Source organism: Triticum aestivum, chromosome 2D (genome assembly GCF_018294505.1).
Source record: "Triticum aestivum cultivar Chinese Spring chromosome 2D, IWGSC CS RefSeq v2.1, whole genome shotgun sequence".
Taxonomy (NCBI): Eukaryota; Viridiplantae; Streptophyta; class Magnoliopsida; order Poales; family Poaceae; genus Triticum; species Triticum aestivum.
This window is the reverse complement of record NC_057799.1, coordinates 429,947,137-430,019,225: the sequence shown is the minus strand read 5'-3', so window position 1 is coordinate 430,019,225 and position 72,089 is coordinate 429,947,137. Positions and strand designations below refer to the sequence as shown.

At 48.8% G+C, this 72,089-nt stretch overlaps 1 pseudogene; it reads right to left on the bottom strand.

Annotated features, from left to right (window-relative positions):
- Positions 1 to 47,652: 47,652 nt before the first annotated feature.
- On the bottom strand, positions 47,653 to 48,434 carry LOC123055819 (uncharacterized; annotated as a pseudogene).
- Between the last annotated feature and the right edge of the window lie 23,655 nt (positions 48,435 to 72,089).

Sequence of the window (72,089 nt, the reverse complement as noted above, 5' to 3'; positions counted from 1 at the left end):
TTTTCTCACCCTCTAGCTCACTTGGATCCAAACTTTCTTTTGAAGAAACAGCAACACGAAGCTCGCCGCACAACCCGGCATAGCGGCCATGTGGTAATTTCTTCTGGTTTACCGAACACGCCGGTTCGTAAACATCGCCAAGAGGTCTCTTATACTTCTGACACATGTCATCCTAAGGCGGGTTATTTCCGACAACCTCTTAATCCGTGTGATTCAAATTATCAGGGAACTTCCCATTCTTCCTCTGGCCAGTCAACAGGAACGAAAATTCCAACCCTCAAAATGGTTCCTAGGTGAGCATATTTAATTGACCCTTCACCTCTTATACTTGATTTTTATACTGACCTGACCTATACTTATTATTTTCAGGGCCCAAGCCAGAGCCAGTAAACGGGCCAAACGGAATAAACCGGCCGATGACTCCAATCCATCTGAACCGGAAAAGACCCCAGAACCTTGTAATCCAAATGCTGAAGCTATTCTTGATGATCCACCACCGCAAGATCATGAAATTGATGTTGAACATATGGAAGTTGATCCGATGATTCATGCTGACAAACCGCCAAGCCCGACTAAAGTTGCTGATGACCACACTAACGATGTTATGATCACTTGTATCAATTATACAGCCCCAGGCAACCCTACTGCTCTGTCAAAACATAGTGCCAAAGAAGAATTTTCTGCTGTTGACAAGGGCAAGTGGAAGGCAGACTTGGAAAGCTATGCCCACCTCAGCGCCCAAGATATCCATTCTGGGTTTTTAAACCGTTTGTACACAAGCCGCGACTATGAAGCCGGTTTACTAAATATGATGAAAGAGCGATATGAGGTAAATGCTGTTAACTCTGCATAAATATTCTTCCCTTTGCCGCCAAGTTTATTGGACATAAGAGAATAGAATGTTCTGTAAACTTCCAATAACCATATAGAACAACTCCAGTAGCCCCCAAGGGCCGGTTTAGACTGCCAATATGATCCGGGACTTGTAGAATAACCACTCTTTAATTTTGCCTGTGTAGCCCCCAAGGGCTGGTTTATACTTCCAAGATGAACCGGAACTATTGATCCTGTAAGGCTTCAATTTTTTTGTTTAGGGCCTTTTTAAACCGGTTGACCACCGAGCTGATAGTTGAAGAAAAAATGCATAGCTTTTAATTGGAGCAAACATGCATTAGCCCCCAAGTGCCAAGAATAATACTTGTATTGAGCTTGGGACTTGTAAAAAAATGAATGAGAAGCAATAGACATTAGCCCCCAAGTGCCAAGAATAATACTTGTTATGTGCTTGGGACTTTGAATACACATTGTCATCTCATAAATTGCTTGTCTCTTGCAGGCTGGTCTTAGCAAGAAGGAATCCCAAATCACCGACCTCCAAGAAAATATTAAATCGCAACAAGTAGAGACTTCCAAGGCCAAAGATGAACTGAGCAGTGCCTTAGCAGCAATGGAAAAACTGAAAGAGAGCTTCAAAAACGAGCAGGCAGGCTGCGATGCAGAAAAGACAACTCTGCTAAAGAGGGCTGAGGACGCTGAAGCAGCCATTAATCCGGTGGCAGAGGAGCTGACTGGCTTGAAACAGCAAATAAATGCCATGACTGCTGCCGTTTTTGGTAAATAGCTTCTTCATAATCCTTAAACATGTATTATACAATAAACTGCCGGTGTACAGACGTTTTTTGATGATGCAGGATCTCGCATTGCTCATCTTGGCTCGGATATGCGGAAAACATTAAAGGCTGCCTATACACTTATAGAGCAACTATATACCGGCGCACAACGGGTCATCTGCACAGCTTCCGATAACAAGCCGCCCCCAACTTTGATCAAGGAAACATTGGAAAGGCTGTCTATGATGCCTGTCCGGTTTGAAGAGCTAAAGGGATCGGGTGCCAGGGCAGGCGCTCTTACCGCACTAACTCGGGCCAAAGCATGGATACCTGATCTTGATCCGGCTGATGTGGGAAACGGATATCCGTGTATAAAGGAGGACGGGCCAGACTTTGATAATGATGACCTCAGAGCCTTAACGAGGAAAATGCGCCCATTGGCTAGCAAATTGGCTGAAGAGACCGATCTTTCACATTATCAGTCGATTTATGATGCCAACAACAAGAGAGTTAATGCGCCAACCTATGATGCTCCAAATCTTATTCCTCCAATCTGTAAGCATACCTATGCCCCTGATGTTGATCCCTCCACACTTATAAGTGATGAAGTTGTATTCAAAGCCTTAACTGGGATCGATTGGACAACCATTGACTTCCAGCCACTGGGTAGAGAAGAGGAAGATGAGCCGGCGCTGGATGATCTGCAACCTTCAAGTCAGCCCGGCCAAGATTCATAAATCGGGGGCCGGTTTAGCATCTGCTTTCTGCAAGACTTGTTGAAAACAATTATTCTTTTGGGCACCGAACGCCTTGTAATAGGCTAGTTTAAACTCGTGATCTACTATGCCATCGCACATATTTTGCTTTGCATGACACTGCTAATCCGCCATGTTAAGATATGCCATGATATTTAGCAATTTTGAATCTGTTCTTGCATACAACAGATTAAAAGTGTCCTGGCGGTTTACCGCTAGACGGGTTATAAAGCTCAATATAAAACCATGGGAAACTAACATAGTTTATAACCAAGGCTGGACTTAAAGATAACCATATATAATTGAAAATATATCATCCCGGTGATATTTGATCACACTGTTAGCTTACCAATCCAGTGTAATAAGGGTGATAACCCAAATTTGAGCACTGGTAAGTATCACATATTGCCGGCTTATGAACAAAACCAGGCCAGGTTAATAAACACCGGATATTATCTTAGCTCATACTTGGCGTCTTATAGCCAAAAACCAAGTCGGGTTAATAAACATCGGATCTTAACTTATCATGTACTGACGACTTATAGTCGAAAGCCGAGTCGGGTTAATAAACCCCGGCGAATTGTGATGATAAAACCTTATAAGCCTTATCAAATAAATCTCAAAAGATCTGTCGAATAAAAACAAGTGAAAACGAGGCTTTTCATGGGCTGCCAGGCCGAAAATCGAGTGCTTTCACGGGCTGCACAGGCCACTAAGTTAAACCGTTTTACAAACCTTATAAGATGGACCTCACATAACCAATCGTCGTTTTAACTTTGATAAGATCAGGGTCTGCATAAGATTGACTTGTCAAACGTTCGGCGGGTCATTCCAGGAATACCTGGGTGGAGTGGCTCACTTAAAAAAGGCAGGATAACCCGGGGTTTTAGGTGAATACACCTGGCTTCCAAGCCTGGCTTTTAGGCCTATCACAAGGGTTATAGCAACTCTTGTTCTTTAGAACAAAAGAGCCCCCAAGCAATATTTCTGAGCTATGCTCAATGGGAACCTATGTTTGAGTTGTGCTTTTGCAACAGTGCTTTTGCAACAGAATCTATTTGGTCCCTTTAACCTGGGTAGCAAGCCCCCAAGTTTTTTTATGTGGCCTATAAGCCGGATCAAAGGGTAATCATAACTTTGCTCTATAAAGCAGAAGCCCCCAAGTGACCAAAAACTCGCTGTTTAAAGAGAAAACGACAGATGCCCTGCTTTTAATAGGGTTGCCGACTTTATTATATTGATCATAATATATACATTGTCAAAATATGTACATCAGAAGAGCCGGTGGCGTGTAGTAAGGCCGAAGATGAGCAATATTCCACGGCCGGTGGGTCTCCTCCTCCGACTTACGTGAGTCTTTGTGCTCTCGAACATCGATAAGGTAGTAGGACCCATTGTTGAGATTCTTACTGACCACAAAAGGCCCTTCCCAAGGTGGGGATAACTTGTGCATATCAGTCTGATCCTGGATAAACCGGAGCACCAGATCGCCTTCTTGGAAAGTTCTGGTTTTAACCCGGCGGCTGTGGTAACGGCACAGATCTTGCTGATAAATCTCCGAACGAGCCGCCGCTATGTCACGCTCCTCATCTAACAGGTCAAGTGCTTCCTGACGTGCTTTTTCATTGTCAGCTTCAACATAAGCCGCCACACGAGGCGAGTCGTGACGGATGTCACTAGGGAGAACCGCCTCTGCTCCGTAAACCATGAAGAAAGGCGTGTAACCCGTAGATCTATTGGGGGTAGTATTAATGCTCCATAACACGGAAGGTAACTCCTCCACCCAACAACCCGGCGTCCTCTGTAAGGGAACCATAAGCCGGGGCTTGATGCCTCTCAGGATCTCTTGATTGGCCCTCTCAGCTTGACCATTAGATTGGGGGTGAACCACTGACGACACATCAAGCCGGATATGCTCGCGTTGACAAAATTCTTTCATAGCACCCTTGGAGAGATTAGTACCATTGTCTGTTATAATGCTGTGTGGAAAGCCAAAATGGAAGATCACCTTCTTCATGAATTGAACCGCCGTTGCTGCATCACACTTACTGACCGGCTCTGCCTCTACCCATTTAGTGAACTTGTCAAAGGCCACCAAAAGGTGGGTCTTCTTATCCTTGGATCTCTTAAAAGGTCGAACCATATCAAGCCCCCAAACTGCAAACGACCAAGTAATTGGAATCATCCTCAATTCTTGAGCCGGTACATGGGCTCGTCGTGAAAATTTCTGACATCCGTCGCATTTACTGACCAGATCTTCAGCATCAGCATGAGCCGTCAGCCAATAAAATCCATGACGAAAAGCCTTGGCCACAAGAGACTTAGAGCCAGCCTGGTGGCCACAATCTCCTTCATGAATCTCGCGCAGAATCTCACAGCCTTCTTCAGGTGAAACGCAACGTTGAAACGCCCCTGTGACACTGCGATGATGTAACTCCCCGTTGACAATAGTCATTGACTTGGACCGCCGGGTTATTTGCCTGGCCAAAGTTTCATCCTCAGGTAACTCGCCCCGGGTCATATAAGCCAAATATGGAACTGTCCAATCAGGGATTACATGAAGAGCCGCCACCAACTGAGCTTCCGGGTCAGGAATAGCCAAATCCTCCTCTATAGGTAACTTGACCGACGGGTTATGCAAAACGTCAAGAAAGACATTAGGCGGCACCGGTTTACGTTGAGAACCCAACCGGCTTAAGGCATCAGCCGCTTCATTTTTCTCCGATCAACATGCTCAACCTTGATAACCCTTGAAGTGACCAGCAATAACATCCACCTCTCGTCGATAAGCCGCCATGAGTGGATCCTTGGAATCCCAAGTACCAGAGACTTGTTGAGCCACCAAATCTGAGTCACCAAAGCACCTTACCCGGCTTAAGTTCATTTCCTTAGCCATCCGAAGACCGTGGAGTAAGGCCTCATATTCAGCTGCATTGTTAGTGCAAGGGAACATCAAACGGAGAACATAACAAAATTTATCACCTCGAGGGGAAGCGAGCACAACTCCAGCCCCCGAGCCCTCCAATTGCCTGGACCCATCAAAGTGAATAGTCCAATACGTGTTATGTTGCTTTTCCTCGGGCATCTGCAGCTCTGTCCAGTCATTGATGAAATCCACCAGTGTGCTTGAGACTTGATGGCCGTGCGAGGCGTATATTTCAAACCATGAGGTCCAAGCTCAATGGCCCACTTGGCTATTCGACCTGTGGCTTCTCTGCTCTGAATAATATCCCCTAAAGGAGCAGAACTAACCACAGTGATGGGATGACCCAAAAATATTGCTTAGCTTCCGACTGGCCATGAACACCCCATATACAAGTTTCTGCCAGTGCGGATATCTCTGCTTGGACTCAATAAGCACCTCGCTGATGTAGTAAACCGGCCTTTGAACCGGATATTCCTTGCCTGCTTCCTTCCGTTCTACCACAATAGCCACGCTGACAGCCCGGGCATTGGCAGCCACATATAACAACAATGGCTCTTTATCAACAGGGGCAGCAGAACAGGTGGCTCAGCCAACTGCTTCTTCAAGTCCTCAAACGCTGCATTAGCGGCATCACTCCAAACAAAATTATCTGTCTTTTTCATCATCTGATACAGAGGGATAGCCTTCTCTCCCAACCGGCTTATGAACCGGCTTAGCGCCGCAATACGACCCGCCAGACGTTGAACATCATTGACACATGCCAGTTTAGCCAAGGAAGTAATGGCCTTGATCTTCTCCGGATTAGCTTCAATGCCCCTGTTAGACACCAGAAAGCCCAAGAGCTTGCCTGCCGGTACACCAAAGACACACTTGGCCGGGTTAAGCATCATCTTATAAACCCGGAGATTATCAAAGGTTTCCTTCAAATCGTCTATCAACGTCTCCTTCTTCTGGACTTCACCACAATATCATCCACATAAGCATGAACATTGCGCCCAATCTGATTATGAAGACAATTCTGCACACATCGCTGATAAGTCGCCTGGGCACTCTTGAGCCCAAAAGGCATAGACACATAGCAGAAGGCTCCAAAGGGAGTTATAAAAGCTGTCTTCTCCTGGTCCTTAACTGCCATCTTGATCTGATGATAACCAGAATAAGCATCCAAAAAACTCAAACGCTCACAACCCGCCGTAGCATCAATAATCTGATCAATACGAGGGAGAGCAAAAGGATCAGCCGGACAAGCCTTGTTTAAATCCGTGTAGTCCACACACATACGCCAAGTGCCATTCTTCTTAAGTACCAGCACCGGGTTAGCCAACCACTCAGGATGAAAAACCTCAACAATAAACCCAGCCGCCAAGAGCCGGGCTACCTCCTCACCAATGGCCTTACGCCTTTCTTCATTGAAAGCGACGAAGAAACTGCTTGACCGTTTAAACTTGGGATCAATATTGAGAGTGTGCTCAGCGAGTTCCCTCGGTACACCTGGCATGTCAGAAGGTTTCCATGCAAAGATGTCCCGGTTCTCACGGATGAACTCGATGAGCGCGCTTTCCTATTTCGGATCCAGATTAGCACTGATGCTGAACTGCTTGGATGAATCGCCAGGAACGAAATCAACCATCTTGGTATCATCTGCCGACTTAAACTTCAGGACCGGATCATGCTCTGTAGTTGGCTTTTTCAAAGATGTCATATCCGCCGGATCAACATTGTCCTTGTAAAATTTTAACTCCTCCGTTGCATAAACCGACTCAGCATAAGCCGCATCACCTTCTTCGCATTCCAAAGCTATCTTTCGGCTCCCATGCACTGTGATGGTCCCCTTTGTAACCCGGCATCTTGAGCTGCAGATAAACATAACAAGGCCTGGCCATGAACTTAGCATAAGCCGGCCGTCCAAACAGAGCGTGATACGGGCTGTGAATCTTGACTACTTCAAAGGTCAATGTCTCTGACCTAGAGTCATGCTCATCTCCAAAAGCAACTTCTAGAGCTATCTTACCAACTGGGTATGCCGACTTACCAGGCACTACGCCATGGAAAACAGTGTTCGACGGTTTAAGATTTTTATCTGTCAACCCCATGCGACGGAAAGTTTCATAATAAAGGATATTGATGCTGCTCCCTCCGTCCATGAGTACCTTGGTGAACTTATATCCTCCGACCTGAGGTGCGACTACCAAAGCCAAGTGACCCGGATTATCAACCCGGGGCGGGTGATCTTCCCGACTCCACACAATGGGCTGCTCAGACCAGCGCAAGTAACGGGGAACTGCCGGTTCAACAGCGTTCACCGCCCTCTTATGAAGCTTCTGATCCCGTTTGCATAAACTTGTGGTGAAGACATGATACTGTCCACTATTCAACTGCTTCGGGTTGCTCTGATAACTAGACTGTTGCTGCTGTTGACTCCCCTGATTACTCTGCTGATTGTAACCACCCTGGTTGTCGTGATTGCCTTGATTTCCTTGGAATCCAGAAGTTAGAGCCGCCACCGCCGTAACCCGGCCCATGAGAGCCGGATCCTGAGCCACCACCCGGCCCATGACTGTCTTGAAAAAGATTGGAATTTTTGTACTCCTTCATAATGAAGCAATCCTTCCAGAGGTGCCCAGACGGTCTTTCTCGCGTACCATGTCCTTGGGCAGGGCTGATTTAGCATCTGCTCAAGATTGAAGCCTGATCCTCCGGTCCGTGGGGGCGGTTTACCCTTACGACGCTGACCATTATTCTGCGTATTGGTGTTAGCCACAAAGTCAAACTATTATCAGCTTTGCGCTTACCGTTGCCTCCCTGGTTCGCCGGGTTATGCTGCTGCCCTCTGGTACTGCTGCTCTTCTTTCCCTTTCCCGGCTTTTCATCATCAGACTCGGGGTCCTTGGTACCATCAGAGTCAGCATACTTAACCAGAGCCGCCATGAGTGTCCCCATGTCATTGCAGTGGCGTTTGAGCCGTCCCAATTTCTGCTTCAGGGGCGTGAAACGACAATTGCTTTCCAACATTAAGACTGCTGAATCGGCATTGAAGCGATCTGACGAGTGCAGGATTGTTGAGACCTGGCGCACCCAATGAGTCGTCGATTCACCTTCTTCTTGGACATAAGCGGCTAAATCCACAATTCACATGGGCTGCTTGCATGTGTCTTTAAAATTCTGGATAAACCGGGCCTTTAACTCGGCCCATGACCCAATGGAGTTGGCAGGGAGCCCCTTCAACCAAGTGCGGGCCGTCCCCTCCAATATCAGGGGGGAATATTTAGCACACGCAACATCGCTGACATCCAGCAATTCCATGGCCATCTCATAACTCGCAATCCATACCTCAGGAGGTAAGTCGGCTGTGTAGTTAGGCACCTTGCGAGGACCTTTGAAATCCTTGGGCAGACGCTCATTACGTAGAGCCGGCACTAAACATGGCACGCCCAAATTCCTAAAGGTTACACCTGGCTCCACCGAAGTTGTTGGACGAACCGGAGAAGGTTGACGGGCCGCATACTGTGCCGCTAGTTCGGCCTCTCGACGTGCTCTACCTTGATCCACTACGTTCTGAGCCTCAGCACCACCGCCCGCCGGGTTATGTCCACGGGGCGGGTTATTGTTCCGTCCACTGCTTGACACAGCCGGCTCATCGATATGCCTGCTGTAACTTTGGCTTGGGCGAGGGGTGGAATGAATGCTGTCACGACTGTAAGAATAAGCCTGCTGCTGAACCAAAGCTGTCTGAAGGAGCTCTCTAGCCCTCCGTGTTTCAACCGCCGTCGGAGACTCGCCTTCAACCGGGAGAGCTCCCAACCGTGACGCCGCAGCAATCATGTTATCCAAAGGGTTAGAGTAATGACCCGGTGGCGTTGGCACGTGCTGCGGCGGGTTATTGTTCTAACGAGGCGGATCCTTCGTGTGCGGCTGAACCGGCGTACCCATCCCAGGTGCTTCAACCCGATTTACTACTGGTGGGTTACTGGTTCCTGCTCCTGGCATGTTAAAGAGATTTCTTGCCTCGTAAACCGGGGGCAGATGAGTCTGATGCATCCTCCTCATTACATCGTTTGAAGCGTTCTGATCTAGCATAAGCCGGTAAGACTCCGACTGAATCCGCTGTGCCTGAGCATCCAAAGTCGCCCGCTCCTCGGCCATCCTTGTGTTTTCTGCATTCAGCTCCTCCTTTGCCTGTGCTATCTTATGACGCAATTTTGCGACCGCCGCATTATGTTGTTCCTGATCCGCCGGGTTAACCACTGTTGTTAACAACGCTGTCAGCTTATCCAGCAAGTCAGTTAAGACCTGAGCCGGCGGGCGCATAGGGCCTCCTGCCCCGGTAGCCATTGCAGCTGCTGACCCGGAAATCAGCTCTCCTGCAGTCGATGAGTGCTGCACGGGCTGTGTACCGGCCATGAAGATCGCGACCCGGTTCGGCAACTCGTAGGGGTCCGGAATACTGTCGCCATCGGAACAGCCCACAAGCCGGCCGTCTTGCAGTTGATACAGTGACTTGGTCTCGCCGGTGGACGACTCACCATCAGAGTAAACAACCGTCTCACCACCAGACGCTGATCTATCCTCAGATTCTGCTCCATGGATGAATCCCACGAAGGCACATTTCATGGCGGGCTGAACTCGGGCGGGTCTCTCACGCTGAGCCACCTCGATGATGTCGGTGCAGATGTCCGGCGCAGGGCCCGGTTCGCCGATCTTGCCAATGAAGACGTGAATTCCGTCGAAGGGGACCCGGTACCCGTACTCAATTGAGCCGGCCTCAGGGCCCCAGCCTGCATCGTCGATGTAGAGCTTGCCGCGACGACTCTTGGTCATCCAACAGACGTCGTATCCCTTGATCCTTTCGAAGTTGCCCTCTAAGAACTTGAAACCATCGTGCGACAGCCCCACGATGGGCGCCAACTGTCGTGGAATTGTCACGGCAGATGTCCTAGTGTGAGGACTTAGTCGTGGAGCCATCGCAATGAGATTAGCTTAAAGGGGTTAAACAGGACAAAGGACACGAGGAGTTTATACTGGTTCGGCCCCTTGCGGTGAAGGTAAAGGCCTAATCCAGTTTGAGGTGGTATTGCTAGGGATTCGATGACCAGGGAGCGAATACGCTTAACCTGGCTCTCGATCTGTTGTTTCTTGTCCCTAAACCACCGCCGGGTCGCCCCTTTATATACACAGGTTGACGCTCCGCGGCACATAGAATTCCGGCCGGCTCATAAACGTGTCCGGCTCGGTATCTACCCTTTCCTATCTTACAATACAAGTCATACGCCTATGGCGGTTTACATCTATGGGCCCTAACCCGCCACTGGGCTTTGGGCCTTCTTATTAGGTCTCCTTCATAAGTCGACATCTTCTATGTCTTCTTGGGCTTCAATACTGGTAAATCATCATGAGTATAATCTGGCCCCTCCTGGGCAGTTTATACTCAATAGTTATATCCCCAACAATACATACTATACTAGTACTATGTAAAGAGTTAGGTGTCGCACGGTGTCCAGAAAATATGGTGATAGTGTGAGGTGGGCCATGTAATCACTGAGCCTGCATGTTTTCACTGCTCTCGCACTCCTCCGTTGAGAATGGAGAAAATCGTAATCTAGTAGTACCTCCTTTCGCCGAAAGCGTGGGACATCCAGCAGTCCTACCACCTCAGTAATAATGACCAATGAGCCGTCAAATCACATAGACCCAGCAGTAAGTTGGACGGACGAAGAAACCATCACTCTTGAATCCGCTTCTCCCTTCAACGCAGGCGCCAGTGAGAGGTTGCGTCCGCTCTGCCCGGACATGAATGCGGCACCGATTCTTTGGAGCGGCGCTGAGCGTTTCAGGCAGGAAGCGCGCACGGGTGATGGAGGGGCTTTGGGTGGGCCAGGCTGGTCAGGAGCGGGCATGGCAGCTGTCCCGCCTGTCCCGACCGGACGCCCGGAAACGAGAGGATGCACCGACTCTCGCGGCTAAATCGTACACTACACACCATCTCTCTGTAGGAATAGGTCGATGTGTCGCTCTCTCTAACACACACATGCTGTTAAACACACACACACGCCGAGGTAAAATGAGTCTATATCTCAATTAATGAAGACTTGCATGTTACCATCCATATGTTACTACCTACTATGAAAGTAGTAACATAGACTAGTAACATATGCATGTTACTAGTCCAAGTTACTCACCACTATGACCAGCCTAGCAATGTAAACCAAACGCTCCTTACTCTGCCTTGTTATCTCCCCCGGAAAGCCAATGCATGGAGCGCAACTACGCGTTGATGCAGGCGAGTTAATACGTGGCCCTGCATGGTAGCTAAAACGACATCTCTTAGTTGTTGTGATTAATTGTTGCATTTAGAGACATAATTCAGGGCTTTGATTGGAGGAAGGACCGGTCAAGTTTCTCCTTCTCCTCCAATCTGCTTGCACCTCGTTTCAAAAAAAAATCTGCTTGCACCTTGGTCCCGCTGCACCTTCTAATGTGACTTATTACACCTAGACGGAGGGAGTAGTACGAGATATGGTGGCACACTGACTTAGTTCGAATACAAGTGCCCAAAATTGTGTGCATGTTATAATACAAATTCACTTAAAATAGTATGTGAGCAAACAGAGGGATCAATTGGACAGTGTTCACGACTAGTAGCGAGATGTGTGAGGTAAGATACACCGCTTTAAATCCCAATGACTCCCACACAAAAAAAACACGGCATGCTTGTCACACGAATGCAGGAATGTATTAAAGGTTATTTTCCTCTCGTTAAACATAACGTGGGGGTGGTGTAGCTGGTTAGCCTGTTCGCTCATCAAACTTGAGGTCTCGGGTTCGATAACTACACTTGAGCATAATTTTGTTTTTATTCGACTTCTTTCTTCCACCCAATGATAGGTAGGCCCCGCATGACAGTGAGAGAAAGTGATCTGGGGCGGTGCCAGGAGGATTCTTTGGCTGGTCAAAATGGATGGATACGAAGCTATACGATCTCGTAGTGACCGTATAATCGCCTCATCACGTATACGCTGCAGCCTCGGCGCTTGTTTTCTAGGGTTTGCACTCTTCACACTCTCTCTTCAGTATATATATACACGCTGGAGCCTCAACGCTTGTAGTTACTCTCTTCACACTCTCTCATCCTCTCTAGATCTAAACAAAACTTCGTTGGCCTCTCTCTCCCCCCTCACTGCTGGTCAAAGAGCCGACATGATCCGTCCGCCGGGAAGGGAAGGAGGCTTAACGCTGTCGCCGTCGACGAGGAAGGGAATCCACTACTGGCGCAGTTGTTCTCTTTCACCCAGCGGTGGCGCGGGAGGGCCTCCGACCCCTTCTTCCTCGCCGCCGTACATAGTGTGGGCCGAACGGCCTCCGGTCGCCCACCGAACCCCACCCCAATAACCTTAAGGTATAATTTACTTATTCCACATGTGTTGCTCTAGCTGCATGTGGGCCTTTTCCGCTTCTGCACTCGAATCTAGGTGTTGGATCAAACAGGAAAGTAGTGGGGAAAGTTGTATAGCATGAATCTAGGACGTGGTTCAAAGAGGAAAGGAAGGGGGGAAAGTACTAGTACAGACTGGCTATCCAACACCTACGTTGGTCGAAAAAGGGAAACAATGACAAACGCAGTACGCACATCTGTAACGAACTGATCTTTTGTTTTGGGGGGCAAGGCTGTAGATTTTGAGCGGGACTAGATTTGTTGCGCTCACATAGGGAAAGGTGTCTAAAGATAACAAAACCGGGACCAACACAAATATGCTCCTTGGTTGTTTTTGTTCTTTGTTGCAACAGGCTGTGCATCACCCCTTCATACATCGGTAGATGCACATGATGCTGGTGCATCCACTATTCCATGCAACTCTTTAGCTGTTGTTAATCTAAGGCCCTGTTTGGTTAAAAACTCCCTAGTCCACTACTAGGAAAAGGCCTGCTAGTGGCGCACCTGTTTTGGCTACTAATGGCGCACTACAGGTGCGCCACTAGCATCACGCCATTAGTAAGTAATACTAATGGCGCACCAGGGAGTGCGCCATTAGTATATCATACGGTGCGCCATTAGTATGCCTCCCAGGGGGCCATATTTAACCATGTGCTCTGGCTTACTAATGGCGCACTTGTTGATGATGCGCCACTAGTGTGCATTTTGTAGTGCGCCACTAAAGTGCTGGGTGGGGCGCCACTAGTATGAATATTAGGGATTATTTTTTTCTTTTCTGATATTTGCACAGGTTACAAAACATATTACTGCACAGAATATAGACAGCACAACATATAAACAACAGATTTATCGAATACAATAGAAGATTAGTCTCCGAATACAATTCATCATATTAGTCTCCGAATTCAAAAGACCGAACAAAGTTAGAACATTACAAGTCTCGAGACCGCGAGTAGCGAGTTTGTATTCACATTACAAGTCGATATCGATCATCTAAACTACCATCACATAGAAGAGAGCTGCGGTCAGCACAATTACCATTATCGCGATGAAACTGGTCTTCATTCGGTTCCTCCTATGCTCCATCCTCTCTCCCGCTAGATAGCGCGTGTATCTAGCTTCCGCCTCCGCCCTAGTGGTGTACCCTTTGTAACTGTTACCGCTGAAACGGTGAACCTGTCTCCGACACTCCTCCCAGTCGTCGTAGACTCCGGGAACCTTACCCTTGTACACGACATACGATGGCATCTCTATGCACTAGCCAAACAAAACGTTAGTAGCAATTCACAGACAATACATAAGCAATATATAAGTATGCAACAAAAGGATCGGAAGAGAAAAGCAACACATTAATAGCACGATTCATGGTCCTACTAATAAATAGCATCGATTACATATAAGTTGAACGATTGCACAAACCAAAGAGACATACAAGTTCATTAAAGTTTAATATTACAACATGAGCCAATCGACATTTCAGAACTACATAGCATCACTACTTTCGACTCGACTCAGGGACCGGAGCGTGGATGAAGCCGCCGTCTTTCGTGATGGTCATGAAATCGCGGGCGTTGTCAGCCTGCATTTGTAGCGTTGTTTCTATCTCACTGTTGGACGGTTGATATCTGAGATAGAATTGCCCCGAGGTACGAAGGACATCCTGATGGATGATTTCCGCAAAGTCCGACTGGATGTGAAAGAATTCTTGTCTGATGTCCGCGTCCTGGATTGCCGACAAGCGTGCGGCCCAATCTTTGAGATTATTTGGTAGCAGAAGGTGATTATGGTCCCGTACGATCGCCCGCATGTGATGGAGGGCGTAGTAGGCATCCTTCTGACCGCCAGGCGGCTGCTTGACGCAGGGGAACATCGTATTGTGGGTGAACACGTGCTTGCCGTACCTACGAACTGGCCTGCTGAAGGTGCCTCCAGATCTGGCGTAGCCGGGGAGAACATCATCAAGAACTTTCTTGATATTTGTGTAGTGTTTCTTCGACTGACGGTCCGGGTCGAAATACGTGGCCATGGAATATTTCGGGCTTAAGAGGATGAGTGTGCAATGTGTGTCACTGCACAAAACACGGAATGTTAGAAAAAAGAACGATCGAAATCTAAGAAATCATATGTTACGGGGCGGTGAGGGGATGACTTACTCGGGAAAGTAAGGCACGAAGAAGTTATCCTTATCTGGGTTTGTCAGAATGACGCCTTCGAGGTATGAACTCGCGACTTGCCGGTCCCCAGCGTTGCCCAAGATCTTGGCACGCATGTAGAAGGGGTCGACTATCACGATGTCCGGGGTCTTGTCTCTAATGATCCGCATCTCCATACTTAGCGAAAATAGCCGAACGAAGGTGTTGTGTAGCGGATGAAGGTTAAACATAGCGAAGATGTCATCTAACCGCAGGACGATCGTACCCCCGATGGCGCTATCCACAAAGCCCTTGCCCTCTGGCACCTTGCCATGAAAACCGGGTATGCCACATCATTCTCGGAGAGACGCCGCTTCTCCAAAGAAAGAACACTGTCATGCAGACTCCGCATAGCACCGGTTGCATCATTGAGCAGATTAGTCGGTAGCATCGCCCTACCCGCCACATGCACCCTCCTCGAGATATCCTTAGGTGAAGGTGGCCCGTCCTGAGCACAGATCGTACTCGGTGCCGGCTGGCTTGCACCACCCTTGTTATTCTTTTGTTTCCATCCCTTCTTCCTCATCTGCTGTAATGGGATCGAGTTCTACTCAGAGACCGCCTTCTTGAGTGTGTTGGGGCTGATAATATTCCGCACCTCGGCTATCTGAGGCTCGGTGAAGGCGGCAGCTGGAGGCGTCTCCTGAGAACTGAACGCCAGACGACGCCTGTTGCAATTGGGTTTCTCCGCGGTACCAGCTAGATCGCGGTCGTCTTTTTCAGGGTTGGGTTCTTGAGAAGGAGGCCCGAAGAATTCGTCACCGTACCCATGTTCGGCAAAGTACTTATCGACGTTGGTAAATGTACCGTCGTCGTTGTCGTCGTCGTCCAGATCCTATGCCATGTGCATGTCCGGATCCTGTGCCATAGGGATGTCCGGCATGTCCGGTAGCGTTGCGGCGGTGTTGCCATGGCTTGGCGCCGGCACGACTGGCGGTGTTGTCTGTGGGGTGGTGTCCCCCGCCCCCAAACGAATCTGGCTCTTCGGCCAAAGCAGGGGCCAGCTTACGCAGGTGCTGAGGGTCATCACATCATCTTCGTCGGCCCTAGCGGGTCGAATCGGAGGTAACAACTCGTCGCAGCCTGGCAGCACCCGAACCAGTTCAACCCTATACACGGTGGGTGGCATCGGATTACCATGGAACACGGGGTTGCCCGGTTGAACGATTCTGCCCTTGGCGACATCGATCAACTCGCCGCCCACGAAGTGCAAGAGAGTGCATGGAACGTCGGCGGCGCCCTGCGAAAACATGTAGGGCGTCAGGGATGCCCAGTCAAAGGCAACGAGATGAAGTCATCGGCTGAGAGGCTTAGTTACCGTGATGGCGTCGAGCTCGGCTAATGTCGAGGCACCGCCAACGGCGGGCGTGCTTGCTGCCGAGGTGCCGGCCGGCGTACACCCGGGTGCATTAAGCTCCAATGCCCGTGCCGGCGCCGGAGACACCAATACCGCCTCCGCCGGAGACACCAATGGCGCCGCCTGCGCGTTGTGCGAGTTGCTGGCCGTGAAGCTGGGAACCGGGGGCGGCCCCTGTTGGCCGCCCGCAATCCACGTCTGCAGCCCCTGAATCAAGGTAGGCACAACGGCGGTGAGCGTCGTTCCCAGTTGTTGTTGCACTTGCTCTTGGACAATCTCCGGAATCCACGCCACTTGTGCCTTGAGTTCTTGAACCTCGCACGACTGGCTTTCCGAGCTGGTCTTTTTCTCCTTTCGCCCACCAGCGTTATAGTATGACGACCATTTTGTGGACAAGCCTTTGCCGGCCACACGACCAGTTGACGATGGCTTACTGAGCTTATCCTTGTTTTTCATTATGTTCAACGCCCTATTTAGAGTGCTGTCCCAAGGGGAGCTCTGAGACGACCCCGCGCTACTGCTTTCAGTCTCCTGCGGAAGGAATGTGAACCATTTAGAAATTTGGCTTCATTAATTAGAATGCAACCATATGGAGCTAATTACGCGGGGGTGTATTCCTTACCAGAACATGCTCAAGCGCCTTGGTCTTCGGATCCGTGGTAAGCTCATTTGTTACCAGATCCTCCTTGTACCGGGCCCTGACATAGTTCCTGGTCTGCTTGTCACGGTATTTCTCGAAGCGGGGCGGTAGGCCTTGCTCGGCACGCTCCGTGTCCTCCTTGTCCCATATAGGTTTCGTCACTCTGTAACCGCCGGGACCGAGTTTGTGGACCCCTAAGTTCAAGTCCCGCATCTCTTTCCCCCACTGACTTGATTCCTCGGATGCGTCGCTCTCACACTTGATCTTGAACTCCTTGTAGTCATCTTCGCTGATCAAAGGATTTTTCGCCTTGATCTTCTCATAACTATCACCTTTGTTAATGATTCTCTTCACCGCGCTTCTCCAAGTAGACAGGGCCGTGCTCATCTTTGTGAGGGCGGCATTGTTCACTTTATTCCCTGAGAGGCGTGTGTTTGCAAAGTCAGCGGGGAACTTGTATTATTCGTGCAGCTTCGTGAAGAGGAGGTTGCGCAAATTCCCTCGGTCCTTATGCCTTAGGTTCTCGGTGTTGATCGAGACGGTGCTCCAGAGAATGCAACCAAGCTGAACCGAGTACCCCTTGACTAATTCTTTGGGCGCCGTTGGATCCCCGTTGGAGTTCACTTCAGTAAATTCCTCCTTGACGGTGCCGAGCACGTTCGGGCGCCGGTCCTTCCATTGCTTCTTTGGTTGGCTGCCATCTGTGCGTGCGCTGCCATCATCAGTGGTGGCATCCTCGGCGGCACCATCAGTGGTGTCATCCCCGACGCCACTAGGGTTTGTGTAGTCAGGATCGGTGTCTTCCGCGGCATCCTCATAGCGGTGAGGTTCTTCCTCCATCTCCTGGGATAGCTCCCAGAATGCCTTGCCGCCCGAACCGCCGGCATCATCGTTGTGGGCCATGTTTCGCTCTAAATAGGAAAAAAGTTTGGTCAAAAAGTTGGTTATTTTCAAGGAACAAGATCATGGTCTCATCATTTAGGGTTTGTCGACATCGAGGCATCCTAAAAGCTAAGCTTTTATCATTTAGGGTTTGTCGACGCCGATGAAGGAAATATGCCCTAGAGGCAATAATAAAGTATTATATATTTCCTTATATCATGATAAATGTTTATTATTCATGCTAGAATTGTATTAACCGGAAACATAATACATGTGTGAATACATAGACAAACAAAGTGTCACTAGTATGCCTTTACTTGACTAGCTCGTTAATCAAAGATGGTTATGTTTCCTAGCCATAGACATGAGTTGTTATTTGATTAACGGGATAACCTCATTAGGAGAATGACGTGATTGACATGACCCATTACGTTAGCTTAGCACCCGATCGTTTAGTATGTTGCTATTGCTTTCTTCATGACTTATACATGTTCCTAAGACTATGAGATTATGCAACTCCCGTTTACCGGAGGAACACTTTGTGTGCTACCAAACGTCACAACGTAACTGGGTGATTATAAAGGTGCTCTACAGGTGTCTCCAAAGGTACTTGTTGGGTTGGCATATTTCGAGAATAGGATTTGTCACTCCGATTGTCGGAGAGGTATCTCTGGGCCCACTCGGTAATGCACATCACTATAAGCCTTGCAAGCATTGTGACTAATAAGTTAGTTGCGGTATGATGTATTACGGAACGAGTAAAGAGACTTGCCGGTAACGAGATTGAACTAGGTATCGAGATACCGACGATCGAATCTCGGGCAAGTAACATACCGATGACAAAGGGAACAACGTATGTTGATATGCGGTCTGACCGATAAAGATCTTCGTAGAATATGTGGGAGCCAATATGGGCATCCAGGTCCCGCTATTGGTTATTGACCGGAGAGGTGTCTCGGTCATGTCTACATTGTTCTCGAACCCAAAGGGTCCGCACGCTTAAAGTTACGATGACAGTTATATTATGAGTTTATGTGATTTGATGTACCGAAGGTTGTTCGGAGTCCCGGATGTGATCACGGACATGACGAGGAGTCTCGAAATGGTCGAGACGTAAATATTGATATATTGGACGACTATATTCGGACACCGGAAGTGTTCCGGAGAAGTTTCGGATTAAACCGGAGTGCCGGAGGGTTACCGGAACCCCCCGGGGAAGTATTGGGCCTTAGTGGGCCTTGAGGGGAGAAAGAGGGCAGCAGCCATGAGGTGGTGCGCCCCCTCCCAGAGGAGTCCTAGTTGGACTAGGAGAGGGGGGCGCAGCCCCCTTTCCCTCTCCCTCTCCCTCTCTTTCCTTCCCCCCTTCTTTTCCTAGTAGGACTAGGAAAGGGGAGTCCTACTCCTACTAGGAGGAGGACTCCCCCCCCTCTCCCTGGCGCGCCCCATAGGCAGCCGGCCTCCCCTTGCTCCTTTATATACGGGGGCAGGGGGCACCTAAGAACACACTTGATATACGATATTTTAGCCGTGTGCGGTGCCCCCCTCCACCAGATTACACCTCGATAATACCGTCGCGAAGCTTAGGCGAAGCCCTGCGTCGGTGGAGCATCATCATCGTCACCACGCCGTCGTGCTGACGAAACTCTCCCTCAACACTCGGCTGGATCGGAGTTCGAGGGACGTCATCGAGCTGAACGTGTGTAGAACTTCGGAGGTGCCGTACGTTCGGTACTTGATCGGTCGGATCGTGAAGACGTTCGACTACATCAACCGCGTTGTGATAACGCTTCCGCTGTCGGTCTACGAGGGTACGTGGACAACACTCTCCCCTCTTGTTGCTATGCATCACCATGATCTTGCGTGTGCGTAGGAATTTTTTTTTTGAAATTACTACGTTACCCAACAGTGGCATCCGAGCCTGGTTTTATGCGTTGATGCTATGCACGAGTAGAACACAAGTGAGTTGTGGGCGATATAAGTCATACTGCTTACCAGCATGTCATACTTTGGTTCAGCGGTATTGGGAGATGAAGCGGCCCAGACCGACATTACGCGTACGCTTACGCGAGACTGGTTTCACCGTTCGGAGCACTCGTTGCTTAAAGGTGACTGGCGGGTGTCTGTCTCTCTCACTTTAGTTGAACCGAGTGTTGCTACGCCCGGTCCTTGCGAAGGTTAAAACAGCACCAACTTAGGCCCGTAGCAGCCACGTAAAACTTGCAACAACAAAGTAGAGGACGTCTAACTTGTTTTTGCAGGGCATGCTGTGATGTGATATGGTCAAGACATGATGTGATATAATGTGTTGTATGAGATGATCATGTTTTGTAATCGAGTTATCGGCAACTGGCAGGAGCCATATGGTTGTCGCTTTATTGTATGAGATGCAATCGCCATGTAATAGTTTTACTTTATCACTAAGCGGCAGCGATAGTCGTAAAAGCAATAAGTTGGCGAGACGACAACGATACTACGATGGAGATCAAGGTGTCGAGCCGGTGACGATGGTGATCATAATGGTGCTTCGGAGATGGAGATCACAAGCACAAGATGATGATGGCCATATCATATCACTTATATTGATTGCATGTGATGTTAATCCTTTATGCATCTTATCTTGCTTTGATTGACGGTAGCATTATAAGATGATCTCTCACTAAAATGTCAAGATAAAAGTGTTCTCCCTGAGTATGCACCGTTGCAAAAGTTCTTCGTGCTGAGACACCACGTGTTAATCGGGTGTGATAGGCTCTACGTTCAAATACAATGGGTGCAAAACAGTTGCACATGCGGAATACTCGGGTTAAACTTGACGAGCCTAGCATATACAGATATGGCCTCGGAACACAGAGACCGAAAGGTCGAGCGTGAATCATATAGTAGATATGATCAACATAGTGATGTTCACCATTGAAACTACTCCATCTCACGTGTTAATCGGTCATGGTTTAGTTGCTTTGGATCACGTAATCACTTAGATGATTAGAGAGATGTCTATCTAAGTGGGAGTTCTTAAGTAATATGATTAATTGAACTTAAATTTATCATGAACTTAGTACCTGATAGTATCTTGCTTGTCTATGTTAATTGTAGATATATGGCCCGTGCTGTTGTTCCGTTGAATTTTAATGCGTTCCTTGAGAAAGCTAAGTTGAAAGATGATGGTAGCAATTACACGGACTGGGTCCGTAACTTGAGGATTATCCTCATTGCTGCACGGAAGAATTACATCCTGGAAGCACCGCTAGGTGCCAGGCCTCCTGCAAGAGCTACACCAAAAGTTATGAACGTCTGGCAAAGCAAAGCTGATGACTACTCAATAGTTCAGTGTGCCATGCTTTACGGCTTAGAACCGGGACTTCAACGACGTTTTGAACGTCATGGAGCATATGAGATGTTCCAGGAGTTGAAGTTAATATTTCAAGCAAATGCCCGGATTGAGAGATATGAAGTCTCCAATAAGTTCTATAGCTGCAAGATGGAAGAGAATAGTTCTGTCAGTGAGCATATACTCAGAATGTCTGGGTATAATAATCACTTGATTCAACTGGGAGTTCAACTTCCGGATGATTGCGTCATTGACAGAATTCTTCAATCACTGCCACCAAGCTACAAGAGCTTCATGATGAACTATAACATGCAAGGGATGGATAAGACGATTCCCGAGCTCTTCGCAATGCTAAAGGCAGCGGAGGTAGAAATCAAAAAGGAGCATCAAGTGTTGATGGTCAGTAAAACCACTAGTTTCAAGAAAAAGGGCAAAGGGAAGAAGAAAGGGAACTTCAAGAAGAATAGCAAGCAAGTTGCTATTCAGGAGAAGAAATCCAAGTCTGGACCTAAGCCTGAAACTGAGTGCTTCTACTGTAAGCAGACTGGCCACTGGAAGCGGAACTGCCCCAAGTATTTGGCGGATAAGAAGGATGGCAAGGTTAACAAAGGTATATGTGATATACATGTTATTGATGTGTACCTTACTAATACTCGCAGTAGCACCTGGGTATTTGATACTGGTTCTGTTGCTAATATTTGCAACTCAAAACAGGGGCTACGGATTAAGCGAAGTTTAGCTAAGGACGAGGTGACGATGCGCGTGGGAAATGGTTCCAAAGTCGATGTGATCGCCGTCGGCACGCTACCTCTACATCTACCTTCGGGATTAGTTTTAGACCTAAATAATTGTTATTTGGTGCCAGCGTTGAGCATGAACATTATATCTGGATCTTGTTTAATGCGAGACGGTTATTCATTTAAATCAGAGAATAATGGTTGTTCTATTTATATGAATAATATCTTTTATGGTCATGCACCCTTGAAGAGTGGTCTATTTTTAATGAATCTCGATAGTAGTGATACACATATTCATAATGTTGAAACCAAAAGATGCAGAGTTAATAATGACAGTGCAACTTATTTGTGGCACTGCCGTTTGGGTCATATCGGTGTAAAGCGCATGAAGAAACTCCATACTGATGGAATTTTGGAAACACTTGATTTTGAATCACTTGGTACTTGCGAACCGTGCCTTATGGGCAAGATGACAAAAACACCGTTCTCCGGAACTATGGAGAGAGCAAAAGATTTGTTGGAAATCATACATACAGATGTATGTGGTCCGATGAATATTGAAGCTCGTGGCGGATATCGTTATTTTCTCACCTTCACAGATGATTTGAGCAGATATGGGTATATCTACTTAATGAAACATAAGTCTGAAACATTTGAAAAATTCAAAGAATTTCAGAGTGAAGTTGAAAATCATCGTAACAAGAAAATAAAATTCCTACGATCTGATCGTGGAGGAGAATATTTGAGTTACGAGTTTGGTCTACATTTGAAACAATGCGGAATAGTTTCGCAACTCACGCCACCCGGAACACCACAGCGTAATGGTGTGTCTGAACGTCGTAATCGCACTTTACTAGATATGGTGCGATCTATGATGTCTCTTACTGATTTACCGCTATCGTTTTGGGGTTATGCTTTAGAGACGGCTGCATTCACTCTAAATAGGACACCATCGAAATCCGTTGAGACGACGCCTTATGAACTATGGTTTGGCAAGAAACCAAAGTTGTCGTATCTTAAAGTTTGGGGTTGCGATGCTTATGTGAAGAAACTTCAACCTGATAAGCTCGAACCTAAATCGGAGAAATGTGTCTTCATAGGATACCCAAAGGAGACCATTGGGTACACCTTCTATCACAGATCCGAAGGCAAGATATTTGTTGCTAGAAATGGATCCTTTCTAGAGAAGGAGTTTCTCTCGAAAGATGTGAGTGGGAGGAAAGTAGAACTTGATGAGGTAACCGTACCTGCTCCCTTATTGGAAAGTAGATCATCGCAGAGATCAGTTTCTGCGACACCTACACCAAGTAGTGAGGAAGTTAATGATAATGATCATGAAACTTCAGATCAAGTTATTACTGAACTTCGTAGGTCAACTAGATCAAGATCCGCACCAGAGTGGTACGGTAATCCTGTTCTGGAGGTCATGTTACTAGACCATGGCGAACCTACGAACTATGAAGAAGCGATGGTGAGCCCAGATTCCGCAAAATGGCTTGAAGCCATGAAATCCGAGATAGGGTCCATGTATGAGAACAAAGTATGGACTTTGGTTGACTTGCCCGATGGTCGGCAAGCCATTGAAAATAAATGGATCTTCAAGAAGAAGACTGACGCTGATGGTAATGTTACTATCTATAAAGCTCGACTTGTTGCGAAAGGTTTTCGACAAGTTCAAGGGATTGACTACGATGAGACCTTCTCACCCGTAGCGATGCTTAAGTCTGTCCGAATCATGTTAGCAATTGCCGCATTTTATGATTATGAAATTTGGCAAATGGATGTCAAAACTGCGTTCCTGAATGGATTTCTGGAAGAAGAGTTGTATATGATGCAACCGGAAGGTTTTGTCGATCCAAAGGGAGCTAACAAAGTGTGCAAGCTCCAGCGATCCATTTATGGACTGGTGCAAGCCTCTCGGAGTTGGAATAAACGCTTTGATAGTGTGATCAAAGCATTTGGTTTTATACAGACTTTTGGAGAAGCCTGTATTTACAAGAAAGTGAGTGGGAGCTCGATAGCATTTCTGATATTATATGTGGATGACATATTACTGATTGGAAATGATATTGAATTTCTGGATAGCATAAAGGGATACTTGAATAAGAGTTTTTCAATGAAAGACCTCGGTGAAGCTGCATATATATTAGGCATTAAGATCTATAGAGATAGATCAAGGCGCTTAATTGGACTTTCACAAAGCACATACCTTGACAAAGTTTTGAAGAAGTTCAAAATGGATCAAGCAAAGAAAGGGTTCTTGCCTGTACTACAAGGTGTGAGATTGAGTAAGACTCAATGCCCGACCACTGCAGAAGATAGAGAGAAGATGAAAGATGTTCCCTATGCTTCAGCCATAGGCTCTATCATGTATGCAATGTTGTGTACCAGACCTGATGTGTCCCTGGCTATAAGTTTAGCAGGGAGGTACCAAAGTAATCCAGGAGTGGATCACTGGACAGCGGTCAAGAACATCCTGAAATACCTGAAAAGGACTAAGGATATGTTTCTCGTATATGGAGGTGACAAAGAGCTCATCGTAAATGGTTACGTTGATGCAAGCTTTGACACTGATCCGGACGATTCGAAATCGCAAACCGGATACGTATTTACATTGAACGGTGGAGCTGTCAGTTGGTGCAGTTCCAAGCAAAGTGTCGTGGCGGGATCTACGTGTGAAGCGGAATACATAGCTGCTTCGGAAGCAGCGAATGAAGGAGTCTGGATGAAGGAGTTCATAACCGATCTAGGTGTCATACCTAGTACATCGGGACCAATGAAAATCTTTTGTGATAATACTGGTGCAATTGCCTTAGCAAAGGAATCCAGATTTCACAAGAGAACCAAGCACATCAGAAGACGCTTCAATTCCATCCGGGATTTAGTCCAGGTGGGAGACATAGAAATTTGCAAGATACATACGGATCTGAATGTAGCAGATCCGTTGACTAAGCCTCTTCCACGAGCAAAACATGATCAGCACCAAGACTCCATGGGTGTAAGAATCATTACTATGTAATCTAGATTATTGACTCTAGTGCAAGTGGGAGACTGAAGGAAATATGCCCTAGAGGCAATAATAAAGTATTATATATTTCCTTGTATCATGATAAATGTTTATTATTCATGCTAGAATTGTATTAACCGGAAACATAATACATGTGTGAATACATAGACAAACAAAGTGTCACTAGTATGCCTCTACTTGACTAGCTCGTTAATCAAAGATGGTTATGTTTCCTAGCCATAGACATGAGTTGTTATTTGATTAACGGGATCACCTCATTAGGAGAATGACGTGATTGACATGACCCATTACGTTAGCTTAGCACCCGATCGTTTAGTATGTTGCTATTGCTTTCTTCATGACTTATACATGTTCCTAAGACTATGAGATTATGCAACTCCCGTTTACCGGAGGAACACTTTGTGTGCTACCAAACGTCACAACGTAACTGGGTGATTATAAAGGTGCTCTACAGGTGTCTCCAAAGGTACTTGTTGGGTTGGCGTATTTCGAGAATAGGATTTGTCACTCCGATTGTCGGAGAGGTATCTCTGGGCCCACTCGGTAATGCACATCACTATAAGCCTTGCAAGCATTGTGACTAATAAGTTAGTTGCGGGATGATGTATTACGGAACGAGTAAAGAGACTTGCCGGTAACGAGATTGAACTAGGTATCGAGATACCGACGATCGAATCTCGGGCAAGTAACATACCGATGACAAAGGGAACAACGTATGTTGTTATGCGGTCTGACCGATAAAGATCTTCGTAGAATATGTGGGAGCCAATATGGGCATCCAGGTCCCGCTATTGGTTATTGACCGGAGAGGTGTCTCGGTCATGTCTACATTGTTCTCGAACCCAAAGGGTCCGCACGCTTAAAGTTACGATGACAGTTATATTATGAGTTTATGTGATTTGATGTACCGAAGGTTGTTCGGAGTCCCGGATGTGATCACGGACATGACGAGGAGTCTCGAAATGGTCGAGACGTAAAGATTGATATATTGGACGACTATATTCGGACACCGGAAGTGTTCCGGAGAAGTTTCGGATTAAACCGGAGTGCCGGAGGGTTACCGGAACCCCCCGGGGAAGTATTGGGCCTTAGTGGGCCTTGAGGGGAGAAAGAGGGCAGCAGCCATGAGGTGGTGCGCCCCCTCCCAGAGGAGTCCTAGTTGGACTAGGAGAGGGGGGCGCAGCCCCCTTTCCCTCTCCCTCTCCCTCTCTTTCCTTCCCCCCTTCTTTTCCTAGTAGGACTAGGAAAGGGGAGTCCTACTCCTACTAGGAGGAGGACTCCCCCCCTCTCCTTGGCGCGCCCCATAGGCAGCCGGCCTCCCCTTGCTCCTTTATATACGGGGGCAGGGGGGCACCTAAGAACACACTTGATATACGATATTTTAGCCGTGTGCGGTGCCCCCCTCCACCAGATTACACCTCGATAATACCGTCGCGAAGCTTAGGCGAAGCCCTGCGTCGGTGGAACATCATCATCGTCACCACGCCGTCGTGCTGACGAAACTCTCCCTCAACACTCGGCTGGATCGGAGTTCGAGGGACGTCATCGAGCTGAACGTGTGTAGAACTTCGGAGGTGCCGTACGTTCGGTACTTGATCGGTCGGATCGTGAAGACGTTCGACTACATCAACCGCGTTGTGATAACGCTTCCGCTGTCGGTCTACGAGGGTACGTGGAAAACACTCTCCCCTCTCGTTGCTATGCATCACCATGATCTTGCGTGTGCGTAGGATTTTTTTTTTTGAAATTACTACGTTACCCAACAGCCGAGGCACCCTAAAAGCCTAAGCTTTCATCATTTAGGTTTTTATCGACACCGAGGCACCCTAAAAGCCAAGGTTTTATAATTTAGGGTTTGTCGACGCTGAGGCACCCTAAATGCTAAGTTAAGTTTTCATCATTTAGGGTTTATCGATGCCGAGGCACCCTAGGTTGACTGATATATATGGGTATCTTCTAATAATATACCCTATCAAGAAAAGGGAAGGAGAATTCTAAGTTGGGCCTAATCACTTGGCTCTATTGCCACCTATGGTTTAATGCAGCAAGAATAAAGGGGCAGTTGATCCTACTTAATTAAGTACTAAGATACCCCGGCCCATGCATTAGTCGCAAGTACCCCATATGTCCTATTTTAGCAAAGTCATGCTAAAATTCACGGAAAATTTCAGCATGACCTTTGCTGAAAATAGGACATATGGAGTACCCGAATTTGCCGGAACGGAAGTTAATCGACATTCCGGCAAACTCAAGGGCCTCTCGGGGTACCTGCAAAATCATCACGACACGATGGTCGGAGACAAAACCCAGCAAACTAGCAAAGTTACTGACGTGTTTACAGAAATTGTTTTCTGTAAAAGAGGACCATCATCTTTACAAGTCTTTCTCAATGTGATCAATTGATGGATCAACACGTAAAACATTTCCAATAACAGTTCTGAACTCCTGCCAAACAGTAAAACTGAACACAACATATGATCATCTTTACAAGCCTAACAGTTCTTTACAAACACGTAAAACATGTGATCATCTTTACAAGCCTAACAGTTCTGAACTCCTGCCAAAACTGAACACAACATATACCAAGGAAAATAAACACTTCTAGATTCATATCAGACTAACAGCCAACACTGCATAATAGTTCTGAACTTCTGCCAAAGCTGAACACAACATATACCAAGGGAAATCGACAGTTTGGGGTCACAGTTTGCCCCCAAATGGACAGTTAACAGAAAGAAAAAATAATAATACTTGCATGTTCAAAGAAAAGCACAGGAACTTTATAGCCCCTTTTCTACTTTCTTTTATTCCATAGGCGAGCAAGAAACTTTGGTCTTGTAGTTACAGTCCTACAGAACAAAGCTAACATAATTCTAGATGCCGCAAATCATGTCCAGAAGATCAAAATGGCACAGGGGGCTGATGATTCAAGATACAATTGTGGAACAATCACATCAGTAGTATGAAAGTAGTAGTTCACAAAGATTATGTTTCAACTAGTGTGTTAGAAGGCTGGTATATGCAACGAGGGTGTTAGTATCTTTAGTGGAGTATACAATGCAGAACCAGGCACAGAGAATTATACAGTATTAGTACGGAAAAGAATGAAGCTGCCATCCTTTTTATTAACCTATTAAGCTTAATATTTGGTCACAGAAAGTAGTACTGCTTCCACTACTAAAGTAAAGCAATAGAATAAACTGTGCACGTGTACTTGGTAGCTCACTCACATTACCAGTTCACTTACAAAAATAGCACTATAGTGTTCCCTCGCACATTTGTACTAGCATATAGAGATTTTCGAATACCAGAGGAGTAGGAGCAGAACATGTATACCAGAGGAGTAGGAGCAACACTATATGTGGACTTACTCGATCATCAAACAAACTCTCCTTCTTACTGGTCTTGAAAAGCGCCAACTGAAACTCCTCCTGCACCACGTCAACGCACAAGCATCACAATTCAGGTTATTCGTCACTCATCATATAGTACTGCATTATCTGAATCGATGAGAATAGTATGAAATCAATGCTTTCCATACCAAGGTTGTGTGTAATCATCTTTCACACTTATCTACAAGACCACAACAGTTGCCGATAATTACCAACTCCTGACAGTTTCAGACTACAGCAGTTTCAGTTAACAGTTTTTTAGACTACAACAACTTCAGTGAACTTGCAAGATGGAGCCAACAAGTAACAGTAAATCACACATACTAAATGACATTGGAGAAATAAAAGACAACAGTACGGCAGCTCCAGCTACTTCGCATAGGTTCAAACAGATCCAAAAGTGTGTTTATGGGGTAAAGGGGATTATTATGCAGATTCAGACATGTAGGCTCCAACGAATTTATTGTGGTAATCAGGATAAATGAAGATAACAGTGCTATGCAACAAATTTAAGTCACATCAGCTGTCTACACAAAAGAACATAGTAGCATGCAGGGTCATCGCACAACAAGGCAGCAAATATTACATTTTATAGGAGATGAAGCATATCAGAGAGGAACGCACCTTCGGTTGGCCTTCTTCCAGTGGGTTCGCTGCTAGACTTTTGCAGGTGGACTCGCGGCTAGCCTTCTGTGGGCGGACTCGCGGATTGCCTTCTTCCAAACCCTAGGAATGAGATTTCAGACGATTCAAGCATGAGGGTTCCACGGGATCAGCAGGAGTAGATCGTTGACCGTTCTAGGGAACCATGGAGGAGGGGCGAGAAGGGGAATGCTGCGCACGCACCTTCTTGCCTTCTCCCTGTGGCTTCTCTGCTCGCCTTCCGCCGGTGGATCCGCCGTTCGCCCGCAGCCGCTGCCGGGAGCGAGAGAGAGATTTGGGGGCGGCGGCGGTCTGGTGGGGGTCGGGGGCGTCAGGGGCGGTGGGGGTCGGCGTCGGGGGCGGTGGGGCGCCGGGCGTTGGGGGCGGTGGTGGTCGGGTGCGGCGGGGCGGTGGGGGTCGGCGGCGGGGGCAGCGAGCACGGGGGCGACGCGGGTGAGGTGAGGCAGTGTGGGGGGGGCTGAGAGAGAAAGAGATTGGGGATTTTAGTTGGGGGGAGGGTTAGCAATGGCGCACCCCCTAGCGGTGCGCCATTAGTAAATTTTTTAATAGCAATGGCGCACCTCCTGGCGGTGCGCCATTAGTAACCTTTTTTTTGGATAGCAATGGCGCACGCCCTAGCCGTGCGCCATTAGTATTTGGTTCAGTTTGTGAATTAATATTAACTAAATAAATTATTACCCTTCATTTGTGAATTAATATTAACTAAAGAAATTATTACATTTAAGTACTTATCATTTAATTAAACTTCCGGGATATAAATTTTATTTTTTCATATGTATTATTCATTTAATAGTTCACATACAAAAAATTTATATGCAGTGGCGATCCCGGCCGACCCGTTGGCGTAATCGACGCAGACGGAGGAGGCACGGCTCCTGGAGTGGACAGAGGGGGCCGCAATCGAGATGGGAAGGGTGCGGGGGGGTCGTTGGCAGCGGTGAAGCGGGGGAGGGTGCGGGGGGGTCGTCGCCGGCGGTGGATCGGGGGAGGGTGCAGGGGGTCGTCATCGGCGGAGGAGCGGGGGAGGGTGCGGTGGGTCGTCGACGGCGGTGGAGCGGGGGAGGGTGCGGGGGGTCGTCGTCGGCGGCGGAGCGGGGGAGGGTGCGGGGGGTCGTCGGCGGCGGTGGAGCGGGGGAGGGTGCGGGGGGTCGTCGGCGGCGGTGGAGCGGGGGAGTGTGCGGGGGGTCGTCGGCGGCGGTGGAGCGGGGGAGGGTGCTGGGGGTCGGCGGCGGCGAGGGGGATCTGGCGAGGGGGGATAGCGCGCGATCGAGGCGCGGGGGGCGAGGGGGAAAGGGATAGAGGGGGGAAGGTTAGCAATGGCGCACCTCCGAGGGGTGCGCGATAAGTAACTTTTTGTTTAGTTGCGTCTAATAATTTTTTATTTGTTATTTGAAAAAAATTATGAATATGAAAATATTTATGAATATGAAAACATTTGTCGAAATACAATCGAGAAATGAAGGCTACAATTTAAATACAATCGATCTTAGCTAGCTATCTGTTCACAATCTTCTTGCCCTTATTTTTCGCAAATGGAGTTCTTCTCTTGAACGGACGTCCTTTAGGTAGGGTGGTCCTGCTTCTTCTTGTGGTGTATGCTGGTACTTCATCGTCGTCGTCATGTTCCATCTTCGGGTCGCCGTACTTGTCGAAGTCTTGCTCATTGGCGACTCCATCCATTCCGATGATCTTCCTTTTGCCTCTCCTCACGACAACACGATTGGGCTTTGACGGGTCGGTAATGAAGAAGCATTGGTCCACTTGGGAAGTCAGTACCCATGGCTCATTTTTTCACGGTGACGTTTGTGCCCGCAATCTTGGATTTGGCTTCGGGTATAACCATGGTGGTGAAATACTGGTCTTCTTTTAGGACGCTCTTGGCCCATATGACACGGAACATCGGGACCTTCTCTCCAGCGTAGCTCAGCTCCCAGATCTCTTCGATCCTTCCGTAGTATCTGTCCTTGTCGTTACCGGTGTAGGATTCCAACGATACCCCAGAGTTCTGATAACCATCACTCTTCATGTCCTTTCCCTCGGTGTAGAATGTGTAGCCGTTGATATCGTACGCCTCATACATCATCAGGTTGTGCTCGGCGCCCTGTGACAAGGCGAATATGAGTTGTTCTTCCGCCAAAGAATCCTCATGTAAAGGGTACGACAGAAGCTTCTACTTGAACCAACGCGTGAAACATGAGTTGTGCTCTTTGATTATATCTCCGTCCGTCCTCTGTTGGCCTCGGTCATTGTACGTCTTCTCAATAAAGGTTTTGTGCTCTACCACCCAAGGATCGACCACGTCTATGTGTTGTAGCGCGACTAGGTTTGCTCTTTCAAAGTCGGCGAGCCGACCCTCGAAGTCGACATGCATTTCACGGCGACCCTCACGGTGACCCCATCCAGCGAGCCTGCCGAGGTGCCTGTTAACGGGCAGAACAACGGGGTTCTCGATGCCTAGATAATTCGTGCAGTAGGAGATGCGCTCTTCGTTCAGAAAGCCCCTGGTTATGCTTCCCTCTGGACGTGACATGTTGCGAATGTATCCTTTGATGACACCATTCATCCTTTCGAATGCACACATGGTATTTCACGTGCGGTAAATCCAGAGGACACACGATTTTCTTCGCCTCCTCGAAACTGGTCGGGCACTTGTTCCCCTTGGGAAGACGTTCATGCCAGAATGACATGTTCTCGTCGAAGCATGCGTCGGTCATTTTGTGTTTTACCTTCATCTCCAGAGCCATGAGCGTTACTTTCAGGCGGGTATCCTCGGGCCTGCATCCTTCATACAATGGAGTAACCGCGTCTATCTCCAGTTGATCCAGCTTGGCTTTCTCTCGGGCGGCAGCTCTTGCGTTATCCGTCTGCTTGAGAAGCAGCTCTTGAATATGAGGGTCCTGCACCCAGCCCATCGATGGTCCATCGTCGTCTGCTCCGGCATCTTCATCTTCATGATCATGCCCTTCGTCTGCTCCGGCATCTTCCTCATCATCATGTCCGTCATCTTCTACATGATGACTGTGTACTGCATCTACTTCGTGATCACGTCCTGGAGATTCTTCGTCTTCTCGCCCGCCCTCGCCACGGTTGTCTTGCTGCCCTTCCTCATTTCTTGCCCGGCCCCCATGGACGACTTCATAATCGTCTTCATCACCTTGCCACCGATAGCCATCCATGAAACCACGCAAGAGCAGGTGGTCCCGCACCTGTACGGAATCCGGGTCCATAAGGCTCCTCACCTTGCATCTTCGACACGGACATCTTATCTCCGTCTCGTTCTTTTGAAGCATCTCGGCCTTCGCGGAGCTCAAAACCTATTCACGATGTCTTCGGTCATCGTGCGGACCATGGTCGCCTGCGGGGTAGAGCAAAACGATATTTTAGAACCAAGAAAAATTTTGGCATGACTTTGCCTAAAAATAGGACAAAAAAGAATGCATAGTGCCAAAATTCTCGCCGAAACGGAAATGAATCGACATTCCGGCAAAATATTGGCAACTATCGCATTTCAAATACCAGTACCTGCAAACACAAACATATATGCAACACCACAAACATATGCAACACCACAAACATACATAGATCTAGCTAGGCCATAAAAAGTGCATGTGCACGTTGTTGGAGGGAGAAAAAAGTAGATCTACAATATAAAGAAAGCTTTCCCCTTACTTACCTATCAAAAAAGGTAATTTAACCACTTAATTTGGATGAATCTATGGTGCAAATGAGGTGAGGAGGAGGAGGCAGCCGAGACAAGCTTGGAGGAGGAGGTGGAGAGAATGAAGTGGGGAAAGTGAGTGTGTAGGTGGCTGTCCAAAATATCTAGCTGGTCCCAGGTTACTAATGGCGCACCACCCACAAATGCGCCATTAGTAACCCTAGTTACTAATGCTGCACCAGCTGGCGGTGCGCCATTAGTAGTTTTGCAAAAAAATGATAGTAGTGGCGCACTGTGCCCTGGTGCGCCATTAGTATTTTTGGAAAAAAAAATTGTCAGTAGTGGCGCACCATGGTTGTGGTGCGCCACTGCTATATAGTAGTGCTGCACCGCATGTCTGGTGCGCCATTAGTGTCCATATTATCTATAGCCCTTTTCCTAGTAGTGGTCCCTACCTGCTTGGTTACAGGGACTAAACATGGACTAGAGGTTATTAAATGACATGCTAAAAGACATGTTACCCCTAGTAATAAACTAATAGAGACAAGCTGCGATGCGGGGCTGGGGCAACTGTTGGAAAAAGTCCCCAAAAGACTCTCCCTCGGGGTCTTCTTTCTTTAGTCCCTAAAAGTCCCTCCTGTTTGGTTTAGATGGGACTGACACGGACTTTTTTTAGTCCCTACACCAAAATGTCCCTGTAAACAAACACCCTCTAATAATGCTGCCGAAAAATTGATGCAATGCCACAGTTAAAAGCAAATTACATGTTTAACGAATTTTATTGTTAATATTAATCAATGCCACCGTTTGAGAAATGCTACTGTCTTTCTTTCTTTCCCATTTAGATAAGTTAGATGCTTCTTTTTGTTGGCTTCTGTGTCATCCACCGTTATTGACCACTAGTTGTTTCCTTTGCACCTCTGTGTAAACAAGGTTATCTACTTCACCTCGTTGCTATTGTGACCTTTTGTTGCATTGCACAAAACACTTTTGTTTTAAGAGTGTTTTGTGCAGTTCAACCAAAATGTCACACCGACAACGTTGCTTGATTGCTTGATCTTAGTGGAACTGCACAAGAGGAGATCTTACTTCCTATCTTTGTTGGCAAATTTGGTTCAGATCTTCTTCTTGTAAGTTGTTTGAATTCCGCATCATGAGAGGTTAGTACTAGCCTTCTTTCACATGATTGTGCAGTGTGCTTTCATATGTTGTGCTACTTGTACGCTAATGTTGCTTGATTTTAGGGAACTACACAAATGGAGACAAGACTTCCAATCTGTATGTGAACCGTAATATCCCATTGAGGTAAGATAAGGATATTTCACAACTGTTGGCCTGTATTTTGCCACTTTCATCTGAAAATTAACGTCGTTGTTTAGTGCTATACTTGTGCTCCCTAATTGACATGCCAAATCTTACATTGAAGGCGAAGCTTGTCTGTTATTGAACCAAGTGATGAAGGGGAAGAACAAGTGGAAGAAAAACAAAAATCAACTCCCGGTGCTGTAATGAAGCACTGGAACTGTGATGGCACAAGTAATGATATAGTTTTGCATCTTAATTTATTGCTATGGCTGGAACGAGCAATTGTTTTGCCACTAATTTGATGCCACTCTTAATGTAATATGTAATTATCTCTACTTGTGCAAAAAGGGATCTTCTTTGAAGATACCATATATTTTAGTGGAACTGCACAATAAGATGTTGGAAACATTAAACTAATCGAGGAGTACATAGTAAGCATGGCAACCACAGTAGATAACAACAGATGGTTCCGGAGAAGTGCTTGATCTGTATGCTCTACACAATAAGCCTCCTGACAAAGGTTGGTACTCCCCCACAGATTTCATCCATATGATTGAGCTTTCTCATCTCTATTGGTGTTGTGCTACTGTTTAGATACTGTCATGAGAAAGTGGTATTGTCCTTGAGAAGTGCTTCATCTGTGTTATTTTAAATATTTCCTTTCCTTTTTTTTCGAGCAAACAGGGATGCTAGCATTTAGTTGTCCTCTTGTCTTTGCACAACAGGATCATCCTCCTCTGAAGAAGAATATGGAGTACGTGAAGTGCCTAGTTCCGATTATGCCAGGATAAAGAAGCCAAGCCTCTCTTCTTAAGAAGGGAGCAGTTGAAGGATGGTTACATTATTGCCCACAAGAACAAACTAACTTCAGCTCAGAAGGACTCACGGATCTGCATCTTTGTCGCTGTGATGGCCAATACAATGTTGTTTTACGATTCCTTCTGGTGAGTTCCATTTTCTAAATGTGTGCTCTGCATGGATCATGTAGGTTGACTGTTTAAACTGTCAATTCATAGTACAGTTTGCTTTATACTAATCACTTTTTGTATTTAAGCAAACAGGGGTGCTCATCTTGATTTCAATGGGAACTGCACAAAATGTTCACGAATACATCGAATATTCTCAAATCATTCATTTCCACCACAAGAAAGGAGGTGCCGATATGTTCAAGGCATTGCAACATATAAAGGCGAAATCATACAAGCTACGCACGAATTTGGTTGATTTTGGTGGAACTGCACAAAAAGAACAGCTGGTTTATTTAGCACGAGGTGCCATGTCAATGTCCGAACTGATGGCAAACCCTGCCCATTCCACAATCGTAGGCATTTGATATTTTGGAATGGGAAAACCTTGTCAAAGTTTGCTCATTGATGTACGCAAAACAACACGCATTTGACATTTTGGAATGGGACAACCTTGTCAAATTTTGCTCATTGATGTTAGCAAGAAGACATGCGTTTGATATTTTCGAATGGGACGCCCTTTGCTGTTAGCAGCATCTATCGATTTTTCTTTATTCTTTAGTTGTGAAGTAAATATTGGCTCTGACATGTGAATCGCTGAGATGCATAATCATCGATTGTTTTGAATGTTCTCTATGAATTGCCAGGCCTGTGTGTTGATTGCAATGTACAGGAACGCTAAATTTTGTACTCCCTCTGTTCCTTTTTACTTAGCATATTAGATTTCTTTCAAGTCAGTTGATTTTACATTGTGAATGTTGATACTTTTTTCTGTAACATTGGTCAAAGTAGAGATACTTTGACTTCAGACAAAAGTTATATGCAGACTAAAAAGGACCGGAGGGAGTACATGTGAAACTGCTGCAAACGAGGTGATCACCCTGGGAATAATGCTAGTACGTATTGTTTTGCATGTTCATCCAATGCCAGTGATACAAGAATTCAAACAAATCGAACTAAATTCATTCATACACTGCCGGATTTCATATAAACATGCCGGATTTCATTACATTTCATACATTCTTCAACTAAAAAGGGGTGCGCTGAAGGTATAATTAATTAACCGTAGCACCCGTGTCCGGCTGAGCCAAACAGAAGCTTCTTCTGCAGCGGACTGAGCTTCAGTGACATAACAGCAGGTGCAGTTGCGTCACTTACATGTGGGCCAGATGCCTCTTGGGCCCACATGCCAGTGACCCAACTGCACCTGTAGTTAAGTAATTGAAGCAGCGTCCTTCTCCAACATAGCTCTCCGACTCCACGTCGCCGCCAAGAAGCTAATCGGCCGTCAATGGTCAACCCGCCTAGCTTGGCTTCAACCAGAGGGTAGCAGCGGTGGACTTACTTGAACCCGAGCGGCGGCGACCTACCGTGTTCTACTCTTCCTTGTTTTCTGTGTGGCGCGGCCTCGTTGGCAGCGGGGCGGGGCCTCAACGGATTCGGTGATGTCCTCTGTCTCGTTACCGGCGGGGCGGCGCCTCGGCGGAGCGGGGGAAATCCTCCCCCTCATTGCCGACGGGGTGGGGCCTCGCCTGAGCCGGCGATGTCCTCTGCCTCATTGTTGGCGGGGCGGGGCCTCGGCGGAGCCGGCGCTGTCCTCTGCCTTGTTGTTGGCGCCGCGGGGCCTCGGTGGAGCAGGGCCTCGTCGACGCCAGTGGAGCGGGGACTCGTCGGAGCTGACATTGTCCTCTGCCTCGTCCTTGGTCTCGCCAAACACCGCCTCGCCCGCTTCATCGCCCTCTTTGTAGGCGGCCGCAGCCTCCGCCACCCGCATGCGGTACCTCCAGCGCTCGAGGCGGCCCTCGCGGGTGGAGCGGTACGAGTTGAGCAGCGCCTCCTGCTCTGCCCGCTCAGCGGCGATCTGCTCCTCCGCCTGCAGGTGCTCCTGGAGGAGATGGTGGTTGTAGGCGGCGTCGGCCTGCGCCTCCTGGAACTGCTCCTGACACTTCTGCCTCACCGTGTCCATGTATTTGGCACGGACCTCGCTGATGGTCATGGTGTAATGCACCTGTGAGGATGGTGCGCAGGAGGGGGTTGGTGCCGGATCATCGACTACCATGTTCTCCATTGGGACGTCGTCGTCCTCCGGCTGCCTGCCGGCCAGCCGGTCGGCAGCAATGGCTGCCATCTCCTTGTGGTCCGTCGTCCGCCCGCCCCGAAGAGCGCTGGAGCGCGAGGAAGCCATGGTGGGAGTAGTGGTGTGGACAGGAGAAAGGGAATGGAGGCGGATGATTGCGGTTATGGCCGGCGCAGCAGTTTATATAGCAATGGTGGGCGGCGGAGGGACGAACATGTGGCGCCAGAGTAGCCACCTCGGCAACCGCGTATCATTAATGTGGGCGGCAGATGGACGGACGGACGACACTTGTGTCGTTTGAAGGCGGAGCAATCGCCTGAACCGGGAAGCGAGGTGGGCGGCGCTGACCGTTTCAGGCAGAAAGCGCGCGCAGGCGAGGGAGGCGGTCTGGGTGGGCCAGGGCAGTCAGACTCGTGCTTGGCAGCGGGTCGGTCTAGCAGCCAGGACATGCTGGCTCGCCAGCGAGCTCGCCGAGCTGAGCGACGACAATCAGACGATGGACATAGCTTCCGACCAGGAGCCGGCTCCACTGTCCAAGCCGGTTCATGCTGTGTTCACCATAGAGCAGGTGCGGCGCACTTCGATGCCCTAATGGCGGAAGAGCTACCAGCGCAGGAGGACCTGTGCTGCAACCTCCGTCTCCTCAACGAGCACCGGTGAGCAAGCGAACGACAATGCCGTCGCGGACATGTGGCCCAATGAGCACCAGGCGCTGTATCAGACCATCCGTAGGGCCCGCGAGGCCCTCTCCGTCGTCCTTCGAGTTGTTGCGCTCGTCGTGGCGCCGTCGTCTCGCGTTGTCAACATGGTCCATAGCCACACGTACGCAAGTGGGGACCCACCAGGGCCATAGCCGCGCGTACGCAAGTGCCTCCTTATTATATACAACTATAATATTTTTTGCTTCCTCCTGGTTTCCTGACATCACGGTCCCACACCATTGTCAACCTATCTAGTCACTAAACGAGAGAATTGCACAAGGAGCGGCTGACAGCTGAGACCAAGCAGCTCGAGCAGTATTTGTCTTTTTGAGGTGTGAGCACTGCAGAGTTTTTCTTGAGCGATGTTTCAGAGGAGAGCAGGGTATTAACTGGGCGGGTTGTGGCCCGTCTAGCCTAGGCCAGATATCCAGCCCTGATATGAATTTTTTTCAAGCTGAAAATGGCTAGCCCAGCTATACTTTTTTTTGAGGAATACCCAGGCAAGGTCAACTTGTTATTCTCCGCCCCGCTGGGCTGCAAATCTTTCCTAGGAGGGATGCATTAGGCTTAACAAGAAAATGGGCTTTAAGAAATAATAAATGGGATGTAATTATAAAAACTGGGCAGTAACTATAAAAAATGCACCAAACACGTAATTACTTTATAAAATAATATTTCTGGATTTTGAAAATTTTAATTTCATTAATTGTTGCGCGAGCAATGTTTCATTGGTACAAATTTATATTGAAATTGTATTTAATCTGACTAGAAATTTCGGGATAAAACTATTTTGGATCCCATCAAAATGTGGGAAATTTTATTGAATTCTGTTTTGAACGGTTGGTTGAAATTATTAATCGTTGTCCTAGCTAGAAAATGGGCTGTACTTTTAACAAACTATAAATGGGCTGTAGTAAATTCCATTAGAATTCAAAAATGGGTTGTACATTCTTACAAATCGCAAAAGGGCTATAAGTTCTCTGCCACACACTTGTGGGCCTATTAAGTTGACGCGTATGCAAGGCTTTGACAACTTATAGTCAACACACGGTTTTAGCAGCAGTGTCCGTTGGATGTCCATCCAATGGATGTCGTGCTTCTTCAATATCGGATATTCTAGCTTCAGTCGCCCAAAAAATGATTCCTCCCCCTGACATCTGGGCGCACCGTTTCGGAGGCTGACCTGTGGGCCTACTAAGTTGACGCGTACCAAGGGCTTTGTCAACTTAGTCAATATAAACAATTCTAGCTGCAGTGACCGTACGATGTCCATCCAACGGCCGTTGTGATTCTTCAACCTCTGTTCTTCTTGCTCCAGCCGCCCAAAGCAGCGCCGGTCGTGCCGCCTGCTCCTGCCTCCCGTGGCCGGCTGTGCTGCCGCGGAGGCCTCACCTCCACCTACCACTCCCACCGCTGGCCAGGCCCTGCGGCGACGGCATCCTCACACCGCAGCCGAACCAGTGAACCCTCGTACTCCTCTCCGTGTGAGCATCCACTGCCGCGTCTTCCCCGGCTACGCGTCGTCCCCTTCCTAGGCCTCGCCCTCGTCCACCGCCTTGGTGCTCTCGGCGCGGCATGGTCAATGTGGTCAACGACCGACTTCCATCGGAAGAGTACTGTACGTGGAGAGGCTGACAGCTGGGTCCATGGCCGCAGCAAGGAAGTGCCTCCTTATTACACGGAAAATAATTATTCCTCCACCTGACAGCAGGGACCCACCGAACGGGCCACCAAATTTCGCGAAAAAATGTTTCCCTCCTGACTGCTGGGACCCACCAGCTACATCTTCGCACGCAAGGAAGTGCGTCCATATTACGGGCAAAAAAGTGATTCGCCCCCTGACTGTAGGGACCCACCAGCTACATCTTCGCACGCAAGGAAGTGCGTCCATATTACGGGCAAAAAAAACGATTCATCCCCTGACTGCTGGGACCCACCAGCTACATCTTCGCACGCAAGGAAGTTCCTGACAGTCGGAACCCACCCGGTCGAAGCGTATGTAGCGTTGTCATTCTGGTCGCGAACGTGTACGTACATACTGGTCGATCGGTCTGTCTGCAGGCTGCAGCGATGAACGGCCGTGCAAAGAAGGGCACGTGTGGTAGTAGAGGCACGCACGTGTCGTAGTAGAGGCACGCACGTAGCATGTACACGTACGTAAAACGGCCATGTTGCAAGAAAGTAAATATGGCCACGTACGTACATACGGGCGGGGTCTCAAACGCCTACTCGCGCATACGTACGGCCAGGCCTCGTGTACATGGCTGGGTCGGAACGGAGAAACTGCGTCGTTGTCGTGTTCATCGGGAGGCAACGGAATGTGTCGTATTCATCGGGAGGGAACGGAACGCATGCTGTTCATCGGGAGCCAACCGGCTTGGATGGAACAGGCGATGGAAACGAGGCCTGGCGTACCGCAGAACGGTGGAAACGGCCTTGTGTTCGACCAGTCATGGTGGAAACGGGATTCTGTTCAACGGCAGGGGTCTGGCGTACTGCAAAACGGAGGAAATGGACCTCGTACGGTCGAAACGGGGTCCTGTTGATCGGGAGGGGTGTGGCGTACCGCAAAACAGAGGAAACGGACTTGTGTTGGAGCGCTACGGTCGAAACGGGGGTCCTGTTCATCGGGAGGGGTGTGGCGTACCGCAAAACGGGACTCCACAGGATACTGTTCATCTCCACCGTCGACCTCCTCCAGCCTCCACCTGCGACTGTTCATCCACGGGCTCCTGTTCATCCAGCCTCCACCGCGCGCTCCTCCACCGGCTACTGTTCAACAAACCCTCTCCATGGGGTCCTGTTCAACCACCCCTCCATGGGCTACTGTTCATCCAGCCTTCCACCAGCTACTGTTCATCCAACCCTCCACGAGGTCCTGTTCATCCAGCCCTCCACGGGGTCCTGTTCATCCACCGGCTCGATCGATCGGGGTACTGTTCATCCAGCGGCAACGACCTCTACTACCACGGGGTCCTGTTCATCCAACCCCCCACCGGTAACCATTCATCCAAACCCCCTCAACAACACTCACTGTTCATCCAGAGGCAGCATTGATCGGCTTCAGTTATCAGCAGTATCGAAGGAATCACACTTGGGTTCAGTTAACAGCAAGGGATCGATCGATCGGTCGGGTTCAGTAACGCGTAGCCTGTAGTGCAATCGCTCAGGTTCAGTTAGAGCCCAACGCCTCACTCGGGTTTAGTTAGAGCCCAACGCCTTGCACACACGCGTGTACGTACGAGAGAAACGCGCATCGCTCGGCCCCTGACCACCCGCCGTAACCGGGAACTCCTCGATATTTTCCTCGCCCTCGCTTCTAGCACGGTTTTTTCGGTCATGGACGGCCCAAAGAATGTCATGCAGCTGCGTCTCTGGCCCGCCCAGGACGAAAAGCCCATTTTCTGTCATGATTTTTTTTCATAGAAGTAGGACCCCACCACATCTATGATGATACCGGGTTTTGTCATAATTATCGTCATAGAAGTGTCATAGATATGACATAATTTTTTTCGTTCGACCCTAAATGTCACGGATGTGTCTTTTTTTGGTAGTGAGAGCGGCTGTCCGGCTGGCAGGGTGGCAACCAAAGGAAGGCGGCATAGGAAAAAGCCAAAAAAGACTAGAAAAGCAAGACAAAGTGGAACCCGGCAGAGCACAAACTTGTGTGAATAAATTAAATTACATAGCAAGGCTCATAGCCAGAATTCAACAGATTTTGAATACACCCCGAGTGGGCGGAATTGCGCGAATTTAACGTACTTGTTCAAAAGATTACAAGAACAGGAAAAGATAAGATAAGGTGGTCGCCTAGGCCAGAGGAGCAACAAGCGGGTCCGACAGGTTGGTGGAGGCAGCGGCGCCGGATGGTGGAGAGGCCAAGTACATCAGCGACAGTCGGCATAGCCACACGCGGCTCGCTGGTCGAGGCTCGATCTGACTGAGGCAGGCCGTCCGCTCCGTCCTCCAGTGCATCGTCTTCGCCATCCTCGTCCTTGCCCTCATCGCTGGAAGCGATCTCCTCCGCCGAGTCCTACCCATCCACCGGGTTCAGCCCGAACCAGTTGGGCGGCACCTCAACGCCCTCCTCGTCCAGTTCGGGGATGAAGACGGTGGTGTTGGCATACTCGGCGATCGCCGCCGCGCGTTGAGTTAGCGCAGGACCCACCGCCGCCAGCTCCGGACCGGCCTCCTGCCGGAAGGTGGCCAGCTGGGCCAAATTCAGGCTTGGATACCAAGCCTTGCCGAACTCCAAGGCCGTCCGAGCACCTGCCCGAGCCGCGGCGCCCTTCCAGGCCTCGAAGCGTCCGACCGCCACCTCCAGCCAGTCGATAGTCTGACTGGGAGTGCATGGAACCTGAGCATCTGGCCAGAGGGCGGCCAGCACCTGAGACCCGGCGCGTTGCAGGCGGCGAAGCATCCGATGAGCCGGCTGCAGGCGCGTCTTGACGACAATGAGTTGCTCGCAGAGATTCCGGGGCGCGTTGGGCGCGATGTCCACGCCCAACCTCCTTCGCTGGTCGCCGCGCCTCGATGGCCTGGCTGACGGCGACGGAGTAACCCGGGAAGTACTCTGCGCAAGAAGAAGACCAAAATATTAGAAGGCAGAAGCCGACTCCTGTAGCAGTCGGCCGCTGTTCAAGAAGAAGTAATTTACCGTCGATCATGTCCTTGATCTCGTTGTAGCCGTCGGTCAGGAACTTCTCCTTCTCAGCCCAGTTCGAGCGCTGAGTCTCGAACTTGGCCTAGAGGTGAGTCTCACTGTCCTTCAGCTTTTGGAGCTCCGCCTTGTGCCGCTCCGCCTGGTCCGCCAGCTCCTTGGTCAGCCGGTCGCACTCCTTGACCGCCTGGCTGCACTCCTGCTCCTTGGTGTGGAGATCAGTCTCGACCTCGCCCAGGCGCTTCCACAGATCTGCGGCGGCCACTGCCAAGACGGAGAAAAAGAAGAAAGTCAGCACCAACCAAAAGACAAGTAGTTGCCGGGAGATCCGGTCCGACTGCCCAGCAGTCGGCCCAAATCTCGGGGGCTACACCCAGCGAGTGCACTGACGCGCCCCCACGAGAAGGAAGATGGAATACTTACTCCGGCTCTGGTTCAGGTCGGCGGTCCGCTTGGCCAGCTCCTGGACTTGGGAGTTGAAGGCGGCCGCACGGATGTTGTGGTAGTCCTACAACAAAGGCAATAGAAGAAAAAAGAGTCAACACTCGAAATTTACCTTGAAGTTCCAAGCCACCTGGTCAGCAGCTGGCCCGGAACTCGGGGGCTACACCCAGTGGGTGCACTGGCGCGCCCCCACGGAATATTACAAGAATGAAAAACAAGAAGTAAGAAACATACCCGAACGGCCGTCCACGTCGCCAGGAACTCCTGCGTATACTGCTGGAGAGCGGCGCCTTGGGTGTGGAACCGGGCCAGGACTTCCTGTGCGGCCGCGTTCAAAACACCCGTGCCGCCCCCATGCGTCTAGTCCGGTGGGACGGCGCTAGTGGCCTCGGTATTAGGGGCCGATGAGCTGGCGCCCCCGATCTCCAACGGCCGTGGCGCTGAGGCCGCCTTCTCCGCACGTCAGTGCACCGGAGTATGGACTGCAGGAGTCGGACCCACCACCAACTCGCCACCGGCTGGTGGCACCAGCGGCGCATCAAGCCGATTGCCCTGGGCGTCGGCAGTCGGCGTGTGCAAGGGCGCCTCCGCCACCAAGACAACGGGGTCGCCCCCTCCCCTCTCCAAGGCCAGCTGACCATCGCCGGCCCCTCCAGTCGGCGCCTGGCCCTCCGGCGCCAGCGGCTTCGCGTGCTGAGGGCCGGTATGCTCTGGAGCCCGGCTGCGGGATGCCTCCTCCTCCTCCTGCGCCTTGGCGGCCACGTCCGCTGCGTCAGCCTGTGCCTTGGCCGCCGCGTCGGCCTCCGCTTGCGCCGCCCTGGCTACCTCCGCCTTCTCTCGGGCCACGGCCTCCCGTTCCTCTCGCGCTTCCCGCGCGTTCTTCTCCGTCACCTCCTGGAGGGCGGCGAGTGGATCCACGCGGCGGGGGTCTGCGGAGCCGTCCGGAGCACCAACCACCGAGGCAGATGGGGCCTGCGCGAGAGAGAGCGGGGCCCTGCTCGGCGAAACAAGAAAAACTACTAAGAAGTTTGCAAAGAAAGAAGAGCAAACGCAAAGCAGAAATGCGAAGAAAATCAAGGCACTTGCGCAGACACCAGCGGGAGCCACTTCGGGTCCTTCCGGAAAAGGGCCGCCTTCGCGGTGGCCTCCTGCCGCTTAGTCGCGGCAGCCGAGGTCTTGACCTTCTTGGGCCGGCTGTCGAACAACCCGGCGTCAGCTCGGCACTTCGGCACGCCGCCTGCTGCAGTCGGCGCGGCTGAGGAGCTGGCGTCTGCCCTGTCGGCACCAAGGGTGCAGCACGGCTCGTTGTCCTCCTCCTCATCGTCCGGCCAATCCCCAAGGCCGCCTCTTGAGGAGCCGCCTGCTCCATCACCGCCACCGCCTGTGGCGTCGTCCTCTTCCATGGCGGCCGCCCCCAAGTGAGGGTCGTCCACGTCGCTCACCGACCGGTCCGCCAGGTACTGGTAGCACGGGGCCAGTGCGTCGATCGCCGTCTGCGTCGAGAAGATCTGCCCACGGACGATCGGTCAGGCGGCAAAAAGAACCCGGCCGAACGAAGAGAAAGAGAACTAAAAGACTAACCACAGGCGGCGGGATGTGCATGGCTGTACGGCGGCTTGCCGAACCGCCACTCCTTCTCCGAGAGCTTGCAATTGGAGAAGTTGTTCACCAGCCGGACCACCTCCACATCCAGTAGCTCCTTGGTGCACATCCGGCATAGGTCCCGGTGCCCGCTCATGCGGCTGATGATGTGGGGCCGGGCTTGGAGGGGCAGCACCCGGCGCGCCATGAAGGCGCTCAGCAGGTCAGAGACCTTGAGGCCCTCCGACTCCGTCAACTCCTGGAGCCGGGCGAGAGCAGCGGAGGAGGCAGCTGACAGGTTCTTCGGCCGAAACTGCGAGTTGGTGCGGGGCTCGGCCGGCGGGCCGGCTACGTAAGCCGGCAGGTTGACGTAGTCCATCGTCGAGTGGATTTTCTCGACGTAGAAGTACGACTTCTGCCACAGCTTGACCGACTGCAGCAAGGCGGGGGTCGGGAAGCGGACCCCGGAACCCGAACGCTGCACCGCGACGCAGGCCCCGCACTGGGCCGCCTCATTCTTGGCGGTGGTGCCGAGCTTGAGGTAGAAGAGCTCCCCCCAGAGCTCAAGGGTGGGTAGCGTGCCGAGGTATCCCTCGTAGAGGGTGACGAAGGCGGAAAGCAGCACCACCGTATTCGGCGTGAGATGGTGGGGCTGGACCTTGGGGAAGGTGAGGAACGAGTGGAGGAAGCTGCTCGCCGGCAGGCCGAAGCCGCGAAGGAAGTGCGATCGGAAGACGACGCGTTCGCCGTCCGCCGGCGCTGGCGAGATCTCCGTCTCGGGAGGAACACGCACCTTTACGTGCGTAGCGCGAGGCAGCCGTCGCGTCTGGTGAAGGAATGTGAGGTGGTCCTCGTGAACATTGGTTCCATCCCAATCACCGGAGCACCCGCCACGCGCCATGGATGCGGATGCACGACGGAGGCGCGGTGCGGCGACGAGCGGGCGAATCCGCAGTGGGGCGAAGAAGCCTGGCGACGGCGGAAGCGAAGGAGCGCCGGCGGCGAGCGGCAGCACGGTGATGGCGAGAGAGCAAGGGGAGCAGAAGAAGATGAAGACAAAGGGCGAGGAGGGCGCGGGTGCACTCTGCCGCTCCCTCCTCCCCCTACTTATATCCCCCCGGCGATGGAGCCGAGGGGGCAAGACGTGGGGGGGGGCGCAAGATTAACTGCGCCCACTCCCCCCACGACCACGTGTTTCCCGTGCTGTTATGGTGTGTATTAACCACACCCGGGAAGTGCAACCGCCCACCTCGGTCGCACCGGATCCGCGCGCGTGCCGAGGCCCTGTAGTAGTGGGCCCCGGCCTGCGGCGACGTCCCGTCGCGCGCGTGGGCTGGCAGGCGGGCTTGGCCTGCTGGCGCCGTGTGGCGGGCGAGCAACGGGTGGCAAGCCTGTCACCCGGCTGGCGCGCCACCCGGCCCCCACCACGGCGATTTGAATTTACCAGGCGGCCGGCCTGGCCATGGTCGGCTCCTAACAGTCGGCGTCTCTAGAAGGCGGACGTAGCAAGGCTACCAAACCACTCAGAGTAGGAAGCTGCTGAGGCTCTTCGATTTTCATCCGCAGTGCCCCACCAGCTTCGGGGACTACTGTCGGAGTAAATGACCACGGGTAGCCTCATCAGCCCCCCATGGTATTTCAAGACATCGGAGCTAGCTGCGCCCCTCATACCTCCTAGACGAACGGCTGGCTTCTTGGGCCGGCTGGTCTAGGAGGCCGGCTGCTAGAAGGCGGCAAGACCACAAAAGGCGGGCACGAAGAGGCCGACTCCTAGCAGGCGGACACGAGAGGGCCGACTGCTAGCAGGCGGCCCCTCGTCCCTTCAAAGTCTGCACACCCATTACCACGACGGGACGGGGCGTGGCTATAGTGCGGCCTGCCACCCCCGAATCCAGGGCGGAGCGTGGCTACAGTGCGGTGTACCAAGCGGACACCCCTCGCCCGGCGCGGCACTGTTCCCACGCGGCCCGTGACAACATCTACGTCAGGAGGAGCCATACTCCCACGATGACCGGTTGGTACGGCCCGCAGGCGGTGGACCCTACCTATCGGCGGGCCCCAGAAGGCGGCAAATCCCCAGCAGGCGGCCACGGTGGCGGGCCGCCTCCTAGCAGGCGGCCCTTCACCCCCTCGAAGTCTGTGCACCATTAATCAGATAAGACGGGGTGTGGCTACAGTGAGAGCCCGCCAGGCGGCGGGACTGTAGCCACGCACCCCCCGACCAAGCCTCCATCATCAGAGGCGAGGCTAAACTATAAAGCGGTCAACGTGGCCCGTAGGCGGTAGGCCCTACCTGTCTGCCGAGATCACGGCAGGCAGCGGGCCCCAGCAGCTGGCGGAGAAGCCGGCGTCCAGAGACACTGACGGCCGGGTCCCACACCCGGCCGGATTACCATTGTACCCCTGGGGATAGGCCTATATAAACTCCCCAGGCCACCCCATGCAAGGGGTTCAGAACCTTAGAAGTCACACGCACCCACATAGAGAGACTGGAGTAGAGCTAGCCTTGTTCTTCTTCCTCCTCTATCCAAAATAGCTCAAGGAGCAACCTTGTAGCCACTCTATTGACGTAGTGATCATGTGGAGACCCCGCAGAGCAGGACTAGGGGTGTTATCTTCATGGAGAGCCCCGAACCTGGGTAAGATTAGCAGGCGTATGCGGTCTCGCTCACTCCCGCTTCCAGAGCCCGGCGACGTACTCTTGTCCCCATCCATGATAAGCCACCCCCTGGCATATGGCGCACGATATCCCCGACATATGTCCAGCAAAGTCTTCCAAACCTTAGCTTCCAATTATTCAGATGTGAAGATAACTTTAGCTTGTTTGCTGCCACTGAAACTGGAAACCATTACTCCTTGGCAAATGCAATTGCTACAAAATCTACTTGACTTGGTTAGGTTCTGGAGAGCAATGGCTAGCAATATTTTGGACTTCTGGGGTTTGAGTCTAACACATAAAAGTGCTACCAAAAATAATTCATCCAACCCTGAAGCAATCTTGCAAGCTTGATAACATTCCAGCCAGTAGCATTCAGAGATACGAACAAAAGGGAAACCAATTCTCAACCTCACTGAGTTTCTGCAATACACTTACAAAGAAAACCATAAGATACTAGTACCTCCGAACTGTTCAGACATATGCTGCAAGGGAGGTCGATACAGTTGTACTTCAAATGACACAAGCCAACCAATCTACGATCGAGCGCACAATCCAGAACTGAAATGAAACAAGACACACACAACAACAACGCTGAAGAAATCAACATGCAGCTGTGGCATAATGCTACTCCTGCAGGAGGAGCAGCACCGCCCCTTGGTCGCCCTAGTTCCCCTCCGTTAACCTCCGCATGAGCTCATCGAGTCGCGGGTACAAGATGTAGCTCTCAAAGCCCTCGTCCTTGCTGGAGCTGCTGTCGACCGGCGGTGGCGGCGACCGAGGGATCAGCGGCTTCCTGTAGACCTTGTGAACCACGAAAACGACGTCCGCCGGCACGGCGCTCGGGTGCGCGCGGCGGAAGGCGGCCGCGTTCCTATTGAGCCGGTACTCCTTCATTCGCCAGCGGGTCTGCGACATTACCTCCCGTCCCTCCATGTGTAGCGGTACGCGAACCTGTGCCGGAACGCCACTTCCTCCCGGCCGCCCTCGCCGCCGTAGTACGCCTTCTCCTGGCTGTACTGCACCCAGCACCTGCCCGCGCCCGGCGTCGGGCATGTCTCGCCGGCGAGCTTTGCCGCGAAGAAGAAGCCCCATACCTCGCTGTAATCCCTCTTGTGGTTTTCCGGGAAGGAGAGCGCGCGTGGCCGCAAGGACAAGACGTCCACGCCCTCCTCGATGACGCCGGGGAGGAAGAAGCCGCCGAGCCCCGCCCTGGGGATGAGGTAGTGGCCGACGAGCTCACGGCCGGTGGGTTGGAACATGTAGCCAGCTGCTGCCAGATTAGCCAGCGCCGACCGATGCCGAAGTTGTAGCCTGCCTAGCTAGGAGGGTAGGTTTCTGTGGGCGACGCGAAATGTTGGGTGGATCAGAGAGTTCGATTATGCCATGGGAGAATTCAGATCCAGGGGGACCTGCTCCTCCTTTTGTACTCCTAGATGGGACGGCATCATGGCAGTTGGCAGGGAAGGTTCCAGAAGCAAGTACAGATGGCACATCAGATAGAGGGTGTCAAATTCGGTTGCGTATGCTCAATTCAAACAAAATTTGATGGCCCCTTGATGAGGACTGTCCAATCTGACTGGAATGGCCTTTTTCAGCATCGTCTCAGCTTTGATTCACAACCGTGCTTGGCCCAAGCAAATGGCATCGGATTAGAGTCCACAAAATATTTCTAATATAAGAGAGCGAGGGTGATCTAGGCTTCGGAACACCTTAGCATTTCTTGAGTCCTAAAATTTCTAGAGAATTGGGGAGAGGCACGCCTCTGGCTAAATGGGGTTTTTAAGGTTTCTTTCCGAAGCAAGTAGGCGGCAGAACGGTAAATTGTTGCAAATCCGCATGGCTTTCGGACAGTTGATGAAGAGGTGATTTGTGTTTTCGGAAGGAAAAAGTACCTTACACAGGCGGCGGCTTACGAAAGGTGATTGCCAAACATATTTGCGTTGATTTAAGTTGTCCTCCAACAATAACCAAGCAACAAATATTGACTATATTTGAAGCACCACAGCGCTAGATGAGCTCGGCATGATCACACTCCACATTTTTATCCCATATGAGACCATACATGCTAATTCTAAAGAGACAAAAAAACAATCTAACGGAATGATTCGTCATCGATATGCATGCATCTATTCGACAAAGCGATGACGTCGCCACTCTAAATGTTACTTCTACTTGTAAGAGAGGGAGGGTGATCCCACATCATTCCCTAAGTCCCAAATTCAGATAATTGAGAGAGGCACCTCGGACTAAATGAAGTTTTTGAGCTTGCTTTTGGCGTAGCAACAACCCATAAGCCCCGGAAGCAAGTAGGCGTGGGTTGTTGCCAAATCCACATGAGTTTCGGACAATTGATGAAGAGTTTATGTGTCTTTGGATGGAATGGGGTACCTTGTATGGGCGGCGGGTGGGGAGAGGTGCTTGTCGAACATACTTGCCTTGGTTTAATCTTTCCTCAAACAATAACCAAGCAACAAATATTGACCATATTGAGCATGGCAGTGCTAGATGAGCTCGCCATGAGCATACTCAACATTTTCTATTCCATGTGAGACCATACATGCTAATTTTAGATGGACAAACATATAGTGACAAAATCAATGACGTCGGTGCTCTTATTTTTTAAGCTTCAAAATGATATATCTCTCAGACTATTTCTTGGGCATCTCCATGGTCCCCTTTGTTTCGACGAGATCATTGAAACTAGACCCTATGTTGTTGAGCTTTGAAGTTTTCATCTTTCACAAGTGTCATAATTGTTTTTCTATGAAGTTGGCTTAGTAGCAAATTTACTAGGTGGCAAACATGGAATGACAACTTTATGGACGTTTAAAAAAAATCTCTATCTCTATCTCTATCCCTATCTCTATATTTATATATATCTCTTCCTATCTAAAAAAAGAAAGGTTTTCTGTTCTGCTCCACACTTCTTCCATCCTCCCTCGTACCTCTGTTTTTTTGTTCCATGAGAATGTTCAGAGAAAAACCATTTGTGTGAAAGCCCCACGCACACACCTCTGGCTAAATGAAGTTTTTGAGGTTTTCTTGGCGCGGCATAGCCCATAAGCCTTGAAAGAAAGTAGGCGTGAGTGGATGCCAAATCGGCATGACTTTTGGACAATTAATGAAGAGGCGATTTTTTTGTCTTCAGAAGGAGCGAAGTACGTCTGACAGGCGGCGGCTTGAGGTGCTTGTCGGACATATTTGTCTTGGTTTAATCTTTCCTCAAATAGTAACCTAGAAAAAATATTGACCATATTTGGAGTATGACAACGCTAGATGAGCTCGACATGATCACACTCGACATTTTTATCCATGTGAGACCATACATGCTAGTTTTAAAGGGGTAAAAAATATAGTGGAAGTTTCGCGCATGCATCTATGGGTGATCAAAGCAATGACGTCGGCACTCTAAATGTTATTTGAAACTTCTAAATGATCTCTCTCTCAAAGCATTATTGAGATTATGATCTATCTGAAGGAAATATGCCCTAGAGGCAATAATAAAGTTATTATTTATTTCCTTATATCATGATAAATGTTTATTATTCATGCCAGAATTGTATTAACCGGAAACATAATACTTGTGTGAATACATAGACAAACAGAGTGTCACTAGTATGCCTCTACTTGACTAGCTCGTTGATAAAAGATGGTTATGTTTCCTAGCCGTAGACATGGGTTGTCATTTGATTAACGGGATCACATCATTAGGAGAATGATGTGATTGACTTGACCCATTCTGTTAGCTGAGCACACGATCGTTTAGTATGTTGCTATTGCTTTCTTCATGACTTATGCATGTTCCTGTGACTATGAGATTATGCCACTCCCGTTTACCGGAGGAACACTTTGTGTGCTACCAAACGTCATAACGTAACTGGGTGATTATAAAGGTGCTCTACAGGTGTCTCCGAAGGTACTTGTTGGGTTGGCGTATTTCGAGATTAGGATTTGTCACTTCGATTGTTGGAGAGGTATCTCTGGGCCCACTCGGTAATGCACATCACTTAAGCCTTGCAAGAATTGCAACTAATGAGTTAGTTGCGGGATGATGTATTACGGAACGAGTAAAGAGAATTGCCGGTAACAAGATTGAACTAGGTATTGAGATACCGACGATCGAATCTCGGGCAAGTAACATACCGATGACAAAGGGAACAACGTATGTTGTTATGCGGTCTGACCGATAAAGATCTTCATAGAATATGTGGGAGCCAATATGAGCATCCAGGTTCCGCTATTGGTTATTGACCGGAGACGTGTCCCGGTCATGTCTACATAGTTCTCGAACCCGTAGGGTCCGCACGTTTAAAGTTTTGATGACAGTTATATTATGAGTTTATGAGTTTTGATGTACCGAAGGTTGTTCGGAGTCCCGGATGTGATCACGGACATAACGAGGAGTCTCGAAATGGTCGAGACATGAAGATTGATATATTGGAAGCCTATATTTGATTATCGGAAATGTTCCGGGTGAAATCGGGATTTTACCGCAGTACCGAGGGGTTACCGGAACCCCCCGGGAGCTTAATGGGCCATAGTGGGCCTTTGTGGAGAAGAGGAGAGGCGGCCAGGGCAGGGCCGCGCGCCCCTCCCCACCTAGTCCGAATAGGACAAGGAGAAGGGGGCGGCGCCCCCCTTTTCCTTCCTCTCTCCCTCCTCTTTCCCCCCTTCTCCTAATCCAACAAGGAAGGGAGGGAGTCCTACTCCTGGTGGGAGTAGGACTCCTCCTGGCGCGCCTCCTCCCCGGCCGGCCGCACATCCCCCCTTGCTCCTTTATATATGGGGGCAGGGGGCACCCCAAGGACACAACAATTGATTTGATCTTTTAGCCGTGTGCGGTGCCCCCCTCCACCATAGTCCACCTCGATAATACTGTAGCGGTGCTTAGGCGAAGCCCTGCGTCGGTAGAACATCATCATCATCACCACGCCGTCATGCTGACAAAACTCTCCCTCAACACTCAGCTGGATCGGAGTTCGAGGGACGTCATCGGGCTAAACGTGTTGTGACACCCAAGTTGTTATTGGATTTTTCAAAAGATTTTATTTGACTTGAGGGAGGTGATTTAAATTTTCTTCAAAAGAACTCTCCCTTTCAAATACTTTATTTTTTTAGGCAAAAGTTTTATTTGGATTCACCCAAGATCTGTCTTTGGTCTTGGAGGTTCTTGCTTTTCATTTGGACTCAAGACAAAATGCTTTTCATTCGCCTTCATCAACATCTGGCCAAATCAACAAGCCAGGTGAGTACTATGAAAGTACTCGCAAGACAGTTCGGACATAAGATATAACAAATGTAAACATGAAGCATATGAATAATTTATCCAATGCGTTCAGACATAGAGATAATAAATACTGGGTGCCAAGCGAGGGTCTGAATGACGCCTCGAGCGGAAACTGCAGAATAGTAATACTGGTGCCAAACGAGGGTCTGAATGACTCCTCGAGAGGAAACTGCGAGAATAATAATACTGGTGCCAAACGAGTGTCTGAAAGACTCCTCGAGAGGAAAATGCAGAATAATAATACTGGTGCCAAACGAGTGTCTGAAAGACTCCTCGAGAGGAAAATGCAGAATAGTAATGCCACAGTCGGGCGTCGGGGCGACACCACATAAAGGGCTCATAACAGAAAATAAAAGCAGTGCGTGCCACAATCGGACGTCTGAGCGACATCACATAAAGGGCTTATATTTAAAGTAGGAAACATAAGACACGCCGCAGTCGGACGTCTGAGCGACGTCACATAAAGGGCTCATAACAGAAAATAAAAGCAGTGCGTGCCACAATCGGGTCTGAACGACATCACATAAAGGGCTTATATTACAGTCCAATAATTTAATAGCGCAGGAACATAAATTATCACAAGCACGAGACGAATAAAAATTTAGTCCATCCACAGGAATAATAATTTAAACTGGATTTACCACTTGAGCTTGTTCACCGGGGACAAGTTTCCACGCGGATAGATATGGATATACTGATTACACTACTTGATCATGGATACGGTGACTTGGAAGGAATTGACTCTGCAGAGTTTGTACTTAACCACAACCAACGGATTTCAGTAGTCCCGGGGACTAGTTCCGTCTACGGTGTTTTGGAAGAAACACGTCTAACCAGTACACACCCAATTCAACCTTCCGAAGCCAGGTATCACCCTCGGCAACGTTCAAGAAAAACCTTGAGACGGGGAGGCTACAACCTCGCGTAGCATGGGATCAAATTTCTATACGCGCGCTCTAAGGGGGTGCCCCCCCTCTCGGTCCCAACCGGAAACACCCATGCCCCCTGACCGGATGACTGGCTTTAATCCTGGGCCAAGGTACCATCATCCCGGCCTCTCTGTTTGGTGTGTACACGGAAAGAGGTTACCAACTTACTAAACCGCATCCTGGCAAATGAAACATGTGGTAGCACGGAAGGGGGAAAGAACGATAACGTGACTCCATCCACGTTAACGTCGGAGAAAGTCGGATGACGCAAGGCTGGTATGCTACAACAGTACCACCTTGCTGCCCTTCATGTCACCACATGATTAGGCCATCTCTCATCAGAGATCATCGCAACTTTGGGACATGTGGGGAAAAGAACGATAACGTGACTCCGTCCACGTTAACGTTGGAGAAAGTCGGATGACGCAAGGCTGGTATGCTACAACAGTACCACCTTGCTGCCCTTCATGTCACCACATGATTAGGCCATCTCTCATCAGAGATCATCGCAACTTTGGAACATGCGGGTAGTTGCCTTACAAGCAACGAGGTATTTACCGACACTCATATGCCACGCACAAAACTTTCAAGCAAACATGCAAACACCTGTCATATTAAATGTTCAAAACATGCTTGCCTGGTTTGGAGAAGTCGGAGTCTAGCTCGGCGAAGTTCGCGGCTCCGTCACCTCTTCCGGAACCTACGGCAATCACGAAAACGGGCACTAACGTGAAAACCAACGCGTGCACAGAAACTTTTCCAAATATTTTTCAAATAAATCCCATAAAAAACTAGACAAAATTTGAAGATTGTCAGAAAAAGAATCACTCAAAAATCCCTTTTTATTAAAAAGTTATAAAGGTTTCTGTCCAGGGACTTATCTGTAATGAAACGGAAAAGTTCCAGGGTTTTAACTGAGAAAGCAGAAAACGGTTCGATTGGAAATGCGCAAGCTCAAGAGAGAAAACGTATTTTGCCCGAAGGCACCAACAGAAAATGGTTCACGAAAGAATAGAATAGAGGCTGACAAGCGGGGTCCATGTCAGGTTTGAAAAGCTCGCCGGCGCCCGAAGACTGCGGTGGACGCCGACGTCGAACCACGGCGAGTTAGGAGGATCGGAGGGTACCAAGAGCTTCAGCTTGTTCTTCCGCGTCGGTGGGTGGTGGACTCGACCAACGGGGAGCACCACGTCGACGGCGACACTATCTCCGGCGGACGGCGGCTCGGGTGAGGATGGCGAACTCTGGTGGAGGGCTGCAAACTTCGAATTGAAGCGCGGGTCAGAAAGAGAGGTGCATGGTGAAGCTACTGGCAAGGGAAGGGAGGCGGAGGTGCATACATGGGGGCGAATCGAGTTGGATCCCGTGGCGGGTCGCGGCGGCCGGAGTCGAGGAAGGAGACCTCCTCAGGGCTCTTCCAGTGGCTAGGCGTGCTCTAGGTGGAGTGCAGGGATTGTGGGTGCTCGAGTTGAAGCTCGGGGCCTCTATTTTTAGGCGGATCGACGGGGTGGCCGTGAACGGAGAATCTCCGGCGAGCGATTACGGCGATGCAGTGGATTGGCAGGAGGTTTGAGTGGCCAGGCAGCATCAGTGGAGGTTACTGGTGTCATCCCACAGCTAAACAGAGTTGGTCTTGGCGTAATGGCGTCGGTCCATGCTGAGGTGACCGCACGAGCTCGACGGCGGCAGAGAGCGTGCTCCGCGCCCTGCGGTTCACGACGAGAGCGGCAGCGCGTTCGGGGGAGTGGAAGGCCACGCGGCGAGCTCCGGTGGCTTGGGCGGCGCTGGGTGGCGTCGTCGGCGCCGTGCCTCCCGCTGGCGGCCGCAAAGCCGCCGCTGGCGTCGGTCACGGGGCGGCGCACCTTCTGCAGCTCGTCGCCGACGCCCGCAAGGTGCTAGGCGCTCGTGCGGTGCAGGAACAAGAGGGAGGGGACGAGGAGCAAGGCGACACAGTGGCACTGGCTAGATCGACAACCATCTCTGAAGAAAACGACAGTAAGCCACTGAACTGTTCTCTGAATTTTCTGAACTTGAAAAAAACCATGCACTGCAGGTGCTCGACAGTATGATATGGCTATGAGAAAAAAATTTCTGGAGCTGGTACTTGGTGAGGTGACCACTCAATGCACCCAGAGGCTGCCTAATTTTACTTGGAATTTTTGGAGAAGGTTTTGAATGAATTTCACCAAATTTGACAAATCTGGTCCAAACTTGCAGCAAGTGTAGTTTGAACAATTTGAACTGAAGACCAGTGGATCTTCATGGATCTTGGTTGAGGGTTCAAAGGACTAGGGAGGGGAGTTGGTTTGGGGACAAAAATCCAAGCAGAAACTGTAGCTCCTTTGAAAAACACCAATGGCTAGAATAGAAGACAGAAATTTGTTTGAATAAGATTTAAATGGAAATCATCACATGGGGAGGTTCAACTTGCTGGATTAGATGCCAAATATGATCCAAGGATGAGGGGAGGGTTAGGAGAGAGGATTTGCACTAAGGCCATGGCAAGAAGGAAATGTTGAAAGTGGTGAAGGGTTATTCCAAAAGCCATAGTGCAAAATTTCAAAGAGATTTTCAAAGGCATTTTCCCATGTGAAAAGCATTTTGTCTTGAGTCCAAATGAAAAGCAAGAACCTCCAAGACCAAAGACAGATCTTGGATGAATCCAAATAAAACTTTTGCCTAAAAAAAATAAAGTATTTGAAAGGGAGAGTTGTTTTGAAGAAAATTTAAATCACCTCCCTCAAGTCAAATAAAATCTTTTGAAAAATCCAATTAAAAACTTGGGTGTCACAACACCTACCCCCTTAGGAAAAATCTCGTCCTCGAGATTTCTGCTGATCCTCAAATAGATATGGATACTCTGCCCGGAGAAAATCTTCCCTTTCCCATGTAGCTTCATCCTCAGTGTGGTTGCTCCACTGAACTCTGAAAAACTTTGTCGTTTTCTGACGGGTCCTCCGTTCAGACTCTTCCAATATTTTTACCGGCCTTTCTCTGTAGGTGAGATCTGGCTGCATATCAATGTTCTCATGAGGTACATGCTTATCCGGGTTACTCACACATTTCCTCAACTGTGAGACGTGGAATACGTCATGGACGTCTGACAGCTCCTTGGGTAGGTCTAGTTGGTTGGCTACCGTGCCTCTTCGTGCCTTTACACAAAATGGTCCAATAAATCTTGGGGCTAGCTTCCCCTTAATTTTGAACCGTTGCAGACCCCTCATAGGAGATACTCGGAGGTATACGGAATCACCGGGTTCAAAGCTGACCTCACGATGCTTCTGATCATAGTAGCTCTTTTGTCGGCTCTGTGCTGTCTTGAGTCTGTCCCTGATTTGTTTAACTTTCTCCTCGGCCTCGTTAAGCATGTCGGGGCCGAAGATACGGCTGTCACCTGTTTCTGACCAATTCAGTGGGGTACGACACCTCCGTCCGTACAATGCTTCAAAAGGTGCCATTTGCAAGCTGGCTTGGTAACTGTTGTTGTAAGCAAATTCGGCATACGGCAAACTCTCTTCCCAACTGGATCCATAGGTGAGCACACAGGCTCTTAGCATATCCTCTAGGATTTGGTTTACACGTTCCGTTTGTCCATCAGTCTGAGGGTGGTATGCTGTACTGAAAGTTAGTTGCGTGCCCAGGGCTTGTTGTAGGTGATCCCAAAATTTGGAGACGAATTGTGTGCCTCAGTCTGATATTATAGTCTTTGGGACTCCGTGCAAGCAAACTATACGGGAGAGATAAAGTTTGGCCAGCCTTTGTGTGGAGTAGGTAGTCTTCACTGGAATGAAATGAGCAACCTTGGTTAGTCGGTCTATGATGACCCATATGGCGTCATTCCCACGTTGTGATCGGGGTAGTCCGATGATGAAATCCATTCCTATTTCATCCCATTTCCACTCCGGTATCCTGTTTGGCTGGAGTAGCCCTGCTGGCTTTTGATGCTCGGCCTTGATGCGCTGACATGAATCGCAACAAGCAATAAATGTGGCTATATCTCTTTTCATACCGTGCCATCAAAATCTTTCCTGAATGTCCTTGTACATTTTGGTTCCTCCAGGATGGATCAAGTGTGGAGCGGTGTGGCTTTCCGTCAAGATCTGTCGCTTGAGTTCCTCAATGTTAGGTACGCAAAGTCTGTCTCCGTACCATAGTGTTCCTTTACTGTCTGTGACGAACTCTGAAGCCTTACCAAGGTTCATTTTCTTCTTTATACCCTCGATGCTGGGATGTCCCTGTTGAGCCTTCTTAATTTGCTCCACCAGGGTAGGTTGTATCTCTAGATTTGATACAGTGCCCTCAGAGACTAACATCATGTTGAGCCTAGCGAACTCCTGTTGAAACTCAGGCCTCAAGTTTGGCGGACCGTCATTGTCCGGGCTGGGTTTTCGACTAAGGGCATCGGCCACTACATTTGCTTTCCCTGGATGGTAGTGAATACCGACATCGTAGTCCTTGACCAGTTCCAACCAGCGTCGTTGGCATAAATTCAGTTCTGGCTGTGTGAAAATATATTTGAGGCTCTTATGGTCCGTGTATATTTCACAGCGATTTCCCAACAGAAAGTGCCTCCACTCCTTGAGTGCATGTATAACTGCTGCTAGCTCCAAGTCATGTGTTGGGTAATTTTCCTCATGTTTTCGCAGCTGCCGTGAGGCATATGCGACTACTTTGCCATCCTGCATTAGTACACATCCGAGACCTTTTCGGGACGCGTCACAATACACTTCAAAGCTCTTGTGTATGTCTGGCACAGTTAAGACCGGTGCGGTTGTCAGCTTCTTCTTTAGTTCTTGGAAGCTCTGCTCGCATGCTTCCGTCCATACAAATTTCTTGTCCTTCTTGAGCAACTGTGTCATAGGTTTTGCCACAGTGGAGAATCCTTCAATAAATCTTCTGTAATATCCGGCAATTCCTAGGAAACTCCGCACATCAGTAACGTTGGCGGGTGGCTTCCAGTCAAGTATGGCCTTGACCTTTTCTGGGTCTACGGCCACGCCTTCTTGGTTCAGTATATGGCCTAAGAAACCAACTTGTCTTAGCCAAAATTCGCACTTGCTAAATTTGGCGTACAACTGATGTTTCCTCAATTCTCCCAAAACAATTCTGAGGTGCTCAGCATGCTCTTCTGGTGTCCTTGAGTAAACCAGAATATCGTCAATGAATACCACCACAAATTTGTCCATGAATTTCATGAACACCTTGTTCATGAGGTGGACGAAATATGCGGGGGCGTTCGTTAGTCCAAAAGGCATCACTGTAAACTCGTATAGCCCATATCTGGAAGTGAATGCTGTCTTGGGGATATCTTCTGTCCATACTTTCAATTGGTGATATCCCGATCTCAAATCAATCTTTGAGAATACCTTGGCTTGTGCGAGCTGGTCAAACAAATCATTTATCCATGGCATCGGATATTTGTTTTTGATGGTGACCATATTGAGGGCTCGATAGTCTATACACAGTCTCAGTGTCCCGTCCTTTTTCTTTGCGAATAACACAGGCGAACCCCAAGGTGAGGAGCTGGCTCGAATAAATCCTTTGTCCAATAATTCCTTTATTTGTTTCTTCAACTCCACCAATTCTGAGGGTGCCATTCTATAAGGCTTCTTATAGATGGGAGCGGTGCCAGGTGCTAGTTCGATGCTGAACTCTATCTCTCGGTCTGGTGGCATGCCTGGTAGTTCTTCGGGAAATACGTCAGGAAACTCGCATACCACTGGGACTTTTCTCAGTTCTGCAATGTCCATTTTGTTCAGTTTTGGTTGCTATGATCGTGGCCTTTCTTGAGCGGAAACTCTTATTGTCTTGCCGTGATGGTGAGTGAGAATCACTGTCCGATTGAAACAGTCGATGAATCCTTTGTTGGTGGTCAACCAGTCCATCCCTAAAATGACATCCAGTCCCTTACTCTCCAACACGATGAGATTCGCGTGGAATTGTAGTCCTTCGAACTCAATGACCACTCCTCGGCAGTAACCCTGAGCGATTTGCTTATTTCCGGGGGACTTGATGATCATAGATTTTTCCAAGGGAAGTATCGGAAAACCATGTTGCAAAACAAAACTCTTCGAAACGAACGAATGGGAAGCTCCAGAATCAAACAAAACCGTGGCAGGTACTGTGTTGACAGGGAACGTACCGAGCATGATGTCTGGGGCATTCTGCGCCTCTTCCCTGGTCACATGGTTCAGGTGACCCTTCCTGTGGTTGTTGTTGGGGTTGAAATTGTTGCGCTTGGGGGCTGGATTGTTCCCACCATTGTTTGGCCTAGGTGCCGAGTTCTTTGGCTTTGGGCACTGTTTAGCATAGTGCCCTTCTTGACCACAAGCATAGCAGGTGACCCCTGGACGGTATGTGTACTCCTTATCCCTGGCATGGAACTGTCCGACGGGCCTTGGTTCAGTGGCCGTGGATCTCCTTGTGTCTGTCCGTGGAACCTCAGCCTTGCTTCGGTTGTGGCGAGCAAGAGTTGTCTTGTCCCTCTTTCGCTTACGGATATCTTCCAGACTACGGCACTCATTCTCCAAGGTAATGGCCTTGTCCACCAGAGTCTTAAAATCCGGGAAGGTGTGTACAATCAGTTGGCATCTTAGTGCTGGTGCCAGGCCGTCCAGGAATTTTTCCATCTTCTTGCTTTCTGTCATGTGCTCGTCGTAGGCATAACGAGACAGCTGGGTAAACTGACCATTGTATTTTGTTACTGACATGCCTCTCTGCTTCAGGTCATCAAACTCCCTCTTCTTGATCTTTAGGATGCTCCTGGGGATGTGTGCCCCACGGAAGCCTTCCTTGAACTCTTCCCAGGTGATGTTGTGTTCACTGGGATGCATGTGTAGGAAATTTTCCCACCATGCTGCAGCTGCTCCAGTAAGGTAGTGTGGTGCATAAAGCACCTTCTCATGATCTGAGCACTGAGCAATAATCAGTTTCCTTTCAATGTCACGAAGCCAATCATCGGCTTCCAGCGGCCTATCGGTGTGAGCAAAAGTTGAGGGGCGAGTCTTCTGTAACTCAGATAACTTGGAATGCTGTTGATAGGGCTCACGGTGGTTTCCCATATTGATGACATGATTTATCATCTCTCGGTGCTGTTGCTGGCTTTGCTCGAAGAGACGGCATACTTGAGACAGGGCTGCTTCGCTGTCGTGTTGACTGGACTGACCCTGAGTGAAATTGTTGCTAGTTTGTGTCCCGTAAACCTCTTCTGGCTGATTGGGCATGGAGCGTGTCCACGGGCGAGACATTTTTCCAGTCTGGGGTATTATTGTGCAAAACCCATGAGAAAAACTGTGCAGCCCAAGGAAAATCTTGCAAAGGCAACAAATTTAAAAGATCTCAAGGTTTTCAAGAAAACATAAGCGATTTCGCATGGAGAAGAACTGCTTAGCAACTATCTTACATGCGAAAAGCAAACACACGATACAGCACTCAGGATGTGCGTACACATCCTGACATGTTATTTAGACTAGCGTACTACTCCGGAAGGCAGCAAACACACCAATACAAACTAGCGTACAGATAAAACAACACACCATACAAGCAGGCATAACGTGCGGCAACTCGGCGCTCTCAGTCGGAGATGGTGAAGATTTCCTTTCCCTTGCCGATGGCAAGACTCAGCGGTCCAGGAGAATCCACCTCCACCTCCTCTCTAGCTGGCTCCTGGCACGTAACGCTGCGCTGCGGTGATGGTGCGGGGGCGACTGGTGGTAGAGCGGGTGCGGCTGGCGATGCGGCTCTGATTGGAGTAGGAGCGATGACTCGGTCGAACTCCTCAGTGGTAGGCAGACGGCGAGCAGTGGCAAAAATGGCTGGTGCATACGAGGCTGAAGACGAGACGAATGTCAGAGGCGGCGCCGTGTTGAGAAGCTCCTTCCTGCTGGCAGGACCGCCCCGGACTAAGTCCATGCGGGCAGCCACAAGATCGTCCACGAGGTTGTCGAAAGACTCCTCCAGCGCCTTGAGATACTCCACAACCATCTCGATGGCTTCATCTCGCTCTCCCCGATGGCAGGCGAACGCATAGTGGCTGGTGTATGGCACATGGCATGGGAGGTAGCGGTAGCGACGAGTCTTCATCGTAGGAAGGATGTCCCGAAGGCGAGCTATCGCATCACGGGCAGCCATCTGCATGGCATGCCTCTCCGTAGGCATGGCCCTTCCCACAAAACGGAAGTGGCGAGCTGCAGAACGTCCTCCCTTGAATTGCACCACAGCTTGGTGCATAGACACGTCGTCACTGAGCTTGTGCTGGTAGAGTGTGAACTCCGGGCGAGCTGCTGGCCTGATCGCGAGCTTGGTGATGGAGACGAGGAGCTTGACAAACCCCTCGGGCACGTTCGTGAACACTCGATTCTCACAGCTGCTGCCAGCCATCTACAAAAGTAGGCAAAAATTCTGAGTAGTCATGTCATAAATTTATGATGACCAACAGAAAATAGCTACAATTGCAAAAAGCTGAAAAAGCACAAAAGACGCTAATAACCGATTAGCGATCGCACCTAGTGGCTTCCTATAGTCAGCCTGGCTCTGATACCAAGCTTGTCACGACCGGTTTTTCAATAAAATAATTATTGAGAGACCAATCCCTTTTACGGACCAGTAAGGAAGAATTCCTTCTCACTGGTAGACAATTTCTTGGTCACGGAAGAAAAAAAATACCAGGAGTACTGAATATAATACAAGGTTGAGCGGAGGATGCCCAACAATTTATTACATGCACGCCGCTAAGACAAGATGGCGGATAGGGTGGCATACTACTAATTCACGATAATAACGGTAGTGGAAATATCACCGCGAAGCGAGTGATATGACTCCTGAAGACTACAGCTCTTCGAGCGTCGGAGTGAGGCTCGCGGAGACTTATTGTGGGTGGCGGAAGCGTATATAATACAAGTGACCAATATCCGGGATCGCGCAGGACTGACTGGGACTCCTCTAGGCGTCGGACGCGCTATCAAACTCTTCATCCAAGAGATCGCCTTCGTCAACATCTGGCCAAATCAACAAGCCAGGTGAGTACTATGAAAGTACTCGCAAGACAGTTCGGACATAAGATATAACAAATGTAAACATGAAGCATATGAATAATTTATCCAATGCGTTCAGACATAGAGATAATAAATACTGGGTGCCAAGCGAGGGTCTGAATGACGCCTCGAGCGGAAACTGCAGAATAGTAATACTGGTGCCAAACGAGGGTCTGAATGACTCCTCGAGAGGAAACTGCGAGAATAATAATACTGGTGCCAAACGAGTGTCTGAAAGACTCCTCGAGAGGAAAATGCAGAATAATAATACTGGTGCCAAACGAGTGTCTGAAAGACTCCTCGAGAGGAAAATGCAGAATAGTAATGCCACAGTCGGGCGTCGGGGCGACACCACATAAAGGGATCATAACAGAAAATAAAAGCAGTGCGTGCCACAATCGGACGTCTGAGCGACATCACATAAAGGGCTTATATTTAAAGTAGGAAACATAAGACACGCCGCAGTCGGACGTCTGAGCGCCGTCACATAAAGGGCTCATAACAGAAAATAAAAGCAGTGCGTGCCACAATCGGACGTCTGAGTGACATCACATAAAGGGCTTATATTACAGTCCAATAATTTAATAGCGCGGGAACATAAATTATCACAAGCACGAGACGAATAAAAATTTAGTCCATCCACAGGAATAATAATTTAAACTGGATTTACCACTTGAGCTTGTTCACCGGGGACAAGTTTCCACGCGGATAGATATGGATATACTGATTACACTACTTGATCATGGATATGGTGACTTGGAAGGAATTGACTCTGCAGAGTTTGTACTTAACCACAGCCAACGGATTTCAGTAGTCCCGGGGACTAGTTTCGTCTATGGTGTTTTGGAAGGAACACGTCTAACCAGTACACACCCAATTCAACCTTCCGAAGCCAGGGATCACCCTCGGCAACGTTCAAGAAAAACCTTGAGACGGGGAGGCTACAACCTCGCATAGCATGGGATCAAATTTCTATACGCGCGCTCTAAGGGGGTGCCCCCCCTCTCGGTCCCAACCGGAAACACCCATGCCCCCTGACCGGATGACTGGCTTTAATCCTGGGCCAAGGTACCATCATCCCGGCCTCTCTGTTTGGTGTGTACACGGAAAGAGGTTACCAACTTACTAAACCGCATCCTGGCAAATGAAACATGTGGTAGCATGGAAGGGGAAAAGAACGATAACGTGACTCCTTCCACGTTAACGTCGGAGAAAGTCGGATGACGCAAGGCTGGTATGCTACAACGGTACCACCTTGCTGCCCTTCATGTCACCACATGATTAGGCCATCTCTCATCAGAGATCATCGCAACTTTGGGACATGCGGGGAAAAGAACGATAACGTGACTCCATCCACGTTAACGTTGGAGAAAGTCGGATGACGCAAGGCTGGTATGCTACAACAGTACCACCTTGCTGCCCTTCATGTCACCACATGATTAGGCCATCTCTCATCAGAGATCATCGCAACTTTGGAACATGCGGGTAGTTGCCTTACAAGCAACGAGGTATTTACCGATACTCATATGCCACGCACAAAACTTTCAAGCAAACATGCAAACACCTGTCATATCAAATGTTCAAAACATGCTTGCCTGGTTCGGAGAAGTCGGAGTCTAGCTCGGCGAAGTTCGCGGCTCCGTCACCTCTTCCGGAACCTACGGCAATCACGAAAACGGGCACTAACGTGAAAACCAACGCGTGCACAGAAACTTTTCCAAATATTTTTCAAATAAATCCCATAAAAAACTAGACGAAATTTGAAGATTGTCAGAAAAAGAATCACTCAAAAATCCCTTTTTATTAAAAAGTTATAAAGGTTTCTGTCCAGGGACTTATCTGTAATGAAACAGAAAAGTTCCAGGGTTTTAACGAAGAAAGCAGAAAACGGTTCGATTGGAAATGCGCAAGCTCAAGAGAGAAAACGTATTTTGCCCGAAGGCGCCAACAGAAAACGGTTCGCGAAAGAATAGAATAGAGGCTGACAAGCGGGGTCCACATGTCAGGTTTGAAAAGCTCGCCGGCGCCCGAAGACTGCGGTGGACGCCGGCGTCGAACCACGGCGAGTTAGGAGGATCGGAGGGTACCAAGAGCTTCAGCTTGTTCTTCCGCGTCGGTGGGTGGTGGACTCGACCAACGGGGAGCACCACGTCGACGGCGACACTATCTCCGGCGGACGGCGGCTCGGGTGAGGATGGGGAACTCCGGTGGAGGGCTGCAAACTTCGAATTGAAGCGCGGGTCAGAAAGAGAGGTGCATGGTGAAGCTACTGGCAAGAGGAGGGAGGCGGAGGTGCACACACGGGGGCGAATCAAGTTGGATCCCGTGGTGGGTCGCGGCGGCCGGAGTCGAGGAAGGAGACCTCCTCGGGGCTCTTCAAGTGGCTAGGCGTGCTCTAGGTGGAGTGCAGGGATGGTGGGTGCTCGAGTTGAAGCTCGGGGCCTCTATTTATAGGTGGATCGATGGGGTGGCCGTGAACGGAGAATCTCCGGCGAGCGATTACGGCGATGCAGTGGATTGGCAGGAGGTTTGAGTGGCCAGGCAGCATCAGTGGAGGTTACTGGTGTCATCCCACAGCTAAACGGAGTTGGTCTTGGCGTAATGGCGTCGGTCCACGGTGAGGTGACCGCACGGGCTCGACGGCGGCAGAGAGCGCGCTCCGCGCCCTGCGGTTCACGACGAGAGCAGCAGCGCGTTCAGGGGAGTGGAAGGCCACGCGGCGAGCTCCAGTGGCTTGGGCGGCGCTGGGTGGCGTCGTCGGCGCCGTGCCTCCCGCTGGCGGCCGCAAAGCCGCCGCTGGTGTCGGTCATGGGGCGGTGCACCTTCTGCAGCTCGTCGCCAACGCCCGCAAGGTGGCAGGCGCTCGTGCGGTGCAGCAACAAGAGGGAGGGGATGAGGAGCAAGGCGACACAGTGGCACTGGCGAGATCGACAACCATCTCTGAAGAAAACGACAGTAAGCCACTGAACTGTTCTCTGAATTTTCTGAACTTGACAAAGACCATGCACTGCAGGTGCTCGACAGAATGATATGGCTATAAGAAAAAAAATTCTGGAGCTGGTACTTGGTGAGGTAACCACTCAATGCACCCAGAGGCTGCCTGATTTTACTTGGAATTTTTGGAGAAGGTTTTGAATGAATTTCACCAAATTTGACAAATCTGGTCCAAACTTGCAGCAAGTGTAGTTTGAACAATTTGAACTGAAGACCAGTGGATCTTCATGGATCTTGGTTGAGGGTTCAAAGGACTAGGGAGGGGAGTTGGTTTGGGGACAAAAATCCAAGCAGAAAGTGTAGCTCCTTTGAAAAACACCAATGGCTAGAATAGAAGACAGAAATTTGTTTGAATAAGATTTAAATGGAAATCATCACATGGGGAGGTTCAACTTGCTGGATTAGATGCCAAACATGATCCAAGGATGAGGGGAGGGTTAGGAGAGAGGATTTGCACTAAGGCCATGGCAAGGAGGAAATGTTGAAAGTGGTGAAGGGTTATTCCAAAAGCCATAGTGCAAAATTTCAAAGAGATTTTCAAAGGCATTTTCCCATGTGAAAAGCATTTTGTCTTGAGTCCAAATGAAAAGCAAGAACCTCCAAGACCAAAGACAGATCTTGGGTGAATCCAAATAAAACTTTTGCCTAAAAAAATAAAGTATTTGAAAGGGAGAGTTCTTTTGAAGAAAATTTAAATCACCTCCCTCAAGTCAAATAAAATCTTTTGAAAAATCCAATTAAAAACTTGGGTGTCACACGTGTGCTGAACTCGGAGGTGTCGTGCGTTCGGTACTTGATCGGTCGGATCGTGAAGACGTACGACTACATCAACCGCGTTGTGCTAACGCTTCCGCTTTTGGTCTACGAGGGTACGTAGACAACACTCTCCCCTCTCGTTGCTATGCATCACCATGATCTTGCGTGTGCGTAGGAATTTTTTTGAAATTACTACGTTCCCCAACAGTGGCATCAGAGCCATGTTTTATGCGTTGATGTTATATGCATGAGTAGAACACAAGTGAGTTGTGGGCGATACAAGTCATACTGCTTACCAGCATGTCATACTTTGGTTCGGCGGTATTGTTGGATGAAGCGGCCCGGACCGACATTACGCATACGCTTACGCGAGATTGGTTCTACCGACGTGCTTTGCACACAGGTGGCTGGCGGGTGTCAGTTTCTCCAACTTTAGTTGAACCGAGTGTGGCTACGCCCGGTCCTTGCGAAGGTTAAAACAACACTAACTTGACGAACTATCGTTGTGGTTTTGATGCGTAGGTAAGAACGGTTCTTGCTCAGCCCGTAGCAGCCACATAAAACTTGCAACAACAAAGTAGAGGACGTCTAACTTGTTTTTGTAGGGCATGTTGTGATGTGATATGGTCAAAGCATGATGCTAAATTTTATTGTATGAGATGATCATGTTTTGTAACCAAGTTATCGGCAACTGGCAGGAGCCATATGGTTGTCGCTTTATTGTATGCAATGCAATCGCCCTGTAATGCTTTACTTTATCACTAAGCGGTAGCGATAGTCGTAGAAGCATAAGATTGGCGAGACGACAACGATGCTACGATGGAGATCAAGGTGTCGCGTCGGTGACGATGGTGATCATGACGGTGCTTCGAAGATGGAGATCATAAGCACAAGATGATGATGGCCATATCATATCACTTATATTGATTGCATGTGATGTTTATCTTTTATGCATATTATCTTGCTTTGATTGACGGTAGCATTATAAGATGACCTCTCACTAAATTTCAAGATAAAAGTGTTCTCCCTGAGTATGCACCGTTGCCAAAGTTCGTCGTGCCCAGACACCACGTGATGATCGGGTGTGATAAGCTCTACGTCCATCTACAACGGGTGCAAGCCAGTTTTGCACACGCAGAATACTTAGGTTAATCTTGACGAGCCTAGCATATGCAGATATGGCCTCGGAACACTGAGACCAAAAGGTCGAGCGTGAATCATATAGTAGATATGATCAACATAATGATGTTCACCATTGAAAGCTACTCCATTTCACGTGATGATCGGTTATGGTTTAGTTGATATGGATCACGTGATCACTTAGAGGATTAGAGAGATGTCTATCTAAGTGGGAGTTCTTAAGTAATATGATTAATTGAACTTAAATTTATCATGAACTTAGTACCTGATAGTATCTTGCTTGTCTATGTTGATTGTAGATAGATGGCCCGTGCTGTTGTTCCGTTGAATTTTAATGCGTTCCTTGAGCAAGCAAAGTTGAAAGATGATGGTAGCAATTACACGGACTGGGTTCGTAAGTTGAGGATTATCCTCATTGCTGCACAAAAGAATTACGTCCTGGAAGCACCGCTAGGTGCCAAACCTGCTACAGGAGCAACACCAGATGTTATGAACGTCTGGCAGAGCAAAGCTGATGACTACTCGATAGTTCAGTGTGCCATGCTTTACAGCTTAGAACCGGGACTTCAATGACGTTTTGAACGTCATGGAGCATATGAGATGTTCCAGGAGTTGAAGTTAATATTTCAAGCAGATGCCTGGATTGAGTGCTTTGAAGTTTCCAATAAGTTCTACAGCTGTAAGATGGAGGAGAATAGTTCTGTCAGTGAGCATATACTCAAAATGTCTGGGTATAACAATCACTTGATTCAACTGGGAGTTAATCTTCCGGATGATAGCGTCATTGACAGAATTCTTCAATCACTGTCACCAAGCTACAAGAGCTTCGTGATGAACTATAACATGCAAGGGATGGATAAGACAATTCCCGAGCTCTTCGCAATGGTAAAGGCTGCGGAGGTAGAAATCAAGAAGGAGCATCAACTGTTGATGGTCAATAAGACCACCAGTTTCAAGAAAAAGGGCAAAGAGAAGAAGAAGGGGAACTTCAAGAAGAACAGCAAGCAAGTTGCTGCTCAAGAGAAGAAACCCAAGTCTGGATCTAAGCCTGAGACTGAGTGCTTCTACTGCAAGCAGACTGGTCACTGGAAGCGGAACTGCCCCAATTATTTGGCGGATAAGAAGGATGGCAAGGTGAACAAAGGTATATGTGATAGACATGTTATTGATGTGTACCTTACCAGAGCTCGCAGTAGCACCTGGGTATTTGATACTGGTTCTGTTGCTAATATTTGCAACTCAAAACAGGGACTACGGATTAAGCGAACACTGGCCAAGGATGAGGTGACGATGCGCGTGGGAAACGGTTCCAAAGTCGATGTGATCGCCGTTGGCACGCTACCTCTACATCTACCTTCGGGATTAGTATTAGACCTAAATAATTGTTATTTGGTGCCAGCGTTGAGCATGAACATTATATCTGGATCTTGTTTGATGCGAGACGGTTATTCATTTAAATCAGAAAATAATGGTTGTTCTATTTATATGAGTAATATCTTTTATGGTCATGCACAGTTGAAGATTGGTCTTCTTTTGATGAATCTCGATAGTAGTGATACACATATTCATAATGTTGAAGCCAAAAGATGCAGAGTTGATAATGATAGTGCAACTTATTTGTGGCACTGCCGTTTGGGTCATATTGGTGTAAAGCGCATGAAGAAACTCCATATTGATGGACTTTTGGAATCACTTGATTATGAATCACTTGGTACTTGCGAACCATGCCTCATGGGCAAGATGACTAAAACGCCGTTCTCCGGAACTATGGAGAGAGCAACAGATTTATTAGAAATCATACATACAGATGTATGTGGTCCGATGAATGTTGAGGCTCGCGGCGGGTATCGTTATTTTCTCACCTTCACGGATGATTTAAGCAGATATGGGTATATCTACTTAATGAAACATAAGTCTGAAACATTTAAAAAGTTCAAAGAATTTCAGAGTGAAGTTGAAAATCATCATAACAAGAAAATAAAGTTTTTACGATCTGATCGTGGAGGAGAATATTTGAGTTACGAGTTTGGTCTACATTTGAAACAATGCGGAATAGTTTCGCAACTTACGCCACCCGGAACACCACAGCGTAATGGTGTGTCCAAACGTCGTAATCGTACTTTACTAGATATGGTGCGATCTATGATGTCTCTTACTGATTTACCGCTATCATTTTCGGGTTATGCTTTAGAGACGGCCGCATTGACGTTAAATAGGACACCGTCAAGATCCGTTGAGACGACGCCTTATGAACTGTGGTTTGGCAAGAAACCAAAGTTGTCGTTTCTTAAAGTTTGGGGCTGCCATGCTTATGTGAAAAAGCTTCAACTTGATAAGCTCGAACCCAAATCGGAGAAATGTGTCTTCATAGGATACCCAAAGGAGACTATTGGGTACACCTTCTATCACAGATCCGAAGGCAAGACATTTGTTGCTAAGAATGGATCCTTTCTAGAGAAGGAGTTTCTCTCGAAAGAAGTGAGTGGGAGGAAAGTAGAACTTGATGAGGTAACTGTACCTGCTCCCTTATTGGAAAGTAGTTCATCACAGAAACCGGTTACTGTGACACCTACACCAATTAGTGAGGAAGTTAAGGATGATGATCATGAAACTTCAGATCAAGTTGTTACTGAACCTCGTAGGTCAACCAGAGTAAGATCCGCACCAGAGTGGTACGGTAATCCTGTTCTGGAGGTTATGTTACTTGACCATGACGAACCTACGAACTATGAAGAAGCGATGGTGAGCCCTGATTCCGCAAAATGGCTTGAGGCCATGAAATCTGAGATGGGATCCATGTATGAGGACAAAGTGTGGACTTTGGTTGACTTGCCCGATGATCGGCAAGCCATTGAGAATAAATGGATCTTCAAGAAGAAGACTGACGCTGACGGTAATGTTACTGTCTATAAAGCTTGACTTGTTGCGAAAGGTTTTCGACAAGTTCAAGGGATTGACTACGATGAGACTTTCTCACCCGTAGCGATGCTTAAGTCTGTCCGAAACATGTTAGCAATTGCCGAATTTTATGATTATGAAATTTGGCAAATGGATGTCAAAACTGCATTCCTGAATGGATTTCTGGAAGAAGAGTTGTATATGATGCAGCCGGAAGGTTTTGTCGATCCAAAGGGAGTTAACAAAGATTGCAAGCTCCAGCGATCCATTTATGGACTGGTGCAAGCCTCTCGGAGTTGGAATAAATGCTTTGATAGTGTGATCAAAGCATTTGGTTTTATACAGACTTTTGGAGAAGCCTGTATTTACAAGAAAGTGAGTGGGAGCTGTGTAGCATTTCTGATATTATATGTGGATGACATATTGTTGATTGGAAATGATATAGAATTTCTGGATAGCATAAAGGGATACTTGAATAAGAGTTTTTCAATGAAGGACCTCGGTGAAGCTGCTTATATATTGGGCATGCAGATCTATAGAGATAGATCAAGTCGCTTAATTGGACTTTCACAAAACACATACCTTGACAAAGTTTTGAAGAAGTTCAAAATGGATCAAGCAAAGAAAGGGTTCTTGCCTGTGTTGCAAGGTGTGAATTTGAGTAAGACTCAATGCCCGACCACTGCAGAAGATAGAGAGAAGATGAAAGATGTTCCCTATGCTTCAGCCATAGGCTCTATCATGTATGCAATGCTGTGTACCAGACCTGATGTGTGCCTTGCTATAAGTCTAGCAGGGAGGTACCAAAGTAATCCAGGAGTGGATCACTGGATAGCGGTCAAGAACATCCTCAAATACCTGAAAAGGACTAAGGATATGTTTCTCATTTATGGAGGTGACAAAGAGCTCATTGTAAATGGTTACGTTGATGCAAGCTTTGACACTGATCCGAACGATTCTAAACCGCAAACCGGATACGTGTTTACATTGAACGGTGGAGCTGTCAGTTGGTGCCGTTCTAAACAAAGCGTCGTGGCGGGATCTACGTGTGAAGCGGAGTACATAGCTGCTTCGGAAGCAGCAAATGAAGGAGTCTGGATGAAGGAGTTCATATCCGATCTAGGTGTCATACCTAGTGCATCGGGTCCAATGAAAATCTTTTGTGACAATAATGGAGCAATTGCCTTGGCGAAGGAATCCAGATTTCACAAGAGAACCAAGCACATCAAGAGATGCTTCAATTCCATCCGGGATCTAGTCCAGGTGGGAGACATAGAAATTTGCAAGATACATACAGATCTGAATGTTGCAGACCCGTTGACTAAGCCTTTTCCACGAGCAATACATGATCAGCACCAAGACTCCACGGGTGTTAGAATCATTACTATGTAATCTAGATTATTGACTCTAGTGCAAGTGGGAGACTGAAGGAAATATGCCCTAGAGGCAATAATAAAGTTATTATTTATTTCCTTATATCATGATAAATGTTTATTATTCATGCTAGAATTGTATTAACCGGAAACATAATACTTGTGTGAATACATAGACAAACAGAGTGTCACTAGTATGCCTCTACTTGACTAGTTCGTTGATCAAAGATGGTTATGTTTCCTAGCCATAGACATGGGTTGTCATTTGATTAACGAGATCACATCATTAGGAGAATGATGTGATTGACTTGACCCATTCCGTTAGCTTAGAACATGATCGTTTAGTATGTTTCTATTGCTTTCTTCATGACTTATACATGTTCCTATGACTATGAGATTATGCAACTCCCGTTTACTGGAGGAACACTTTGTGTGCTACCAAACGTCACAACGTAACTGGGTGATTATAAAGGTGCTCTACAGGTGTCTCCGAAGGTACTTGTTGGGTTGGCGTATTTCGAGATTAGGATTTGTCACTTCGATTGTCGGAGAGATATCTCTGGGCCCACTCGGTAATGCACATCACTTAAGCCTTGCAAGCATTGCAACTAATGAGTTAGTTGCGGGATGATGTATTACGGAACGAGTAAAGAGACTTGCCGGTAATGAGATTGAACTAGGTATTGAGATA